At 37.4% G+C, this 72,089-nt stretch overlaps 1 protein-coding gene and 2 long non-coding RNA genes across 8 annotated transcripts; all 3 read right to left on the bottom strand.

Annotated features, from left to right (window-relative positions):
• Window positions 1-19,724: 19,724 nt before the first annotated feature.
• Window positions 19,725-45,439, bottom strand: LOC5576256 (lipase 3). Its single transcript, XM_021853616.1, has 6 exons — window positions 44,707-45,439; window positions 30,802-31,151; window positions 20,674-20,920; window positions 20,365-20,605; window positions 20,159-20,304; window positions 19,725-20,098 (listed from the first exon to the last, which is right to left on the bottom strand). The coding sequence occupies exons 1-6, from the start codon at window positions 44,914-44,916 to the stop codon at window positions 19,949-19,951; spliced, it is 1,344 nt and encodes a 447-aa protein (XP_021709308.1). The 5' UTR covers window positions 44,917-45,439; the 3' UTR covers window positions 19,725-19,948.
• Window positions 45,440-45,807: 368 nt separating this feature from the next.
• LOC110679420 lies at window positions 45,808-46,458 on the bottom strand. 3 transcript variants are annotated; one of them, XR_002502473.1, is made up of 3 exons: window positions 46,047-46,458; window positions 45,898-45,988; window positions 45,808-45,842 (listed from the first exon to the last, which is right to left on the bottom strand). It is a non-coding gene; the product is annotated as an uncharacterized LOC110679420 (long non-coding RNA). The 3 variants fall into 3 exon arrangements; XR_002502475.1 differs by having other exon boundaries at window positions 45,898-45,963; XR_002502474.1 differs by lacking the exon at window positions 45,808-45,842 and having other exon boundaries at window positions 45,852-45,988; window positions 46,047-46,135; window positions 46,239-46,458.
• A 2,590-nt stretch (window positions 46,459-49,048) lies between these two features.
• LOC110679540 lies at window positions 49,049-49,691 on the bottom strand. 4 transcript variants are annotated; one of them, XR_002502570.1, is made up of 4 exons: window positions 49,438-49,691; window positions 49,288-49,376; window positions 49,139-49,229; window positions 49,049-49,083 (listed from the first exon to the last, which is right to left on the bottom strand). It is a non-coding gene; the product is annotated as an uncharacterized LOC110679540 (long non-coding RNA). The 4 variants fall into 4 exon arrangements; XR_002502572.1 differs by having other exon boundaries at window positions 49,139-49,204; window positions 49,438-49,686; XR_002502569.1 differs by lacking the exon at window positions 49,049-49,083 and having other exon boundaries at window positions 49,093-49,229; window positions 49,438-49,689.
• Between the last annotated feature and the right edge of the window lie 22,398 nt (window positions 49,692-72,089).

Here is a 72,089-nt window from a genome sequence, read left to right as displayed (position 1 = left end):
CCTCGGTTTATAGTTACAGTGTTGTGTAAAGATCGGGTGCGTTCGGATCCGTTTGAAACACACAGGACTTCGACAAGGCGATGGGCTTACCTGCCTCTTGTTCAATATTGCTTTAGAAGGTGTTATGAAACGGGCGGGTTTCAACATGTGGGGCACGATCTTCAATAAATTCAGCCAGTTCATCTGTTTCGCTGACGACGTGGACATTGTCGGAAGAACGTTTCAGGCCTGAACAGTATATAAGGTTGAAACGTGAAGCAGAATGGGTCGGATTGAAGGTAAATACGGCAAAGACGAAACATCTGCTGGCTGAAGGAACCGAGCGCAATAGAGCTCGCATTTGCAGACGACGGAAATGAGTTCGAGGTGGTGGACGAATTGGTCTACCTCGGATCATTGGTAACGTTGCATAACAACTGCAGCAGAGAAATTCGAAGACTCATTGCCGGAAGTCGTGCTTACTGCGGACTTCATAAGACCTTGCGGTCTGGTAAATTTCACCTTCGTACTACCGGTACTAGACCGGTAGTCCTCTACGGGCACAGGACGTGAACAATGCTCGAAGAGGACCTGCAAGCACTATGAGTTTTCGAACGATGTGTGCTTAGGATGATCTTTGACGGAGTTTGTTGGAACGTCGTATGGAGGAGAAGAATGAATTCGATGGGCGGGGCACGTTGTGAGAATTGCAGACAAAAATGGTGTTCACCTCGAATCCGGCCGGTACAAGATGAAGTGGAGCGCAACGGGCTAGGTGGTTTGACCATGTGGAGCAGGATGTTGGAAATGTGGGGCGATCGAGAAACTAGAGGCTAGCAGCCATGGACTGAGTTAGATGGCATAACATTGTTGCGCAGGTCAAGTCCTGGAGGAGTAAGTAATTCAATCCGCTACACAAAGGGATACGTCCAACAGCGAAAACGATACCGATGATAACCTTGACAGCAGCGTCTGTGAGACGGACTACGACAGCGCAAATGATACTTGGGTTTATTCTACGAGTGGCGTGAGGCGAGAATTGTCGGTCTCGTATAGCGAGGTGACAATTCTCGATTCGAGTGAAGTGACTTTCCATTTGATTTACACGGCGAGTCACTTCACTCGAGTCGACAATTGTTATCTCGCTATACGAGACCGACAACTTTCACCTCACGTCACTCGTAGAATAAACCCAATTGGTGTTACAGTGTCTTCTCCTGCGCTCCCTTCGCAACAAGAGGATGTACAATCGGTGGTCAAGTGAGTATTGGGATTGATAACGTGCAGTATTCTTCCTGAGAGTATTGCTTGTCCACAGGTTAACGACGAGCCACTATCGTACACAGATGTTTCAATGTCTGCCTACAAGACCCACTTGCTTTCTTTTCTTTTTTTCTTTTTTCTGGCGTTACGTCCCCACTGGGACAGAGCCGGCTTCTCAGCTTAGTGTTCGTATGAGCACTTCCACAGTTATTAACTGAGAGCTTACTATGCCAATGACCATTTTTGCATGTGTATATCGTGTGGCAGGTACGAAGATACTCTATGCCCTGGGAAGTCGAGAAACTATCCAACCCGAAAAGATCCTCGACCGGTGGGATTCGAACCCACGACCCTCAGCTTGGTCTTGCTGAATAGCTGCGCGTTTACCGCTACGGCTATCTGGGCCCCCACTTGCATTTCAACTAATTCCGTACGGGTCATTACAGCGTTACAAAACTCGACTCGACGCCAAAGAGACGTATTCTCCGGTAGTCAGGTATGCCAGTCTTCGCTATCTGCTGGCTTCAGCTGCTCAAATGGGTATTCGTGTGTATCAATGGACGCTGTGACATCGTTCTTGCAGAGAGATTTGTCCGAGGAGGATATCTTAATGGAGCAGCCTTTAGGATCTACCGACCCAAGAGCTCCGAAGAAGATATGTCGTTTGCATAACGCTTTGTATGGTCTGGAGCAGGCAAGTCGGGTATGGAACACGAAGCTTGAATAGCTTGATGCGTTATTGGAGCGAGTCGGCCTGAAGCGTTCTAGTTTTGACCCATGCGTGTATTACCATTCAAGCGGTGACGACGTCATCTTAATTTCCGTTTGTATCGACAATTAGCTGGTGTTTTCCAATTAGTCGAGGTGAACGAAGATACGGTTATGTTGGATCTAGAATGCCTGTAAACAAGAGTGACGTCATGTTCCAGTTTTTACAGGTCTCCTGCTCGATTGGAACGTCGATTTGTATGGAAATGACAGTTCGCCACTATTCCAATTTTGACATTGACGCCACTCTTATCTAGATCCACTCTGGTTGGATCAACAGCGGTACATCGATGAGCTACTTCAGCGCTTCAGGATGACTGAGTGCAACCCAGTTGCAATGCCGTTTGATGAGAACCAACGATTGTCGGAGGAGATGACCTGAAAGACGACGACGAAAAGCAGCGTATGGCTTCGATGAGTTAGTTGGATGTCTCCAATTTCTGGCTCAACGCACGCGACCCTTTATTGCGTAGACAGTCACTGGATCATTAAAATAACCAAAACGGCCGCTATGGAAAACATAGATAGCCTTACCGTAGCCTTGTGTGATTGACAGAACAGCAATGCTGTCACAATGTTAAATCCTATATACAGTGGCGTTTTTGTTTTGATGCGGTGAGCACTGACAAAAACAACCTTCAATGATCCATTCTACGTGAAGCAAGATGGCAGAGCGTTCGAAGGGTTCAGCGATGCGGATTTGGACAGAGGCGCGTCCACGTTCGAAACAATGGGTTGGACAAGCGTTAGCAAATATTTTGTGCACAGTGAAGTTAGGAAAAATTTTTACTCTGAATTGGAAATTGAAAGTTACCATATTTGAGGGGTTCAAACGCAAACGGAATGTAAGTGAAATTTTGGTCGGTTTTAAGTTGTGTAAATTCTACTGTTCCCAAGCGACCTAAAGATATTTTTTGGTGATTTTTTCGCTCAACAGAAAAAAGTACATAATTTTAGAAGACTGGCTTGTTTTTTGACTCCCACACAATTTGTGTACAATGAAAAATTGCTAAAAACTGCAAAGTAGTTTTTTTTAAACTAGGTTTTTGTCACTGACAACCCTTTAGTTCTAACCCTCTCATTTTCATGCCAGTCGTTACACACCTCTTGCCAGAAAAAAAGTGACCTCAAACGAAAAAAAAAAATCTCTAGGAAACATTTGTCCGAATATTCAGATATTTACTCCGTAAATTTACAAAGGAGTTCATTTTTTGATTTTTTTTTCCAAGGAATTTCTCCGTGAATTCTCTTAGGGAATTTCTCCAATTTTTGTTAGGGGTACCTCGAGAATTCAACCACAGAAATGGAATAACTCAAACGATTGATTCTGAATTCATCTGGATTTCTCCAAAAGTTTTTTGAGACATTTTTCACGAAAGTCCTACTAAATTTAATACACCCATCGATTTCTCTGGGACATCCTCCAAGGTTCCCGATCAAAATGTCTTCGAAAATTCGATCAATAACTTCTGCAGAAATAACTATTTTCTTTAAAATTGTCTTCTAGGATATATTTTAGATTTCAACTAGGGACTTCTCTAAAGACACCTTCAGCAAGTGCTCTAAAAATGCTTCTAAGATTTATACTTCCTGTTATTCTGTGAGATTTCCTCAAGTTAGTCTTGATTATTTTTAAGGAAAGTCTCCATGTAAATGCCAAGTTTTTTTTCTGAAAAATATATCCATAAGGTATTTCTAAAGAAAATCTTAGAGGAACCTCTGATAAAACTTGAGTAAGTTTTGGAATCACTCTTAATGTACAAGGATCTCTGAAATAACTACTGGACTCTTAAGACATTTTTGAAAGATTTCCTAGATAATTTGCTAAGATAATTGAAAAAAACAATCGAATTTTGGAATAGTATTTCGCAGATTTTTTTTGGAAAGATTTCTCGAAAAACGCATAAACTAGTGTGAAAACTTAAAAATAAAATGGAGGATTGCCTAGGAAGTAGTTGAAAATCTTTTTAACACATGTTAAACTGTTAAACTGCAGGAGTAATATTTGGATGGAATTCTTGAAAAAAAAAAAAAATAGATTTGTTGGAAGAACCCCTCATGAAATTTTGGTTTTCTGGAAGAAAACGGTGATGAGTTCTTGAAGAAATCCACATAAAAAGGCGGAGGAATTCTAGCAGGGTTTCTCAAAGATAACCTTAAGCCATTTTTTCAAACATTCTGAAATGAACTTTGTGGATTTACTCGGAAAAAAATCTGATTTTCTTTCGAGGAAATCCACTAAGTTTATTCCACAATGTTTGAAAAAATGGCTTAAGGTTTCCTAGAGTAAAAACTGGAGAATTCGGTTAAGAGATTTGTGAAATATCACCCCTATTCTCGTTTACGTTCAAATGCGCTTTCGATCGAAAACCGTTTTGCATTCTCGTTTACGCTAGCAAAATCAAATGAGCCATGGATTCGAACGAATAGGATTCGATCGAAAGTTGGATCCGCCGTAAACAAGAATGAGGGTGTATATCTGGAGGAATAATTAGAATAATTTTGAAAAGCAAAATCAAAGTAATGCCTGAGGAAATGACTGGAGAAAGTAGCTTAGGAGCTCTCAAAGATTTCCTGGAGCAAATTCTGTAGAAATTCTTCTAAGCATCTTTTGAATGCCTGCAGAAAACCCTGAAAGTATTCTTAATAAAATCACTATAATTAATCCTGAAGGTTTTCCTCGGGGAATCTGAGACGAAATTCTTAAAGAATTTGAACCCATTATATTCTCTGAAGGTTTTTTGGAGCCTGTACAATTCTGCATCACTATTCAATGCAAGCAGAATAAGAAAAAGGATACTTTGAAGGCCAATCAAAATAGATACTTTAGAGACCTTCCGTTAAAAATAAAGACTTTTTAGAGACATTAAAATAGAGACCAAGTCTCTAAATATTTTAAGAAACTTCCTGTTCGACTCCAGAGGAGCTAACTAACGAATTTCAGAAGATTTTCCAATTTTGACTACTACAGATATTAATTGAAAATCTCGTTACAAATTTAGCTAATGTATTCGGGAAGAATTCGCCAAGGATTTGAGAGGAAATAGTGATAAATTTTAAGTGTATTCAATCCCGTCAATAGATCGTCAATGAACTTTTAAGAAGTTTTACGAGAATCTCGTCAGGAAGCTGACGAGTGTGGATACCTCTAGTCACGGCTCTAATTCACTCTCAAATTCAATCAATGGGAGAGAACAAAAAATCCTTTAAGCTTTGCATCATAAATCTTACACTTAAGATTTTTATACAAATACACTAAAATATGGTCAAATTTTTATTTTCGCAAACTATTTCCACATTTTTGCCATATCAAACGTTCCTTCTGGTGAAATTGATATTATTTTCAAAATTCTTTTCTTAAATCCTAATTTGGGCGCTGTGAGAACAGTGCCCATAATTTGTTAGAAATATATGTACTCATTTTCTGTCCAAATCCCACATGTGGGTTTATTCTACGAGTGGCGTGAGGTGGAAATTGTCACTTCACTCGAGTCAAGAATTGTCACCTCGCTATACGAGATCGACAATTGTCACCTCACGTCACTCGTAGAATAAGCCCAATTGCTATTGTTTGTCCCACCCCCAAACAGTGCTTGAAAGTGCTGACAAGTGGCTTGATTCTACGAGTGGCGTGAGGTGACAATTCTCGACTCGAGTAAAGTGACTCTCCATTTGATTTACACGGCGAGTCACTTCACTCGAGTCGAGAATTGTTACCGCGCTATACGACACCGACAATTCTCACCTCACGCCAGTCGTAGAAAGGACCCACAGGTGTCGAAATAGAAGGAAAGAGGAGATCGATAATCGGATGCATGAAGTAATTTTTATAGTGAATCACATATTTTTCCAATAATATCTGGACAAACACTCCCTAGAAGGAACGTTGAAAAACAATGATCAGAGGAATATTTGCAGCCATTCTCACAAGAATCTATAAAAGATTTACTGGAGAAATCGTTGAAGGAATTGTTAGATGGATAGTTTGAGAATTTTCATCAGGATTTCCCCGTGAAATCCATGCAATAATGTTCGATAAAATTTCTGCTGGAATCCTGAAGAAATATCAGAATATTTGCAGGAAACCTGCTGTGAACAGTGTTGTAAGTATGTTTGAAGGATTTCGTGGATGAAATCTAAGAACAATTCTTAGAGGAATTGTAGGTGTTATCCGAGGAAAAGTGTTTGGAATATTGAGGAACTTTGAGTAAAACCGCTCTAAACCTGGGGGTCACTATTACTATTGGATGTTACCTATCCCCAATGGTAAATAAGCGAGAAACATGGATTTTATCATCGCTCTCTCTATCTTTGGGACTCTCGTACGCTGCTGTTGTTTATCAAGCGTGTTACAACTTGCGAAATATTGCCGACCATGGACCGATACAGAAGGATGTTTTTCTTTGCTTACTTTGATCGTGCTTTGAAATCAAATGAGAATTAATTATTCAATACCCGGTCAGTCTACGAAGTTTAGTTGCAGAAAGTATGCATGCTGATACTTTTGATTGTGAATTCAAGTGAAATTCGTCGTTTCATGAAACGAATTACTAGGAAACAATCAGATCAGAAGTTATCGAAGTCATGTGTTGTAGTACCACGTACTTTTTTATGTCAATTGCTGTTAGTCCTAATTATCTTTTCCAACCGAGGAGTTTGCTCAATATGCGTTTGCAACCAACAGGTGTATTCTATAAATACCACTGAAATAAGTTGCATAAACTTAAACCACAAAAGATTGGAACATTGATTTTTTTTTTCTGTTTTAAAGCTATGCAATTATGCATATTTTATGTCTTAAACGAATTTTATTTTCGCCCTAGTTTATTAAACGTCAATGTTTAGTGAATCACCCAAATCATCAATCTACTAATAGATATCGCTTAGGAATCACATTCTAAGATTAAGGTTTCAACAAAAACTCAAAATGGTAGCCAAATATCCTAAAAAACAAAGAAATCACTCACATGTGACACAAGAGTCTTCTCCACACCTTCTAGTATGTAAGTAACAATATCCCACATGGACAAATCAATGCACCACAAACATCAGAAAATTGTAAAATATTCACTTCAGTAGAAGATCCTTTTTAGTCCACATGTCTTCAACATGCGAGATATGCTACAAAACATATTATTAGAGAAAATAATAATCAAGTGAAACATATGCCCGGGAAATATACATAGCGTTGAATGTACTCTTTTTAAAATAGCGAGGTGTAAATTTGATGAAAGCTTTAGGAAATCGTACCAGAGCTATCAAACATAGCTTACAAGCGGTCAGAGTGCGTAGAAACAATAACGAGAATCATAAACAAGCTTCGATAGCGACAAGAAATTGATGGAAACAACATGCCGAACACATTGAACATTGAATCAGCTAACATACAAGGGATTTTTTCGATGGATAAGTAGAATTTAAGTGTTGAATCGAGGGTGGAAGCCAAAACTAGACACAATGCGTTAATTCTATGCTGTACAACTGCAATCACATAAAAAGTACACACTACACGCAAATATGGTATGCTAACAAAGTGATTCACTTTTAAAGCTTTCGAAAGTCTCAAACGAAAAAACAGTACAAAGGGGAAGTTTTTAAGACACGACATGAAGTATCTGTTTGTTGTAATTTACAGAGTGAACAATATTTGTTAGTGTAACATATTTACAAAAAAGACTAACTCATCGGTAGATTTTTTATTTCTTAGAATTTACACCATACAAACGTCTCCGCTTACAATATGCAACTAATGAGAGCAATTACTTCAATGTAATAGAACCAATAAACAACAGACATCAAAAAGCCAAGAGTAGTTAGTATACAAGCGTCGGAAATTATAACACAAATCAGAAAATTGTACTAAACATCTGTACAAAAATTTTTAGTTAATGGCAAATGTAAAGTTGATTTCGGTTTTCCAGGAGAAGCAAGAAATATCTAACTATCAGATAAAGGGATCGAACAGCGACTTCTGTTTTATGCACATAGAATAGAATAAACTGTTTCAAGTTTAGATTAATTGTAAATGAAGAATGGTTTTTACTTACATATCACATCCATTTAATCTTACACCCTTGTTCGAGGTATTGTGCAAGCGTTTTATATGCAGAAATTGAATTCCTCTTTAACTATTAAAGCAAATTGAAATCGAAAACATTCAAATTTTTGCAGCTGGATAATCGTTTACATTATCGTGCGAGTCGGAATGTGATAAGGATGATTATATTGATGATTATATGATTACACTGCGGAACACGTTTTTGTCTCAAGCACCAAAATACTGCTGTTCACTCAATTAAGGGTTGCTGAATCCATTACCGTTTTCAAAAAAATCATAGCACGTCTAGTTTTTGAGATATTGGCTGTTGAAAATACAAAAATTGACTATTTCAGTCAACTTGCATGCAAGTTTGCTAGCTTGTATGGCAATTTATTTTCTTAATTTGCCACAGAATTCAAACTTTATGTGTATAACAATACTTATCGGCGAAGTTTATAATACTTTCGATGCGGAAAAGTTATTTTTTGATTGATTAAAAAAGTATTGTATTTTCTCATATAAGAGAAACGAAGAATTTTGTATCGATTTATTCTTAATTTAATCGCACAATTTAAACCAAATTTAATCCAAAATGAAAGTTTAAGTGCAAAATAGCATGCTTAGTGGATTAGATCACAAAACAATTTTATAAATTATACTTTAAATTTCATATAAACATCAATAAAATCAATATTCTATACAACTTTGGCGACCTGTAGCTAAAAATTGTGACGTGCTGGAACATTTCTGAACACATATTTTGATCCTTGAGACACGCAAAAATGTCATTTTTGTTACGCTGTGTTATATTTCATCAATTTTGTTATGATCGAAATATGGTAAGTGAAATTAAACTTTGTGTAGAATCGCCAAAAACAATCGGCCCTTCATAACAATCATTATTAAGAGCAGATTCACATTCAGATCATTCTCAACTAGCCTACCCAGACAACCAGAAATCGCATGAAAGTTCATGTTACAACTCGTTTATTCATACTAATTACATCAAACTCGCAAAACACCGTTGATAAACTCGTCAGATTGATGAACTTCCTCGCATAAAACACTTCTTTTCTGAGTTCATTTGTACATTTTGTTTCGTCCCGTACACTCGTACAAAGTAAGTCGAATCATTCCATAGCAGCTGTCAAATCGACATTTGTTATCATAAGTTAAGTCGCATAAGATCACAGGTTGGTTCTGTGGAATATTTATACACTCGCATTGTATGTTATTATTCATCACATAATATATGCACGCATATCGCCTCCATTCTTGTACGTAGAAGGCCTTTTCTTATAAGTGAAATGTTGCACATACAAAGCCTCCAGGTGATTTCGTTATACGTACATTTTTTGTCTGGGTAAGGTTATCCAACGTCAACACTGCGGTCGTGTCTTGCACACAACTCTTCAGCTTTTTTATTTTCATATGAATAAAATATAACACATGCTTTCGTCCAAACGGCTATAGGAATGTTGCGTTTAGTTATTTGCTTAACAAACTTTGAATGGTTCGTCACTTTAAGTGTAGACATTATTTTCTTCTGCATGGAAATTTTTCATATTAATTGAATAAATTATATTTATTAGCATGTTTATATCTTACAAATAATCATTTATCATGGTCTAATCGCTTATCCAAGTGAATCCTGTGACCCAACGATCCTCCCAATTAACAATCATCCCTCCCAGTAACCTTTGTGGAGATGCAGAGGCAAACACGGTCTCCAAATAGCAAAGGATTCTTTCTCCCAATTCCATCTGACTGCAAGGACGTGGCCGACGCCGTTATTGACCATGTATAAATAGAGGCACTGAATTATGCACACTGAAGAAGTTTATGGCCAATCCCAGCCGAACTTCTAGTTGATTCTTTGTGCATCTTCACTGACCTCGGTAAACCATGGAATAGCAACCATTGATAGGGTAAACAGGTATAATATGCCTCTCCCGTAGAAAAAGTTCCGCAGCGTTGCAGAAATGTTTCAAAGGAGAAGTCCACCACTTGCTAAGCTTAAAAGGGTCCATTAGCAGTCGTCTTCCGGTAAAAGTTTTTGTAATAAGTACAATAGTAAAGGATGGGCTTCATTTACAACGAGACTGACCCAAAATTTTACACCAAAAAGCTGATTTTCGATATTTTTAGTTTTTCTATTGGTTGTTTATACTTCCCAAAGATCTTATATGTGCAATATTATATTTTCGCGGATATTTAAGATATGTAATCATATTTACGTGTTAAAGAAGCCTCAATCCCCTGAAAATGAAATTGGGCGTATTGCCCGGTTGGGACGCATTATACCAATTTACCCTATGTGTAGTAAGTCTAGGCTAAGCCAGTGATGCCATATACACAGATTTTCTACTGCTTTGGCCTACAGATATCTGTGATCTCAGATCACAGATTTTTTAGATAAAAAAGATTTTTAAGATTTTTGGACGTAACAAACTTTGAGCATGATTTTGGAACAAATAAAAAATTATCACATCTTCAGCTTAATTTTTCTCACATGCTTTCCAAAATATGTATTGCTTATTTTGAGAAACAACCATTCTCGAAGACTTATTCAAACAGACTCAAGTCAGAAAAGTTAACAAACTTACTTTATCAATCCTACGTGTTTTGCAGACGAAATTCTACACGTTCTGCTCTAAACCAATTCGATTTTTCACATTTAGAACGTTTAATTTCCGGATTTACAAAACGACGAAAGTAAGTTTCTCCACTTTCGCAACCTAACCGCTACTTCCGCCGCTCCGTGGTATGGGAGACATAGTGACTTAACCACGAATCAAAACAAAACACTACTTGAGTCCAAGCATGGGAAAATTCACTCACTCACCCGAACGCTACCGATAAAATATCTGCAAATTATCTGCTGCCACCGAATGTTCAATGACTGCCGAACGCTACTATGGTGAGCGCAATCCCGACGAATCGTAAACGATTGAGATAAACCGAAAATGAAAAGATATACGGAGCGGAGAGAGCACCTATCCTCTCTTAAATTGGAGACATGAAAGAACGCGTTCGCCATTCGATCACTGAAAGCTTCCTGCGAAATGTACAGATTTTGCGTTCACTGAAACATTTCGCCTTGTGTATTACCAGTCAGTGAACGCTCTTCAGCTCTCAAATACGAATGCCACTCGTGCGGAATCGGAATGTAAAGAATCATTCGCTACAGCAATCGGATGCCTTCGGCACAAGGAGTTAAATGTTAAAAAGGGAATTCATTTTAAAACAGTTTTAGAAGAAAGGTTGTTATTCTTCTTAGTTAACATTCTCAAAACCGTATGAAAGTTACTTACGTCGATTTGAAAAAATAATCGAGCATTGATCATCTTGTACTGGTTGTGATAGTTGCTTTGCTAGAGGTATGCAGTTTACTTGTTTAAGCCTGATTCGCTGCTGACAAGTAATTTCTTGGCCTATCTTGATGCATGGAAAATTCTTGCAAGGAATCGATCAAGGAAGCGCTTTTTTTCTGATCGCAGTACGCAGTTGAAAAGAGATGTCAGTTCAAATGGGAGTCGCTGTAGAAAATTTCTGCAAGGAATCGGCGAGAAATTTCTTTAGCGATTCCTGTTCAGCAGCAAATCAGGCTTTAAGCATGATTCACAGCTGAAAAGTAATTTCTTGGCCTATCTTGATGCATGGGAAATTCCTGCAAGGAATCGATCAAGAAAGCGCTCTTTTTTTTCGATCGCAGTACGCAGTTGAAATGAATTGTCAGTCCAAACGGGAGTCGCTATAAAAAGTTTCTGTGATTTCTTTTCAGCAGCAATCAGGCTTAAAAGTAAAAAATGGGTCTGGGTCATTTGCCATAAGAACGTTTGGCATATTAATCATTCGGCATAATAATTATTTGGCTAAACATTTTTTCTTCAAGAACAAGCATCTTTTGAAAGAAAAGAGTTAGAATTCTGGTTATGCCAAATGGCTATTATGCAAAATGGCCATTGTTCCAAAATAAAATGCATGACTAATGTATATCATTCTTAGAATCAGCTGGATATGTTAAAAAAAGCTTTCGTTAACATATTTGGTGAAGATGAAGATGAAGATTTTTTCAACCAAAAACACAGATGAGAGTTAAATAAAATGTGGCTACACTGGGCTAAGCTAAAATCACCTAAAATCATCTTTGTGTTTGCTGCCATTCAATGCTGCTCAAGAGGGAACATGGTCAATACTTGCAGTGCATATGATATGGTCAGCTCCTGATGTGGCTCATATGCATTGTTATTCGTGTCTAATGCCCTCATTAGTGGGTCAAAAATGGTGCCGAAGGAATGAAATTTAATATCCAAAAAGGAGAGTGCACGACGACCTCCATCCAGATCCAGATCTGATGAGATTGATGCTGAGGAGGAGGAAACTTCTTGTCCTAATAACAACGACTTACCGCTAATAGACTCGACGCTTAGGCATAGCGTGACAAGCCTTACAATTCTTTAGAGGACTCATACAAAAAGCGTGACAAAGGGGGGTGTGGTTGGAGAAGGTCGAAAAAGTCAAAATTTAGCGTGACATAATTTGTGTACCATCCTTACGTCTACCGATAGATCATACTTGAAATCTCTCTGCATTTATTTTTGCCATTACCGCAATAAAACAGCAAAGAAGTTAATTTTCGTTTGCTTCAAGTTTCGCATTATTCTAGTAAATTTCAGAAGATTAATTATCCATTTTTACTACAATAGCCATACAATATCCAGAATTTCGAACAATATCGCAATAATACTCGCTAGTTAATAATATTGTTTGTTTTTTCAAGCATTTGGCTTACAAGTAACAATAAATTTGACACGATCATGTAAATTCAAAGTGAAATCGATTGGAATGTATGGGATGGATGTATGAAATTTGCAATTATTTTTGTGCTTCACGTATGTAAAAAAAATGAAGCTATGTAAAGTATGTAAAGAAATGAAGCTTTCAATCCCATTATATTATTGGTAGATTTTGTCCCCTTGTAGGTGCAAAAATAAACGAGGTATTTGCTGCTAGTTTACATAATAAATTATTCTAAAAAAAAGCTGTTGCTCAACACTTTGGCTTTACACTTAATAGTCTCATGAAACGGTAGAGCTGCAAAAGGCAAAGATTTGAACAAGATGTTAATAGATGTTGGTTGAATTTTCATTCCTACTAGTTCGCTAAATTATAATTTATTTTTCGTTTTTGCAAAGTATATGACACGTATAGAAGCTCTGCAAAATTAAGCAGAAATCAGAACAAAATTTATGTTTTAGCACATCCCAAGTAACCATAAGCACTAATAATAAGCCCTTAATCAGCATCATAGATGCGTACATGCATTATAATAGCACCACAAATGCTTACACACCTTATAACAGCACTTCCGCTGCATAGAAACCCTATTACAGCGTCATTTATGCTTCTAAGCCTGATGCATACAGGCATTAAATAAGCACTATATTGGCTTTATATTCGAATACAGGGCATGTTTGAATGCAATCTAGTGTTTTGACAGATATACCACGTGCTTTGTGTTTGCATATGGTGGTAAGAAGGAGTCAAACATAAATCTTCTCACTTCTACAATTGCAGGTTTTATGACGGGGAAAGTGATGGTTTAAATTGGTCACTTTTCTTTCCAATACTTTTCATCTTATGTGGCCGTAGGAGCAAAGGAGCAGGACAACAACTCAACAATACGGGTGTCGCAGGTTCGAGACGCAAAATGAGGAATTTCAAAACGAGGATCAAAATGTGGCAATTGTAAGTCCTCAAAAGGATGAAAACTACCAAAACGAATATGTGTGATACGGATCATTTTATTACATTTTTTGCATACTATTAGAGGTTTCCGTTTTCATTCATTCATTTATTTACCTCGTAAATAAATGGTAGCTTGGCCGCATACGCTCTCTGGCTGCGTACGTGAAAGCACAAAATATTCGCCCTAAAAACCTGGCGAAAACAACTGACGTTTCTCACGTGGTCTTATATCAGCATTAGTGGTGCAAAGAAGCACGGTTATATTTTGCACACTTAGATTTTTTTTCACGAGCTCGGCTGTGCGAATCTCGGTTTCCCGATTTTAACCGAGACTCAGCTAACAATTTGTCCGGTTGCTTAGCAACAAAGCACGATTTACTGATACTCGGCTTTTATTTACTGAGATCCCAGGAAATTTGTTTGCCGACTTCTCGGCAGTGCGGATCTCGGTTAAAATTAGCCGAGATTCGGCATTCTAATTTAAGTGTGTGGCACTATAATGGCAAGCTATTTCGCCTTTTCTGGCATTATACGGGGTGATTACTATTTCCTGTCAGTAAAATAGGTAATCATAGAAAAAATATGGTAGTATGAATTTTTATTACCAGTGCATATCCAGTTTTGGTCATCTATAACATTTGTCTTCACTGTACATAGATTACATATTTATATTTTAACCTTAATTTCCAGCCACATTCGTTGTTTCAGAAGCATTACAGTTAACACACACGCTATTCAAACCATGTATTTTAACCAAAAAAGACATATATTTTTCGCTAAAATTTTCCATAATCAGTCTTATGCTATTCCCCAGTAAGTCTGAAAGATTGTGGTAACATACTGTTTCAATCAGTCAAATTTTTCAGAGGAGTTTAGTCAAAAATACATATCTGTGGAAAACGTGCGTGCCAGGTGTAATCCCTTTAAAACAGCACATTCGACTAAAAACTAAGGTAAATTATAAAAGATTTAATTTTTACTTTGTCAAACAAACTTTATAGATGTACAAAACAGGATGTGAACTGGAAATTAAAATTCATACATACATCCCTAATCTACGATCATTTACTTTACTGACAGGAATTAGTAATCACTCTGTAATAGCATTATATGCGTATATAAAACTGACATGCATCAAATGATTACCCTTTAGGCGCATATAATGCTGTTACCGTGCCGCATTATCGTGCCTACTGGTTACTTGGGATACTCGATAATTCATAGATTTTCTTGATTTTACTCTCACGATACTGAAGCTTCTCTTCTATCAAACACATCTGAAATCCTACGGGAATTTTGATATTTACATATTCTACTGTAGTCTTTTCCATTTGTACCAGATTTTAATAAATTTGCATTATTATTTCCACGGTTTTGCTGGAATTTTACTAAGAGCTTAGAATTTACTATAATACTATAATACAAATTTGTTTGAATATTGTAATTATCACTAAGAGTTTAGAATTTGTTATTATTTCGACCCAAAATATACAGAGTTTTTATACAATTATCTTTTCCTCAATTCTTCAATCAGTAGCTGAAATGGAAAGATAGTCGTAATGTTAAGGTAATTTTGCTATGGTCTTTACCGGATTTTCGCTCAATGGGCTATTTACGTAGGGGCTCCTTGAGTAATATCCCAAGTAACATTTAGTGCAAATTTAAACATTCTCTAGGCCCTCTTTATACGGCTTTATGCTGAGTAAAGGCGCTGTACATACGAACGAAAGCTTCTATGCGATCCTTTTACCAACAAATCTGGCGAATCTACTCAGCTACTTTTAAGCTGTGTTGGCAGCTCTTATTCATACCGATCATTGCTCTATCTCGACAGTTATACGACAAGTAGCTGTGTAACATCTTCGGAAGGCGCTTTCTCAATTATTTCACAACTGTTGAATAATTATTATACAGCTTCGCTGTATTATCGATTAAATATTATTTTCAAGCTGTTTCACAGCTTCCGGAATTCATATCATAAGTATCTGAATTTAATGTTCCCAACGTTACCTGCCCCCGCTTGGAATCGAACTCACGATCTCTGCATCCACAAGTCTCGACGCTGTCCTTGTTGCCACCACAGTCTTTATCGAAAGGCAAAGAAAACACACCGTTTTGTTCTACATCGAAAACGGTTCACACAATATTTTATAATGATCGTAAAAGATGCCATAGCCGCGCTTACACCACTTCATCAGGCTGTAAAAGGGTGCGAAACGTCAAACGCAATGTTTACATCCAATAAGCTGAGTAGATGCGCCACAAGTTGTTGTTTTACAGCATACTGCTGTATGCTCGCTGTATAACTAACGACAAAGCGCTTCTTAAATATATATTGAGCAGCATAAAAAATCATATTGTATAGAAGCAGCCGGATTGATGATGGCGAGTTTTATTTTACATGATTAGGTTACTATCTTTTACGGTGTTGAGTTACAGCTTAGTGAAAGCAGCAAAAGTGATAACTGACAAAATTTATTCAGCTACGATTTGTAACTGCAAAACTTTTGCGTTACAGCTGTATTAACGCTAATCGTTCTATTTTTAACAGCTTTCATTTTTTGCTGCGTTCGCTGCTTCAATTCAACTGTTATACAGCACAAAGCAAATAATCTTGGCTTATAGCGCTAAAATTGTTAGTTGGGATGCACTGCCGGGGCAAAATGCACCTTGTCAATTTCTCTGAAATAATCGAGTTTTGAGAGAAAAACACTATGCGAATTGATAAAACGTTGCAAGTTGTCGACGGAATGAAATCTTTTCTATTCATTACTACCGTCGTTGGGGGTGACAATGAGTCAAAAAGAGATATGTACGATATATTTATTGAATAACTATCGCAATTTAACTCCAATAAACTTCAAATTTGGTGTGTATGTACTTTGATGGTGCATTAACAACTGTTAAAAAAATTAAAGAAAAATATTTATTGACAGCGGCACCACGAGTGAATGAAAAATGACCCAATCTCACCCCATAGAGGGGGTGACATTGGGTCACTGTAATTAAAATAACTTGTTTTTGAGAATATGATTGCAAATACATTCACAGGTGAGAAATATTGATGAAATATGATGCAAACAAGACGGAAAGATATCTAAGATGATTCACAAGTATGATAAACCCACTTTAAAGAACGATTATACCGAAAAATTGAAGAGTTATGAGGAAAAATATGTAAACCCAACATTTATCGTCAAGTTTACGTAAATTTTATTGTGTTTTCCCTCAAATTATCCTCAAAGTCTCATCCCCGTTGAAATAAAGCCTATTCAGTTTCCCCTACTGAAACAGTGATTATTTTGAACCTTCGCAAACAGTTAATTTTCGGTGCGACATTCCAAGATCAATACATTTCAGGCAGATGTTGACGTCATAATCTCGGTATTTCAGCGATCCAACTCATTTGTACTTCCGTGAGATGTTTTTATAATATGAAAACACTGATTAATAATTACATTCCAAAAAAAAACCCTTCCTGTTAAAATTTCACGATGTTGCTGCGCACAAAACGCAGTTGCTGGATTGAGAAGTTGTCAAAATACGTTGCATTGTTAATAATGTATGGAATACTCAAGAAGACTTATTTGATGTTTCAGAGATGCTGTATTTAGAAAGAATAAACACATCTTAATGAAAAAAAAAGAACACCCGGCACCGTAAATCGTTAAAAAAGTAGACTTGAAATTTAATTTACTATCGTTTTTGCTTGACCCAATCTCACCCCCATTTTTGATGTTTTAGACACCGTGCAGAAAAAAATGAAATTTTTGGGGAAAAATTAAATAGATTCCAGAAAATACGTATGAAGTGTAATGAAAAGACTTTCAACCTTCTACTAATATAACGATAGAGGTTAAAGTATATTCGTGATACTTTGCATAGGAGAAATTTAATGTTGTAAATTTTATCCAGTTTCAACATACAAGTTTATCAATATAGTAAACAAAAACTACTATTTCTAAAAATGTATATTGTGATGAATTACGTGTAATTATATGTTCTCTAGAATATGAATGATTAATTTTAGTAATATCAGCGTTATTGGCTGAAATATTTCATAAATCATATTTTTCCGTTTTGACCCAATCTCACCCCCCAGACCCATTGTCACCCCCATCGACGGTATATGAAAATTAAGATATTGAAGCGCAAAAAAATCGTGTTACACTTATAAAAATGTGCTCCTGCGATCAAGCTACAAAAACCTGTGCATTTTTTCCAATCTCCCATGTGCTCCTTATCATCTTTACCATTAAAATAGTGTTCTGTGAAATTTTCAGCTTTCTAGGTGGTGATTTAAAGGTGGCCCAAAGACTATGTAGGTTTGTATGGAAATTTATATGGAGAAATTTTGAGAAATTTTCCAAACACGCTAGTACTGTAATGTAAGTTTAAACTCATCATCCGATAGAGAAAACTTATTCTTCAAACCTTAATGAAGGATTTTGCTGAAGAAACAAATCCGTTTTGAGCTAATTTTATTTGGGATTTTTGTACATGTTTGCAGGACTGTACTCTCATATTAAGCTAAATAATAGCATTTAAACTCAAGAATATCTCTCCTGCTATCCGTCGAATTGAATTTCTCTTTTCGACAAATTTCTTTATTATGGTTTGACGAATGAGTTTTTACTATGGGATAACAAGTTTGTACTTACATTACAGTACTAGCGTGTTTGGAACATTTCTCGAAATTTATCCATAGTAATTACTATATAAACCTACATTGTCTTTGGGCCACCTTTAATCACCACCTAGAAAGCTGAAAATTTCACAGAACACTATTTTTATGGTAAGGATGGTAAGGAACATATGGGAGATTGGATTTGCAAAAATTTTTAAATTTTGAACCGCCCTATATATATATATATATATATATATATATATATATATATATATATATATATATAAGTTAACTCCTCGAGCGGGAAGGAGTTCTTTTTAAAAAACTAAAACACTTCTAATTCTATGATACAACTAACTCTATTCCTAATTTGGCAAATGGTTTTTATAATCTTCAGCTGGCCCTTGGCCTTGAAAGCATATAGATGTGGTGGCGTCATTTCTGCTGATGCAATTTCCCACGCGTAGTCGTCAAACGGTTCTGCCTTTCGTCTCGAAGAACAATACTTTCTTTATCGTCACTTGTTGATCTGCCTGTTGATCCGCTTGCGATGATGATTCATGGTCACGGTCTTTCTATGCTGGGATCGATGGTTTGATGATCGGGGACTTGCGAGTGTGTAAATAAGGTGTCAATTATTGTTGTGAACCATATTGCCTGTGATGATTTCCATTCCTCTTGAATGTTTCTTCGAAATATGTCACATGGTAGATTATTTATGGGTTTGATCTGGAATTCGATCTAGGAATCTGGGATGTTTACTGAAAGTGTGTCGCGTAAGGGCATAATGAGTTATTTATGGTTTTGTTTACGGACAATCTCCAGATTGCGCAATTACGCATCTGCTTTTATTTCATAAGTGATTCATAAGTGAATCATTAGGTTGTTTATGATTTAATGCTAGGATACGCGAGTTGTGGTAATCCTTTACATGGATAAGCCGTTAACTTATATATATATATATATATATATATATATATATATATATATATATATATATATATATATATATATATATATATATATATATATATATATATATATATATATATATATATATATATATATATATATATATATATATATATATATATATATATATATATATATATATATATATATATATATATATATATATATATATATATATATATATATATATATATATATATATATATATATATATATATATATATATATATATATATATATATATATATATATATATATATATATATATATATATATATATATATATATATAAGGCCCATTCTGGAGAATGGGATTTTGTGGTTTAACTTTCTGGAAACTGACTTACAATAAATTACATCCTTGAACAGACACCTAGGTTCTGAGATTTTCTGCGGAAGCCCGATTTTTAACCAGAAATTCTACAAGTAGTTCCTCAACCGTTTTACCTTAATCGGGCTTGTGCTCATTAAAGATTGTTTTAATAAGGCATCTATAAGTGTGTGTATATTTTTTATTAATGCCGTTTGAAAGGGATTATTACCAATGTCTTATGTGGTGAAGTTTTGCATAACTTCAATAATTCTGCTGTAAACTTTCAGATAAACCTGTGCATTGTATATAAAATCCATGTGACCCCATCCTGGAAGCTCCGATTGCGATTCAACATTCGGTAGGTTTTTTACCAGCTTCTGAAAGTCCTGAAAAACCCATGAACAGTGTTGTGATAAATGTAGAAAATCTTTTCATGATGAAATTACCGCCGACGAAGTGAAGAACTCCCTGCTACCGGAAAACAGTAGAAACGGAACGGTCACCTTCGATAAGTTGTATTCTGGAGCTTTGACCTGTTTGTAGCGTTGCATGTTGGTCAAGAAGTTCTTGTAGTCAAACTGTTGAAGTTTCCCTAGAAATGTATCACTATTAGTCTATGATTCAATGAAATCGCATATTCGAGCTTCCGTACTGGATTGAATCAATTGTCCATAATGGACGAGCTGCTTCGTGGAAATCCCGGACAGTGCATTGTCCAGCATCCCGGGAAGCAACAGCTTAGCCTGATCGGAGGAGTATCCAAACATTTCCGCCAACAAATCGGAGCAAACGGTTTGCGTTGGGGCTTCACCGGAACAAATGATGTTTCCCAGAAATTGGAGCACATTTTCCGTCGGTGTGAGCTCGAATATGTTCAGAGTATTCAACGTTTTCTGATGGGATGGAAATTGAAACAGATACTATTACAGAATTGGACAAAAAATACGGAACCAAACTGTACCCAAAGTTGATCATTGAATTTGGCGAGATTTTTCACGATTTCGTTGTTTCCACTTCCCAGATATGCAACGGGGGCCATGCCAGCAGCGATGGAAATTTTCCGATTGTATCGAGGTTTCTCCGAAAGAAGCACCAACAGAGCCGTTATTCCTTGGTTATGGCCCACGTAGAACAGACTTTGCTGGTTAGTTTGTCGCAGCATGTAGTCTATTATGGCGGACAAGTCTCCGATGCCGATTTCGTGCCAACTGTAACGAGTAGAGAGATAGTGTAAATTAGAATCTAGAAATTTAAAAATCCAAAAGATAATTTGCAATTTAAAAATTGGATGCTAGAAGATAGAATGTGGAATCTAAGGATTGCAATCTGGAAATAAGAAAATGGTAAATTAGCAATCGGAATCCAGTTTCCTATGTCTAGTCTCTAATATTCACTTTCAAATTATCAATTAAGGTACCCCGGGGCAAGTGGGACATAAAAAAACGATAGTTCAAACAAATTGTTCAATAAAATTTTGAAATGTCAATATTTCTCAAATCCAACAACACCATCACATTTTGGCAACACATTTGCTGGTGTGTGCATGAATTTGGTCGAATAGTTTAGAAATTGTGAAAACTTTAGAAGAAAGTTTTAGAATGAGCCATTAGACGCAGTTACCTCGCCAAACGGGGCAAGTGGGACATATACAGTTTCATGCGTCAATCCACATCAGTAAGCCAACCATTACAATAATAGGATTGATAAATCATAGATATATAATTTTGAGTACATTTTTGATGTACATAAGGGATCAATCATAAAATACGTAACGCTTTAGGAAGAAAACGTGTGTTTAATAGTATGTCACGTCACACTTAATATTAACTGAAAAATCCTCAATAAAACTGTAAAAAGGAATAAAACTCGTTCAAAATATATCATTTATAAGTTATTAATTAAAAGTAGCACATAAACTTTCAATAATTTACGAAATTGTAATATGTTCTGTTATTATTTATATGCATGGCAGAAAACCACTTAATGGGGTGGAATTGTTTTCCGTAACTACTAAATTTGGTAGAAATAACTAATAAAGTTCAATTAAAACAAAAAAGTAATCGTTCTCATGATGCATTTCAAATTTCATCCCAGTCTTCGTTCAATTTTGAATTCGTATTTCAAAAATTTAAAAATAAACAAAAAAATATATAGAAAAATTACACATTTCTTCCCCCTTTTATGCAATTACGTAAGTTGAGATTGATCTTTTTTGATAAAAATCATTTGTTTGAATATTTTCATGCTACTCTATGAGAAAATATTTGAAACATGTAGGAAAAGTTTTGATTATGGTGCTTGTTTTGATAGGTCCCACTTACCCCAGGTATGAACATATTTTAGGGTAAGTAAGACCATCAAACATTCCATATGAAATGAAAACAAATTACCGGTTTATCGTTAGCAGCTTATAATAATACTTAAAATTGTAGCTTACTGATGGATATTCGATTTATAACACATTTATTTTTTGCGAGCCAATGCAAAACGTGAAACGTGTCACAATTTATCAAGCAAGTTGAAAATGGCGCTGAATTGACAACTGTTACATGAACGACATGGCAATAAAAATAAGAGTATTTTTGTACTTAATACATACCTTGTCATTATATCTTCAACTTTCTAGACGAATACCCCCATGAAAAACTTTTCCTAAGTGAGCTATGACGGAACGTTCCACTTACCCCGGATTCTCACTTGCCCCGCGGTACCTTAACCACTTCAATTTCTACATAACAAAATAGGAGACTGGTAATTTTAAAGTGGAAATTGGAGTGGTCAATTGGTAATTGTAAAGTGAATACTAGAGACTAAAAATAGGAAACTAGAAATTACCAATCGACAATTGCAATCTTCAAACTTGAAATTGAAAATTGACAACTGGAAACAGGAAATGGGAAACTAGTAATTAGAAAATTGAGAATGGAAACATAAAGTGAGAAAATCGAAATAGGAAATTGGAATAATAAAATTCAATACTGGAAATTCGAAATTGGATGGAAGATTGAATATTAAATATTTAAAAGTTGAAATTTTAAATGGAAAATTGGAAATTGGAGACTGAAAATTGGAAAATAATTAAAAATGTAAAACTCGAAATTGAAAAAAAAAAAAAAGAATTTGAAAACTGGAAATTGGCAATTGGGAATTAAAAAGAAGAAATTGGCCAGTGCTTCCACTGGAAGTTGGAAATTGCAAATTGCAAATTGGACAAAAGACATTGGAAAATTGAAATTGGAAACCATAAATTCTATACTGAAACTTATAATTTGGAAACTGCAAATGGAAAATTGTAATTCGGAAAAATAAGAAATAAGAATTTGTTACAGGAAACAGGAAATAGTAAAAGGATTTGGAATTTCAGAATAGAAAATTGGAATTGGAAATTTAAAATAATAAATAAAACAATAGGAAAAAGGAGATAATGAACGGGGAAAAAAGAAAATACGAAATAAAGAATAGGAAATTGTAGAAAGGCAATAGGATATAGAAAAAAAGGAAATAAGTTGTAGGATAAAAAAAAAGAACAAACCACAGAAACAGAATTGGAAATTTGCATCAGGTCTTGGGAATCGGAAAGTGTAAATTGGAAATTTCAAATAAGTATTTGTAAATTGAAAATTGCAATAGTAAAAATTAGAAATTGCTATCTAGATTTTCGAACCTGGAACCTGGAAATTAGAATCAGCAAACTACAATTAGTATACTGCAAATCATGAACTGGAAATTGGACAGTCGAAATTGGTAAATGGAAATATAATCAATGGAATCTGGAAACTGGAAACTGAAAATTGCAAATTGGAAATCATAAATTATAAATTAGGAATGATATACAGGTCGGACTCCATTTTTTTCACTCCGGATAATCAAATCCTCCGGATAATCGAATCACTAAGAAAAAAAAAATGAAATCTTCGATAAAAGGATTTACACTACCCGTCATAAATACGGACTCACTAAAATAAGTATTGCAACACTCAGCTGAATATTGAATCAACCTGAAAAGTTTAGCATCACCTCAAAACAGGTAATTTCACATTGCTATATCTCGAGATCCTAACGACTTACAAAGAAGCGATCTTCTGTGGCAAAGTTGCTCAGGGGTTCAAGGACATCCGGAAAGCGATCAGTTTCGTTCACGATTTTGCCGCTAGGTGGCGCTAGTGAGCATGTAAAATTGAGCATTTTGAACTAGTTCTAGCTTGTGATCCATAAGCGATAGAAAGTTCGGGTCTTCAGCAAAGTTTCTCAGCTACAGTGGGATTCCGTTTTTGGCAACAAAGTCGAAATTTTCAGTGGCCAAAAACGGAACCGTTCCAAAATCGGAACCCATTTTTTAAATTTCATTTTTCAATTATTGCTTTTAAAAACATCATGGAAATGTTATCACAGCATCCTTATGGAATCATATAACATCCAGACTTCGGAACAGTCCACTTAGAAGCAGATTTCTATAGTATTGGACTATGCTATGAGCCTATTGCCCCGTAATGTTAATTGTGACATTCGTTCTACATAATTTTAATCGCTTACATGTTTTCAATGATTTTTATAAGCTTAATGCACACTATTTATATTTGTGGGCCGTGTGGAATCAATAATCGCATAAGTGACCTTTATTCAATTACTGGATATTTCCTTGAAACTTTGTAAGGATGCAAAAAAAAAACAATGAAATATATCACTGTATTCTTTACGTCTTTTTAAGAAAAGACATGCTCTGGATATTACAAATTTGTATAAGTTTTTTGATTTAATGAACGTTAAATTTAAGTTTAAGCCATTAGCGTAAAATTAAAAAAAAAAGGTGAGTTAAGAATGGCTCTGATAATTTATCTCTCTGACAAAGTAAAGCATCTCAATGAATAATTGACTGCAGTCAAAAGGACAAGCAAAAACTACTAAACCATAATCCATGAACCTTTCAAAAATTCCCAAAATTTTGTAAGAAACTTACAATATCCCGATAGGAATTCACAGGATGCCCTAGAAACTGTAAGAGTTTTTTTAGGAATCACCAGATTGCACACAGCATTCCCAATAACCAATTGCAAATTCTCAGGATCCCGCAAGAAACCCCCAGTGTCCACTAGGAATCTTCAGAATCCGTTGAAATGTCTGAGATGCCCTCTAAACCCATGAATCCTCTGAGGTTTCTCCAGAATAAAGTTAGGAAAGTCCCAGCTTGTAAGGAACATTTGGTAATTTTATGGGAACCGTATCTTTGATTACAAATTTTGTATAGAATGTTGAATGGTCTCCAAAAAAGAACGTCTTACAGAATCTCAAAAACAATAAATTTCGTTAGTGAACTGCATTATCATTAACAACACAGTTTACACAATATTAAATAAATTCGCTACAATTTAAGTACACGGCTTTTTGCTTTATTTGTTTGTATTACTGCGGTGTATTTTTACACACGCTATACGCATAACAATTGTGCGATAAGAACTACCATTTGAGGGGGTTAACTTAAGCGCTCGCATCGGCAATTTTCAGCAGATCATAAATGCACTTGATTTTACCATGTCTGTAGTTGAAACCAGATGGTTGAAAATGAGTTCCGTTTGAATGTTCCAGTTGTCAGCTACAATAGTAAAATTTTACGACATAATTGTTTCCCGTGTAATTCCATAAAAATAAAAACAGTGAGCTGAAAAAAGTGTAACAAAATTGATTGAAACTCTGTGTGAGTCATACACTTATTGTTGTTGTGTAAATGCTTGTGTGTTATTATTATGTGTATTACCTACTGGCAGACTCAAGTGGGCTGGTTATACAGTATGAATGCCAGAAAAAAAGATTGGTTTCTACTTAAAATACTGGTGGAGATTAATGAACCCATGAAACGTTGCGAATGCATGACCATTGACCATTCCGAAGAAAATAAGCGCGCACGTGAGCCCGTAGTAGATGGTGGGATTCGGGAATATCGCAAACGATGGAGCTCAGGAACATAGTCGGTGTGTAGTTGACCTGCTGTTTAAATAACTTAAGCAAAAGACACGAAAACACTTACATAAATTTACTTATTTTGGTGGTATTCAAAAATGTTGCCAAAAACGGATCCGTTTTGTTGCCAAAATCGGAGGGTGCCAAAAACGGAGCATGCCAAAAATGGAGCATGCCAAAAACGGAATCCCACTGTACTTAACCCCTGAGCAACTTTGCCGAAGACCCGAACTTTCTATCTCTTATGAATCACAAGCTAGAACTAGTTCAAAATGCTCAATTTTACATGCTCACTAGCGCCACCTAGCGGCAAAATCGAGAACTAAACTGTTCGCTTTTCGGATGTCCTTGATCCCCTGAACAACTTTGCTTAAGATCGCTTCTTTGCAAGTCGTAAGGATCTCGAGATATAGCAATGTGAATTAACCTGTTTTGAGGTGATGCTAAACTTTTTGGGGGTGATTCATTATTCAGCTGAGTGTTGCAATACTTACACGGAGAAATATTTTTACCTAATTTTTGAGTTTACTTTACCCAAAATGAAGTATATCGATTATAGTTTCAACCCAAAATCTCTCGGTTTTCTCTTTCTCCCACACGAATGTTATCAAAAATAGAGAGAGCTGCATCTACCCAATGGGGGTACTTTGGCCCAATAAGCCAAATTTGGGTAAATGCAACTTTTCTTTTGTTTGGGTTGAAAGAACTCAATTTTGCGTTTAATCAACCCAAAATTGAGTATATTTTTCTAATGGAATTAAAGCCAAACTACCTAGTGGGAACCTTGGAAATTTAGTCAAAATTGAGTTATTGGGCTCAACTACGGAATTGCGTTGAAACAACCCAAAATTGAGTTGAATTCCGTCTCCGTGTATTTCAGTGAGTCCGTATTTATGACGGGTAGTGTATATATTGTTGTTTTATTTATATAATGCGGTGGCGTAGCCAGAATTTATTTCTAGGAACAGTAGGGGTATTTACAAGAAAAAGAAATTTTTTGACCAGCATTTATAAAAAACCACGTTTTCAAACCCCCCTTTTCTTATATACGTTCAAAACTGCAAAACCATTTATATTGTATATTGCAATACCAAATTATCTTCGATTTATGCATAAAAATTGAAAAACAAGAACATCAAAAAACAAATTCCGGATCATCGAGTCTAAAATTCCGGATAATTGAATCCCGGATTATCGATTCCCCGGATAATCGAGTCTCTGGATAGTCGAGTCCGACCTGTACTGGAAAAATATAAATTAATATGAAACTACAAAATTTTATTTCGAATGGGAAATATGAAATTGGGAACTGAAAAACAGTAATTGTGTAAACTGATAATTAAAAATTGTAAACTATAAATTGCAAATTCAGGCGTGTGCTAGAATAAGGGCGTAAGTCGCATGATCGATTTCTCTTCATCGATCCTCTCTTCAGTAAATAAAGGTAACAAGATGCGGGTTTGTAGGCATTTTTTCACTTCAGACCGCTTGGCAGCGATGCAATCTTGCGCCCCGGGGTGAAAAAAGGCTGACAAACCCGCATATTGTCACCTTTATTAACAGAAGAGAGGATCGATGAAGAGAAATCGATCATGCGACTTACGCCCTTATTCTAGCACACGCTTGAATTGTTAACTACAAATGGGAAATTTCAAATTGAGAATTGGAAATTAAAAACTGGTCATTCGGAGAAAGGAAACTTAAAGTAATAAAAATATAAAAATAAACTTTAAGTAATAAATAAAAACAATATTAAAAAGTAAAAAAGGACGGATAATAGTAAATAGACAAAAATAATTTCCAGAAAAGGGAATAGGAAATGGTTAAAAGGCAATAGGATATAAGAAATAAAAAAATAGGAAAAAGTTGATTGAAAATAAGAAGTAAAAAAATGAAATTCTTTCCTTACTTAAAGAAGACGCCTTTAGCTTGGATTTGCCGTTTATCTACGAAGCTAAAGCAGGAAATTTCACATAGAAAAAAAAATTGGAAATAGGAAAAAGGATGTAGGAAATTGGAAATTGGAAACAAGAACTGGAAACTGAATAAGAAATTTGCAATGGGAATTTGGAAATTGGATTGTATTGCTATGTGCATTTGAAATGCAAATATCAAATGCAGGAACACCAAACGTGGTAAGATTTTTAACAAGGAATGCGAAGTCAAAAATTGATTTTCTTTGCTAGGTTGGCGGTGATATGGATCATGATTGCTAAGTATCCTTTGATAACTTTGTGTTACCGCGATTGAAGCGCAGTTTGACTGGGTTTGCACGTCAAACGCAAACAGGAATATAAACAGGAGAATTCAAATAGAAATTCTCAAATTGAAAATTGGAAACTGGAAATTAGAAATCAGAACCTAGAAAGTAAAATAAGAAATGGCAAACTACAATTTGGAAAATGGAAATACGAAACTGGCATTAGAAACGGTAAATCGGCAATCGTTAATGGTTATTTGAAAAATGGACACTGGAAATTGGCAAATGAAAATGGTCAATTGCTAATTGAAAAGAGAAGGTGAAGATGAATCGAAGCCAAACTTCAAATTTTCAAGAACACGGATCTGGAGAACCAAATATCCGTTTAAGCTGAAAACTTAATCGATTGGTAGTGACCTGGGAGGGAGAAACCAATACAAAATTTCTGTACGTCAAGGTGAGCCGAAATTTTGCTGTCACGATCTGTCACTGTGAGCCCGGATCTTAAAGAGTGGACAAACATGATAAAAGCGCGTAATTCATCAAAACATATTTTTGAGTTTCATCAAAGTTGGTAACAATCGGTTGAAAATCAATTCCTACACATCCAAGAGCAATGCCACGAAAGCACCATTTAATTTAATTGAATATAAAGTATTAAAAACGCATCTCTTACTTATTTCCCAATAATAATGAAAATAAAATGCGTAGAACACTTTGGCCATTTTCTCATGTTTGTCCGGAAATGTTTGCACATCAAAGGAAAACCAGAGATTTTCCTCAAGCCTGCCTGGATTGTCGTTAATGAGCTGGAAATTTCTTGCAGTTTGGAAAAGTGTTGTTTCATATTTCGTGTGTAGTATCTGTGCCTCCTTCCCAGGTAGTGACCAATCGATTAGTTTTTCAGCTCAAACGGATGTTTGGTTCTCCAGATCCGTGCTCATGAAAATTTGAACTTTGGCTTCGATTCATCTTCACCTTAAAGATTGGTATTTGAAAACTGGAAATTCCCAAATGACAATTGCAAATTGATAACTTTAAATTGAAAATTGGCAACAGGAAATGGGAATTGGCAATGGGAAATGAGAAATTTGAAACTGAAAATGGAAAATTAGAGGTGGAATATTGTAAATTGGATATTGAAAACTGGAAATTTCAAAATCAGAAATCCTAAATTGAAGATTAGAAATTTTAAACTGAAAATTAGCAATCGGTAAATGGACCAAAAAAAAAAATGGAAACTAGATATATAAAAAAAGAAATTGCAAATCAGGCAAACACAAACATAAATTTGAAACTAGATTTGATAAATCAATTGCGGTTCGGAAACTGGAAATTAAAATTGGAGAATAAGACTGGGAATTATAATTGTAATTTGGACACTGAAAATTGAAAATTCAAAGTTGGAGATTGTAAATAGGAAACTCTAATCTCGTGCTTATAACTAGGTTATTACAAAAGTGAAATTTCAAATTTGCACCTGAAAACTAGAAATTATTTATTGGAAAAATAAGGAAAAATATTAAAAAAAAAACTTAAAATTAGAAACTGGAAGTTGCAAATGGGAAACTGGGAACTGGAGGTTTAAATTAAATACTGACAATTGGAAAGTGAACATTGTTAATAGAAGATTGGGAACTGGGAATTCTGAATTGGGAACGGAATATTTCGGACGGACGGAGAATTGAAAATTGTTAACTGAAAATTAGAAAGTATAACTGCAAATACGAAATTAAAAACAGGAGAAAACGAAATTGTAAATGGGAAAAATATAGAGAAATTAGGAAATAAGGAGTAGAAAAAAATGAAATGGGAATTTGAAACTGGATACTGGAAATGGGAAATTTCAACTTAAACACTGGAAATTGAAAAATGAAACAAGTTTACTGGAAATTGAGAATTAAAAAATGGAAACTGAAACTAGGAATCATAAACGGAAAACTATCAAATATAAATTGGAAAAGGAGAACTATAAACTGGAAATTGGAAATATGTGGGAAAACAATAAAAAGAATTGGAAAATAAGAATTAGGAAACAAGATATTGCAATAGGAATTAAAAGACTATTACAAATGCAGTAATGAATGCGATTCCGAAAATGAAAAGCATTAGCAACAGCAACAGTATTCGCAACTGCAATAGCAGGAACAGGAAAACGTACAAAAGGGGTTCCAATTTCATCTTCTATAGCAATTAAGTTTCAATCTTAGTTGATCCATATGCTCGATAAGATTTCAACCCAACAAAGTATACCGAGGACACGGTTAAATTATTTCAGCATTTAATTTCACATTATCAAATCCAAACGATTGCACGTTTCCTTACCGTTCTCAGATCCTCCTTCTCAGGAAGCAGATAATATTCTACGTGCACTTGGCTGCAAAGATGCCACGGTGAAAAGAAATAAATAGGAATAAATTAATTATCATCCACTGGCGGCGCCAAGTGGGAGCTGCGAATAAGCGTTTCCGGTTGCGATTGCTCCATCACTGCCCCCCCCCCCCTCCTCGCCCCCAGAATATCGTTTAAATGGACCAACAGAACGTGCTTTCATCCGGTGTGGTGGACGATGCTCTCGCCGCTTCTGGGATGCCGGTGGAGAATTATCGCTTCTCTTCCAATTGCATACCATAATTAGGGGTAATTAACTTGGTCATTTTTACCGATTATCGCGATGGCTCACGGTTTCAGCGGAAACGCTTGAAAACGTGAATTAAATCCGATTGCAGTGTGAAATATGTTCAAGAATTAAATTGCACCAGGATAATGAACTGGTTTTCGGACATGTGGGAGGGAAATTTCTTGAATTGTCAAAATCCAGTCCAGTCCAACAGTCCAAGTCCTATAGTACAAACCCAATCCAAATATCAGCTTCACTTATTTGAATGATGTGTGAGGCTTAATGTTCCACATAATGGTTTTTTGCGTTCCTACCTGAAATCCCAGAATGCAGCTTCTTTTGGAGTGTGGTTCAGATTCTTCCTGGAAAAACGCGTCCCACGTGCGTTGCCCATCCAAACATCAAACCCAGCATCCGCCAGCACAAAAGCCAAACCACTTTCCGGTCCTGTTACCACGAAATCAGCCGCCGTGGAAAACAATCCATGCATAAGTAGAACGACACCTTGACAGCCACCGGGCTCGTTTAGAGGCTGCTCTTCCGAATAATCAGTGTCCTTCAGAAGAGCCGGATCCGGAATACGGTGCAGCTTCAGAATGTAGCCATCTTTGGTAGTGACCACGTGAATCTCCGCCGGGTAATCTGCTGCCTCTATTGTATCTATCTAGAAACGAAAATTCGCATCCGTATTATAAATTTGTATTAAGCCTAGGTACCGTAATCTGGGGTGAAACTGATCGCTTAGGCGAGTTTGACCAGGTCGACACCAAATAGCATTTCCTATTAAGATTTCTGAATGTTTCATTGGCATCACCGAAATTTAATGTTTTCTTGTTCATAGATATTTAATTTCCATGAAAACATTCACAGTTTTTGAAGTTGTAAGCAATACTGTTGGAAACGTAAAAAGTAAAAATACCATAAAAAGGGATTAATGTTTTATAGGTCTTTTGAAAAAAAAAAAACTTATTATTTCGGCATTCTGTTTTAAACATTTCTATTTTTTGCTAGTGGTCCCGGAAAACTTCGTCTTGCCATCAATTCGGTTGTTGTATAACGTCATGAAATCCCTCATACAAAATGACACATTCGGATTCTCCAAATTGCTCGATTATTCCGAAAACTGTCCCGAAGATTGATTTGAATGCAGCTATATATTTTTATATAATCGGAAGTCACTTTTCGGTCTAGGGGAAAGTTTGATGATGGGTAATTCTCAAACAAACTGTAGGTACTGTTAGACATCTTTGCAATTTGAAATAGATTGGAGAATGTTGATGAAGAACTTTCAATACATTTTGTGCATCATTGTAAAGATTTTATAAAAAAAAACATCACTAACAAAAGTGTTTTAAGTTGAATAAGGCTACATAAAGGTACCATTTAAATAAATTGTTCAATACATTCCATTCATTTTTCGAATTTGCATCGAGGATAAAAATTCGTTCCCAGAAAAAACCCTTTCTTTGTCTGTTTATCTGTAATTCACATTTTTTTTTTTGAATAGTCAGATTAATCAGCAAGTTGTTAAATGTTTAAGACCTAATTCAGAATCAGTGACCCCAAATTTAGCATGTTTTTTTTTGGTTTTGGAAATTCATTCATGGTTTTCATTATAATGATATCGATTTGTCAAAATTTCGTTTACGTAGTTCGATAAACATCGAACCAGTACTGGTTTAAAAAAAAAATATTTGGATGATATTACGTGCGTCTCACAAGGTATTATAGGATAAAGCCTTTCAAAAGCAAGGGATGAATTCTGAGAAACTTTTGATTATGTTTGACGTTCACCCAATCGACAAAAACGCCACAGCGGTTTTAGTTTTAACACTGGAGTTGTTCCTGTCTGAAATTTCGGAAGGGACACGGAGAACAAAATACACCCAAAATTTTTTCTTAGGCCCTTCTAAAAAGTAAGGCTAGAGTCAAAATGGCGAAAATGAAAATGATGCAAAAAGGCATTTTTGGGCATAAAAAAAGCATGTGCAAAATTTCATCCAAATCAAAAATTATAAAAATTAAATTTGGGAAAAAAGTCGTCATTTTCTGTGAAACCGCTCAACTTCAAATACATCCCCATCAAATACTACCTCAGCACCTACACCAGCCAAGCCTGACTCTATCTCTATCTGCAACCATGTACTTTGTTTTGGTAGAATTAATGGTCAGGCCTATGCTCGCTGTCTCCCTCTTCAGAGACACGAAGGCCTCTTCCACTGACCTGCGATCGATTCCAATTAGGTCTATATCGTCCGCAAAGCCAAGAAGCATGTGCGACCTTGTGATAATAGTGCCATTTCTCTGCACGCCAGATCTCCTGATAGCAACCTCGAGTGCAATGTTGAACAGTGAATTCTAAAATGCGTCTCCCTGGTTTAATCCGTCTAACGTCACGAACGAGGTTGTCACCTCGTCTGCGATCCGAACACTTGATTTCGAACCATCCAGCGTAACACGTATCAGCCTAATTATTTTCGCTGGAAAACCATGTTCATTATTGACATTATCTGCCAAAGCTCATTTCGTTTTACTGAGTCGTACGCCGCCTCGAAATCAATAAACAGATGGTAAGATAGCAAGTATAGGAGTATAGAATTTATCTAGGATCATTCGCAAGCTAAACATCTGGTCAGTTGTCGAACGGCCCTCACGAAAACCAGCTTGGTATGCGTCGACGAAGCACCCCTCGAGCGGTCTCAGTCTGTTAAACAGGATGCGCGACAGATTTTTGTACGCCGAATACAACAGGGTAATTCCTCTGTAATTGGCACACTCCAGTCTGTGCCCTTTCTTGTAGATAGGGCGGATGAGGTCATCCAACCAGCCGGTGGGCAATTCTTCGTCCTCCCATACCTTCAGAAGTACTCGGTTGATCGACTGATAAAGCTGCTCACTTCCGTGCTTGAGAAGCTCGATCGGGATCTCGTCCTTCCCAGCAGCCTTACAGTTCTTCAGCTCGCTGGTAGCCTTTTTAACCTCTCCTATGGTCGGTGCTGTGGACCCGCTTGATCATCCTTATCTATGTACATCCTGTTCCTCGCTACATTTCCATTATCACCGTTTAACAATTGCTGAAAGTGCTCCTTCCACCTGGCAGTCACCGTCGTTTTATCGGTCAGCAAATTCCCTTCTCGATCATTGCACATGGCGGGTACTGGTATGGTATAGTGCCGCGCACCGTTGTCCGTTGCATATAATCTCCACATATCATTCCGGTTCATGCTTTCTTGAGCTTCAGCTACCACACTTAAAATATATGTACCCCCCTAAACTCCCCCTTGGTTGCGCCACTGGATTGCATCAAAATGTCAAGCGTGAGATTTGCGATGCAGATCTCTAATGAGTTTGCTCTCACGGGAGAGCGTATTGATTCAGATTTGAGTGTGAGTCTTTCAACACTGATTACAGTCACCCCACAGTTATAGATCAACTAAACTTCATTTTTCAGAATAAAGCCTGATTTTCTGCTGAACAGGAATCGCTAAAGAAATTTCTCGTCGATTTCTTGCAGAAATTTTCTACAGCGACTCCCGTTTGAACTGACATCTCTATTCAACTGCGTACTGCGATCAGAAAAAAGCGCTTCCTTGATCGATTCCTAGCAGGAATTTTCCATGCATCAAGATAGGCCAAGAAATTACTTGTCAGCAGCGAATTAGGCTTAAAATGTGATTAAGAATCATGGTGATGTTGTATAAAACAAAATTGCCTCCCAGGCAGTGAAGAATATACCTCTTTGCATCGAATTGCCGGACGCTTCGAAAGCCTTGAAAGTTTATTGTAAATGTTAATGCATCGCAGTTACAAGCCTACTGTAAAAATAAAAATAAAAATGTTGGTGCGTGTCTAAAAGTCTGTTGATTTTAGTCTCTGGTAAACATTTTGTTAAGGTTGTTGCGCGGTTAAAATACCATTAGATTCGATATCCTAATATTCGTTCCAGTTCCATTAAACGCCATGAAACACATAATAAAAGTGTATTCGCGTCAGCAGCTAGTGAAATTCAACGTCAAATATTGTGTAAAACAGTTAAATGTCTGCGTCCGGAATACGAAGCATGATTCTCAGCTGCTTCAAAAGCCGGACACCATTAGATATGGAGCAAAGGCGCATCCACGTTCGAAACCATGGGTAGGACAAGCGTTGTCAAATATTTTGTGAACAGTGAAGCTAAGAAAATGTTTAACTCTGGACTGGAAATTTGAAGTTCTTACACCTATTTGAGAGTCACTGCGTTTGAGAAATTTCGAGTTGAGATATGCTTAGGAAATTTTGCTGTTTCCAAGCGTTTTAACGATATTATAAGTTGATTTTTCCGCTCAACAGCAAAAATAAAATAACTGTTAGAAAACTGGCTAAGTGTTTTTTTTTTAATATAAGGACATAAGGGTTTGATTCTTCATAGCGCCAAAGCAGGCATTTCTCTGAGATTTTTCATATTTTTTTTTTTAATTTCTTGTGACATTATGGCAATAGGAATTCCATCACAAATTTATTCAGGTATTTGCCCAATTGTTCGAATATTTCTCCGGAAAGAGTTCATTTAGTTCAGTGTTCCTCAGCCTATCTGACCAGGTGGGCCACTCTAATGCATTCAAATTATGACACGGGCCGCAAATTATTTGAGGATATATTGTAACAACTTTTTCTTAGAATCCATATTTTGTAAACACGAAGATGAGATTTATGGAATCTTCAAAGCTCTCCCAAAGAGAAGATCATGAATCATGATACATGATCACAACGATTCAGAAAGCGTTGATGACATCAAACATTTGGGTTACTCTAAGCTTCAATGAGAACTTCACTTTTTTGAACTTGAAAAATCTATTGATTTCATCAACCAAGTTAATACTAAAAAACTTATACACTATGGAGAAATGTTTGAAATTCCCTTCAAGACAGACACATTTAAAGGCCAAAAAAGCTTAATGTGCTAAGTAGCCGCGAAGCGAAGAAATATTTAGACACATGAGGAAATTTCTAAACTCGTAACCTGCTTCTTTTTCGGACCAATTGCAAGATTTGATGAACCTTGGAATGTTAGACAGAATTTGTGCTATTCCTAAGCTGATAAACATAGTTGATACCTCATTAATTCCTGATAAAATAAATGCAATAATTGGACATGTAGAAAATTTAAGAATTGGTCGTGAATTTAATAATCGTTTACAAGAACGGACTCGCTTAAAAAGTTACACAAAATCGGGCTGATTTATGCTTCATTTTCGCAAATTTACTTAATCATATGCTTTGAGAAGAAGCAAACGAAATTAACAAAGAAGCAGTTTTTTTTTAGAATTTATTGATGTTAAACACATGAAATGTTGAACCCATTTTGTACGAATCGTTCTCAATTTTGTGTAATTTCATTTAAGAGTGGAAGAATTAAAATAGTGTCATCAAGAATTTACTTCTTGCGGGCCACTTGAGATTAACATTCAAAAACTGTTCGCGGGCCGCAGTTTGGTGACCACTGTTTTAGTTATTATTTCCCAAGGAATTTCGCCACGAATTTTGTTTAGGATACCGCAAGAATTTAGCCAGGATTTTCCCAAGGACAACCACTGCAATGAATTTTCTCATTATTTCAGAAATCATCTGAAATCCTCAGAAAATTCTGTGAACATTTTTCAAGAAAGTCCTAATTCCTCCAAGATTTTATCCAGTGATCCATCGATTTCCCTGGAACATCCTCCAAGATTCCTGGCTAACACATTTTCTAAAATTCTATCAATAAATTCTCCAGAAATTTCTATGAATTTCCTTTCAAATTGTCTTTCTGGATTTATATAACATTTCAGGGATTTCGTTAAAGATATCGGCAGTAATTACCGTAAACCAGGGGCAAATTTATCACTTTTTTATAACTTTTTGCTGTGTTGTCCTTCTTAACTCAGATATTGTCAAATATATATCGACATAACCAGTACTCCATTGATCTTTATCAGTCTATGTAGTTGACTTTTCATGAAATAATATTTAACAGATAATAAAAATTGTTTTAATATCAAAAAATTAAAATGACACATTGGTATGGTATCAAAATTGAGTTCAGTTGTTCATACTTAAGCTTACACAACATTTTAAACACTCAAAGTTGACATCTAGGCATAGCACCAGTGGATTGTTTAGCACCGACATTTTGAACTGTATTGTTTACACCTTCAAAAAGTGTGAATATTTCTATGCAAAACTGACCCTAATAAAAATGAAATAGTTTAAAAACATCATTAGGCATCTATAAATTTGAAAACATGGAATGTCTGTGGTGCGAACAAAACCTTTGGCATCCTTGGGAGGAAATGTTTCTTGTTGCCGACTTGATCAAAATCGCCTCCGGATTACGGTACTCCAGAGATTCTATCTATAATTTCCACAGAAATTCATCCAGTAACTCTTTGAGATTTTCTCATTCCTAAAAGTTTGTTTTTCATGATTTTGTCTCCAAGGAAATGTAAAGTTTTTTTTTCCTGAAAAATTAACCCGGGAGGTATTTTTAAAGTAAATCCTAGAGTGACCTGTGATAAAACTTGTGTAGGTTGCTAATGAACAAGGATTTCTGAAAGTCCACGAGTTAGGACTCTTAAAGAAGTTTTAGAAAGTTTCCTAGGTAATTTGCTTAGTTAATCGAAAAAAAATCAATCGAATCTAGGGATAGTATCTCCAGGATTTGCAAAACAAATTTTTAGAAGAACTTTGGACTGAATCTCTATAGAAATTGGTTTAAGAATGATCTGAGGAATTACTGGAAAAATTGCTGTAGTATGAACTGGTGTGAAAACTTAAATGAACCTTTGAAGATTGCGTGGAAGTTTTTGGAGAAACCTTTTAAGACATGTTTGATAAAAATACAGGAATAATACTTAGAGAAAATGCTGGAAAAATCCTAGAAAAAAATAAATGAACAGATTTGTTTGAAGTACCCCTCAAGGAATTTTGAATTTCTGAGAGGAAATGTGAATAATTTCTCAAGAAATCCACATGAATAGGGGGAGGAATTCTTTCAAGGTTTCGAACCCCATAAGCTATATTTTCAAACACTTTGGAATAAATATTTGTGGATTTCTTCGAAAACAATTCAGTAGAAAACTTTAGAAGAACTCCTAGACTAACAACTACCAAATTCGGTTGAAGGATTAGTAAAAAAATATCTGGAGGAAATTGTAGGATAGTTTAAAAAATCAAAGTAATACTGTTGAACTCGTTATAGTCTCTGATTCAAGGCAAGCACCATTTTGGTTCGAAATTATACTTTATAAAAACTTGCATTAAAATAAAGACCAAGTCTTTGAAAATACTACTACCTGTTTTGTCCTGTCTTTAGGATCATTCATCGGATCAACTCTTGTTATCATTCATATTAAATAATATAAATATCCTTATTAAATCAATTTTATTAAACAAATTTGACAAAAATAAACCAAACTGCTTGCTTTTACTACCAGTTAAGATGTCCCCGGGAATCGAACCCAGATGCCTTTAGCATGGCTTTGCTTTGTAGCCGCGGACTCTAACCACATGGCTAAGGAAGGCCCCTAAGCATACACGGAGAACAAAATATAATGTTGTTTTAGGGATAGCTATAAATATTGTTAACTATTTCACAATATATTGTTCAAAATAACTATACCGTATAGTTAACAACTATACTTTTCATTCAATTTACAAACGTCAAACGTCAAAATTTTACTATATTTTAGTTAATTCAAGGGAAGTTTAGTTGATTATACAATATTTTACAATATTTACACAGCAGTTTGCTCTGCTTAATCAACATATCCAAAAAAGTTCGTACCTGCTTTATTGACAATTTGAAACATCAAAACAAATTACGCATCGGCAAACCTAGACTTGATACGTGGTCTCCTGCACAAAAGTCGGTTATTATATCACCCACACTATTCCTCTCAAGTTAGAAATGAGGATTTGTGTGCATGACTTGATGTCAAAAGATGTTAATGTTTTCGGATATTGGGAATATGATTGAAATAAGCACAGGTGGGAATCTAAATCAATTAGGTGAGTCAATTTAATTTGACGGTAAACTTAGTGTAGGAGTAAATAGGTTTTCCTTTGAAACAACCATTTGTGCGTAAGTAAAAGTAATCAATGGGATAGTAATCTCAACATAAATAAATTCTTCTCCGTGTATATGTTCGGAATTTGAATCAGCTCTAAAATGCCGGATTTTGAAGCAAGAGCTATCATAGAAATTTTAATATTTAACTGATTTTTTTTTCATATATTGTAATTTTCTGTTCATTATAGCAAATAATAACCTACAAACGTTGTGAAAATGTAATATGGCTTGAGTTTGTATGAACTTGGCTAAAATATTAAATAACACTTTATCTTAGGTTTACGGATTCCGAAGCAAAACGGTATTTGTTTTCGGGAATACAACTTACAATTTTCGGTTTTTTTACGGAAAAGTGGATCAGTGAGAGAAGATGATCCTTATTAAGGATCAAACCGACACATATGAGCCTTTGTAAGTGCCATAAATTCTTTTGTTCTTTTGTTAGGGCGCACAGTAAAAGTCAAACGTTTTATAGCATGCATAGGCTCATTATGGATCAAAACATTATAACAGCAATTTATTTGCGAAGTAAACGAATGGTGTGTTAGTGACAGTATAAGGTTTTGCGTTTCTTTTGGAAACGTCTTATCATTGGTCAACAAGGATGCCAAGTCAATTTTTCAAAAATCTGGAAGATTTTGAAAATTTGTCTGGAAAAGTCTGGATCGCTTATGTGGTACATGGAGAACCTTACAAATTATTTACAAAACCTTACAAATTCATTAAAAATTTTATCTGGATCTTCCAGATTTTTGTGAAATGGGGCCTCAAAAATCTGGAATATTCCAGACAAATCTGGAAGGTTGGCAACGCTGTTAGTCAATCCAACTCTGATCCATGAGCCTTTGCATGCTATAAAACGTTTGACTTTTACTGTGCGAACTCTTTTCAAGTTGCCCGTAAGAGATAGCGAGACAGCACCAACGCACGGCGCACAGTAAAAGTTATGAGAACAAAAGAATTTATGGCACGTACAGAGGCTCATATCTGTGTGCATTGGCGTAAATAGGGAGGGGCCAGGGGGGGGGCCTGGCCCCTCCGAAAAAAATGGAGAAGAAATGACAATATAGTTAAAACTAGTTTTAAGTACCGTAATTCGGGGTGTAGTTGATCAGTGGGGAGAAGTTGATCATTCCCGTACCCACATGTATGAACTGCCAAGAGAGCTATTAACCGTTTTCAATTATCACAAGTTATGTCATATCGTATTACCTGATAGCTGCTCTTGATGTTTCTAAATTCGGTTCGTCGTTCAATAGAGTTATACCATGGAAAAACAGATTTTTAAGGAAATGTTCGATAAACTGTTAAAGGGTTCTACCCTAAACATTCGACTATTGCCAAGGCTATATAAAGACAACATTTAAATAAACTGTTTTGTACATTCCATATATGTTCGGTGAATTCAGTTTTATAATTGCATTGAGTATAAAAAATCATTTTCAGATATAAAAATGTTCTTTTTGTGAGCGAGTTGCCAATTTCAAAGAAAATTGCATACCTTTAGGCGTTTTATTTGGTGTATTTTGGATTTCACAACATTCAATTCTAAAATTGACCGATTTATCAACAAGTTGTAAGATTTTTGAGACTTGATTCGGGATCAGTGATCCCAAATTTAGTAATTAGCATGTCTCTTTATTTTAGGGAACATGTCACAGTAATTGATCAACTTCACCCCGGAATCAAAAATTCCACTTTTTGATTTCTAAAAATTGTTTTTGTTATTATGATAACAATTCGTAAAAAATTCGTTTCTATAATTCGATATACATCCAACCAGTACAGGTTTTGAAAATATTTGGAAGAGAATACATGCATCCTACAAGGAATTATAGCACAGAATCGCTCAAAAGTGATCAACTTCACCCCATTTTACGGTATCAAACATACACTTATGATACTAAACGCGTTAAATGCATTTTGAATATAAATTTCAGGATAATCATTGTTTGACAGCCAATTGCAATATGTAATTTTGAAACGTCACATACTGCCATACTATTTCCTTTTTGCCCTTGTCCGGTTTTGAAATTCATTGAAGCAGGTTTAGAATCAGCAGAACTGGCATGATCTATTAGTAGATGTGGTACTTGAATAAAATGTTGGCGATGGGGTCCACCGCTCGGAATTCGCGTTCTTCGGTTCTCGGCCAGCGTATTTCCTGGATAGCTGCCACGTTCACGCCGACATTCCGCAGTTCACGAGCCAGGAGCCCAACACGTGCGGGTTCATTCAAAGTTCTCACGTTCCAAGATCCAACTTTCCAATCGTTGTCCTTTATTCGTTGCCGGGTCTGTTGTCTTAAAATCAATCCGTTTGCTCTACTTTTGCCTTTCTTGGTTGGTGAAGAGTCTTCGATAGGCCACCTAACCAGGGTTGCGTTACCTACATCGTGCTAGAGGGGCTGCCTCCTCGGTGCTGACACGATACAGCATTGTCCGCTTGTTCTTTACATGATGACCACGGTCATAGACATCACAACCATCCACCTTTATAAAGGCTTTGGACCTGCAGCTCTGGTTCTCAATAGTTTCAAGTTCTTTCGGACATGCTACTATGGTGAGCCGTCATGCGCTAGCGGTGTTATCTACTAGTAATGGTATTGTTAATTAGTTACCACAAAAACCAAAGTCTCTTCATATTTTAAAACAAGCTGCGATATTGTGTGATCAATTATCTAGAATGAATCGTTGTTACTGGGAAATGTTTGCGTGTGAGAGTTATGGTAAAGTTTTACTAAAGAAAATCTCAAAAATAAACAATGGTGCAGCAAGCAAACTTTAGTTTCTATACTTTTTTTCGCGAACTTTTAAATGTTTTATATAAAAATTTATGAGTAATTTGATGTATTTGTCTACGAACAACATTTTTTGGCGTCTTACGTAGAATATAAGGACATCACATAAATTCTTTGTTTGTCTTTGTAAACGAGATTTTTAACCCTGGGCTAGTTCATCTCGAAACCAACAGCTTTACTTCCCTTCCAAATGAAGTCGCCACTATAACTTTTTAAGTATTAAGTGACTATCATCGGGATGGGATTCGATCCTCGGCATGTAAGGTTAGCGGTTAGACTACACCAGGTCTGTCCCCACATCAATTCGGTTCAGAGATGTTTTTTATATGCATTCATGTAAAATTTCTATAATAGGAAGACGTTACGTTATTTGTAAGAAAAATTGAAAAACTTGTTTCTAGATTAATGAAGAGGCATCGATGATGCACTGCTTTATTTTTTTTATGTGTTTATTGCAAGTTTGAACAAATCTAGAAAGCCTAACTGCAATCAATTTTCTGTAAGTCACTCTAACATTAGAATTTAATGCATGTAAAATTACGAAACATTCTTAAATTGCTCTTGGCTCAGATTACTTATTTTACCAAGTCCAATGAAACAGCCGTTTGTTAGGGGACCTTTCCTAGCATCTATGTCAATCTACTGTCTGAAAATTTATTGTTTTTTTTCAAGCTTGAGCTCATGTATTATTCATTACATATGTATTTCTCAGTCGTACATTTATATTTTAAGACCGGCCGGATTTATAAATAATTCCATGAGCAAGATACCTTTCATCATGCTTTCTTCAAACATCTGTTATCGTACGAATTTGCTGACGACAACTTTATTTGAATATAAAAGAACTTCAATTCTTCAATATGATGGTAGCCAAGCAGCTTTAGTTTTAAAATTTTTAACTCCATAAAAGGTATTATTCAATCCTATGTTCAAATTTTGGTTTCGAGAGTTTAGAGAAATTAATCGTTCGCTACAGAGCAACAATAATCCATATTTTCAACCTAGCAAGCGTTTTTTTTTCAAAGGCTTGATTTTGAATCTAAATTGAACTGATAGGGGAAGTGGTGGTAAAATGAACACCGTGCCGTTTACCGAGAAAAAACAAATTTCGATTAATTTTTATCACGCACCGAAGATTCAGAGCATAAATCTGCGTGTTCGAGTTGATACGTAGGTCAATTGAAGTGAAAATATCAACGAAAACTAAGATTTTAGGAAACCACGTTTGAAAATTAGAACTGACGTATCTTTTGGCTCGGAAGATTTGAGGTTTTTTAGTGAGGTGAATATCGTAATGATATGATGTCAAATCTGATACCTTGAGAATTCTTTTTGAATGGGTTACAATCATTAATGGATGTTTTTTCGGTGGGGCAATGAGAATTTTCAGAAATATTTGTTTTGCTCACGTTTTTTGCGTGGTGTTCATTTTACCACCAACCGCTGTTCATTTTACCCACATAGTGCAGGTAAAATGAACATTTGCATCGCTTTTTGATAGCGATGAAAATATGTGAAAATTTAGCTATTTCAGTCTGAATCCATGTCGCTGCTATAGATAAAATCCCTATTTTTGATGTTGTGCGATAGAACTATACAAATTCCTCGTTTTTCTATCAAAAACAAGATGATTTCCTTAAGGTGTTCATTTTACCACCCCTTCCCCTACATTCAAATCTTTATCTTGTTTTATAACTTTGCAAAAATTCTAGTTCAAATCTTATTCAAAAGGTAAATCTTGATTAAAGTCTGCTTTTAAATTCTTGTATTCTATTCGAGATCATTAGATTGGGTTGAATACGTCATCTTGGCAATATAAAAAAAAATAGATTTTTAGATGAAAGTGACTAAGACTAGACTGGTATCTAAAAAAGTTGATCAATCGGTTTTGGACGATTTTTAGGTTATGATCTACATCTGTATAAAAGTGCGCGACTATAATCGGTTCACAAATAATATCGAACCATGCATTGGTAAGTTATCTAAATCCCTTACGACTTTAATCTCTCATGAGAAGGGGCCGTGGCCCCCCTCAAGTCTGATGGATGTTTACGCCCATGTCTGTGTGCTATCCATAACTGTGGGGTGACTGTAGTTGTTGAGGAACACAGAAACATTGTTCATAACTCTAGATGACAGTTTGGTCAAAATATTGAGAATGGATTTTGACGTAATAAAAAACGTTTAAAGATGAAATCTAAGAGCAAGTAAAAGTAGAGGCCATATTCAAAATTCTTTGAAAATTATCTCTAGCAATCTGGACCAGATTGACGCTTCTTTATCAGTCAAAAGTTTTTTTGACCACATCCTTCCGACAGTTGAAAAGTGGTATAAGAGAATATTTGGATGCCTACTTGCAGGCACCTCTACAATTGAAATGTTTACTGCAATCAAAAATAAAATTTAAAGTTCACATATAATTCTTTAAGAAGAAGAAAGAAGTAATGTTTACTACTATTTTTTCATTAATTCTGCAAAATCTAAGCTACATTTTTTCTGCTAGCCGTTTTCATTTTTACGGATGCTACAGTAAATCCCGCAGAAATAAAATTGAAAATTGTATCCCTACTTATACCGATTGTATTTCTACCATAAACATCAATTGATGGAATCCTTGAGAAAATTCATATGTGCCAAAAAGATTTTGCAAGCAATTTCTTCAATAATTTGTCAATAAATCCAACGGTTTTCTTGTGAAAAGGAAACACAATAAAATTAATGAAATTTGGAATCCCAGCAGCAAATCTATTAACAATTTTTGATTTAAATATTACTCCCTATGTTACTTCAACAATTTTGCAACACATTTTTTAACATGATTTAACGATTCCTTCAAATCTTCTAATCATTCATTTTTTAACACTCAGCAAAATATTTCCCGAATCTCATCAAACGAATATAAAGGTCGATGAGATCTCGTCATTGACTCTTATGTATATCGCACATGTAAAAAGAATTTTCATTCGAAATGGAGCTCTCTGGAGAAATTTTTTTGAGCTGTTCGGTCAACAAATATTACTAAAGTAGTAAGCGAAACAGCATCTAAGCTATAGAGTTAGAGAACCATAGTAAAAGTTGGTTTTCATGGTGACCTCCATGGCTCCTTAGATCTCATTACCACTGATTTTGTGTTGTATAACTCGATACCTCCCTCACTTGATGGTCCCTTCAATATAGAGTTATGAAGAATTGACTGTATGTGATGACGACTTGATCATATTTGCCCCAAAGATCAACTTGCCTCAAAAATCAATTTGCTCCCGGTTTACGGTACTAGAAGTGCGAGTCTCGTTTCAATAACTCGATACCCTAATCCCCATTAGCTAATTTTACCACTAAATCCCGTTCATAGCTGGCGAAGCGTTGCCGGCCAGCATCACGTTCAAAGTTCTTGATCCCCATCGATAGACCATTTGAGCTCTTCCTATTGCTGACAATGACTTTGCCAGTTCCAGTTCCACTCCGTCCTGCAGTGACGTCGATGGCTTCGCTCCGGATAAAGCTGGGCATTACAATTAAAACTAATTGCAGAATAACTTTCATCGCACATGGATTGTAAATTTCCAAATGTCCAACGTCGTCCTGATGATGGTTCTTCGGTGTTGGTTCCCCACTGCGATATACTTTCGGCTTTCGGGAATACAATTTCTGAGTGTGGTCGTTGCGTTACGGACACCGGAAACCGGAGTGGCTCGAAATTAGCCACTGTATAATGGGCCAACTGCAATTTGGTCGGGGGACACAGTCGGAATCACGAGAACGCAACTCGATAGACGAAGAACACTGGTTACTAGTAGTGTCATAATCCGGAATATTGTTCCGCTTCTGCTTTTTGCCATCAGTCGCCGGCTCGTCGGTCACAGTTGGTGATAGTCATTTGTTTCCACTTCGTAAGCACATTAATTAGTGCTGTTCGTACAAAGATATGGTACCGAACGGTAATTTCGGTGGCAATTGAATAGCGAAATGGTGTTGCAGTAGTGTTTTGGCAATTAAACTGTGATCCACAGAAAAACAGACGTAACACTGAAGAAAATTACATCCACCGCTCATTTAACGATCATTAATCCATTCGATGCCTTAGATAAATTTTCCAAGCAACAAATCGAAGTAGCCTGTAAACCAAGCACTTCGATTCAAATGAGAAAACAAAGGGTGCCGCAAATCGTGGTCAGTATTTTCGAATTTAATGGATTAAGGCAGGAGAACTTGAACTCCAGTTACCCTACTTCCTTTATTGCAAAGAAAGCAGATTGCCGTATTTTGCCTGAAATCGTTAAATGTCGCTATCTTCTTCTCAAACATATTGAAGAAGGGTGGCATCGATCTGAGATAGAGGAGACAGCTGTCTTAGATTGCGAGCTCCCAAAAGTCAAGGGAACCTGTCACCAACTGTCACTGGAAACCCGCATGTTCGGAATCGATCGAGATGAAAACTTCCTTTTTGTAGCAGTCGTTTTACGCTCAGACTGGAAAAGTATATTGAGTTATTTTTTGGTTCTTAATAAATTATAACAAACTTACAAGAAATAGTTTTCTTCTCCTCTTGCGATATTCTCTATACAACCGCGATCACTTCCTGCGATAATCCTATAGATATGATTGAATACTAATACTGATTGAATACTAATCAAATCCAAATGAAATATTCATATTTATTTTACTTTACTCACGATCTTTTTGATCTGGGATTTCCCAATTATCTTTCGAATGATCACCTTTGCCTCCTTCTTCTACAAATCTAACAATCGTGTAGTGCAGCCTGCGTGAATCAAGTTGGTTGATTTATAACATTTAATGATATTTTAAGTATTCAAACTAACTAGTTTACGTGTGTGAGCTCTCCGCCACTAATTTAAACTTACACTAGCGAATTTATGCTGCAGATGCCACGATTTTGACGTTTTTGATTCAAATTTCCAAATTCACTGAACAGCCAGTAACTAAAGAATGCAAATTTTTGTTTTTGTTTTGATTTGCATCGATTCCTATTTTTGTTTTTATTTCTATCGCACGGCTGCGCGAAATACGCGTGAATATTTCCTCCTCAAATACCCACTTCTCACTCTCATTGCTGAGCTTGGGGTAGAGCTCGGCGCCGTCAACACTCCCCAGCCCGTAACTCCGGTAGCCGTTCACCGGTTACTCCGGAATTACCTACCAGTCACTTTTTCCTCTTATATCGGTTGACTACCTTTCGCCAGAACACTACTACTTCGCATATGCTTCATTAATGAAAGTCCGGCTATCTTGCCCAAACTAACCAACAACAGAGCATTGGACGATTCAACTATATTACTCGGACCGTATATTGTCCATCCCAACGGTGATTTGGCATCGATTGGCGCCATCGTTTGAAGATTATTCAATCCGATAAGAATCCTTGGGCGGCCTTTATTATACGATGTAACCGGTATGTCCCGAAGGTGGTCGTATCGCTCTGCCATCTCGTGAGCATCTAGCGATTGCTCAGGCAACGCCAACTCTCCAACGGTGCACACCTCATTCATCAGCAGCTGATGCGCTCCTCCCAGTCCCGATATCTTCAGACTTATTCGCTTCGAGTCCTCCTCGACACGGGCAACATCTCCAGTCCACCTGATTTCGAGCTTCTGCGGAATGCCCTCAGCTTCCAACTCATCAGCCAGTTCCTTCTCGATCATTGTGACCGATGCTCCCTCGTCTAAAAACGCTAACGTGGTTACGGATTTGTCACGAAACGACAGGTTTACTGGAATCATTCGGTATTTAATATTGCTCTCCAATCGGATGTGAGCGTTCATCACGACTAATCCGGATCCGACGTGCAGCAAAGGATTATGCCTTTCCATGCACCCGCCTATCGTACAACGCATTCTGAAGTTGCACTCTGCATTGCCGGGATCATTTAGGCACATGCCGCACAGCTTCCATTTTCGCACGAAGTTCACGCGATCTACCGGTGTCATGCTCCTGAAATCCTGGCAAAATCTCAGGCGATGGTCCGTGCGCTTGCACACTTTGCACGCATTCTTGCTGGACATCATTGTTGCCGGCTCATTTATGACTGCCTCTGTTGCGCTGTGGTTGTAAACTGCACCTCGCTCCTGAAACCTCCCTTTCTCGAAACCGGAGCTACCTGAATTCCCTTCCGGTTTAAACTCGATGGACACGTTAGCTTCGCAGGCTTCGGCAACGATACCTGACAAAAAATTGGTGAATGTACGAAGCGTAACTGTCCTTTTTCTCTTCTTATATCGTACCCATTCGCGCTTATCGCTAGACGGCAGCTTATCTACGAGGTCCTGTAACAACAATGGATTCACTAGATGTTGCTTTAAACCTGCTGCCTCCAAGTGCTCGCAGAGCTGCTCAACCGCTGTCCCTAAGGAATGAAGGTCGCCAACTTGTCTGCTTTCGGCGGCTCTAGCTGGTGCACTTTCTCCAGTTGCTCTGGACGTCCATATAGCTGCCGAAGTTTGCTAATCACTTTCGGAACGCATTTCGGAAATAGTAGCTGCCCTCGAACGCTTTCCAACGCTTGTCCTTTCAAGCTTTCCTGAAGACGCACTAAATTTTCGATGTCCGTAAATCCGCACGCCTCAGTGGATGCCTCGTACGAACCGATAAACAGCGGCCACTCCTCCGGTCTGCCGGTGAATACCGGTAACTTCTTCGTTACTCCATTCCTCGCTGCCATCTGCATCTTTTTCGGCACGCTGCGCTGCCGCCCCAGCCCGTTTGCGACCTCTTTCTTCGCGTTCTTGCTTTTCTTCATCTGCTCTTCTTCTTCTTCCTCCGAACTATCTTCTTCACTTTTTTCTTCTGATTCTTCTTCCTCCGAGTTGGAGTCTTCTTCTTCTTCTTCGTCCTCGGAGTCTCCCTCACTATCGTCCAATTCTTCCTCGCAACGATACTGCGCCAGCTTCTCTTTCCTTTTCTTATTCTTCAGCTGCCTCGGCACCGTTTTGCTCGGGTTCCTGAGAGGCGTTCTCAAAACCTTTTCCTTCTTCTGACTTCCTTTTCCCTTCATTTGTAGCTGATTCATTTCTTTCTGCACACTACTCATTTTCGCTTCAAACGAGTCACGCATCTTCTTCAACTCCGCCATGTGGTTCTTCTCATCCGACAAAGCCTTTTCCAGAAGCTCTCTCTCATCTTCTCGCTGTTTTGCCCTGATGGCGTTCTCCAACCTCATCCTTTTCTCCTTCAAAGCCCTTTCCATCTCCATTCGCTTCTCTAACAGGATCATTTCAATCTCTATTTCCCTTTCTTTCGCTTGCTGTTCCTCTTCTAACTCTTTCAAGCGCTTTTCCAACTCGGAACCGGGATTGCTGACTGACCTAGCTGACTTAATACTGGACCTATCGGAATCAACCCCTAACGCTTTATTTGTCTTATTCTTCTTCTTCCTTTCCTGCTTCTCTACTTTCTTTAAGTACTCACTGTACTGCTGCTGACACTCGGTGGCCGGACAGAACCATTTGCACTCCTTCTCCGCTGCCGCCGTAACGCCAACACACCGCGTATGGAACCAGCGGTCGCAGTTGTCGCACCCAATCATCCGTTCGTCCACTTCGAAAGTCGTTCCGCAGGCGCTGCAGGCCGTGATCATCATCTCTCCAACATCCGACATCGCTTTTGAGGTTACGTCCGATATTTATTTTTGAGAATGTTCGGAATCGATCGAGATGAAAACTTCCTTTTTGTAGCAGTCGTTTTACGCTCAGACTGGAAAAGTATATTGAGTTATTTTTTGGTTCTTAATAAATTATAACAAACTTACAAGAAATAGTTTTCTTCTCCTCTTGCGATATTCTCTATACAACCGCGATCACTTCCTGCGATAATCCTATAGATATGATTGAATACTAATACTGATTGAATACTAATCAAATCCAAATGAAATATTCATATTTATTTTACTTTACTCACGATCTTTTTGATCTGGGATTTCCCAATTATCTTTCGAATGATCACCTTTGCCTCCTTCTTCTACAAATCTAACAATCGTGTAGTGCAGCCTGCGTGAATCAAGTTGGTTGATTTATAACATTTAATGATATTTTAAGTATTCAAACTTACTACTTTACGTGTGTAAGCTCTCCGCCACTAATTTAAACTTACACTAGCGAATTTATGCTGCAGATGCTACGATTTTAACGTTTTTGATTCAAATTTCCAAATTCACTGAACAGCCAGTAACTAAAGAATGCAAATTTTTGTTTTTGTTTTGATTTGCATCGATTCCTATTTTTGTTTTTATTTCTATCGCACGGCTGCGCGAAATACGCGTGAATATTTCCTCCTCAAATACCCACTTCTCACTCTCATTGCTGAGCTTGGGGTAGAGCTCGGCGCCGTCAACACCGCACATTCGAAGGACGGAGCATGAGAAACCGTCAAAATTCAAGTGAACGTGATCACGATATTTCTAGGTGTTTTTCAATGATTTCACATTTTAAAAAGTTGAATACCTGAATATAGTTGTGTGTTAGCAAACTGCAATTGATTTGTTTATAGTAGATAATAACCAACGAGAAGTGAATATGATTTTGACCAACATAAGTTTATCTGATCGTTGTGCACAACCCAAGAATTAAAGTAAGAAGTTATAGAAGGCAAGAAATCATGTCTTCTTTCTCTCAGGCATCGATGAGCTCGAGTCCTGAGGAGGGAATTTCCAGAACCCCAATCAGTGACGTCAGTGCCAAAAGTGGGGCCATGGTACCAAACATTGCCGTATGGATGCTAATGCATGATTTGCGATGGTTCTTCTCACTCTTAGAAAGTTTGAAGGCAAATACCAAAAAGACTGTATCCGCAAACGAACCGATGAGGCTCGTTTCAGGCAGGTGAACGGCAACGTTTTTCGTAACCAGAATTCCCCCAGGAAAAATCTCCATCAATTCTCATTTTTCTCAATTTCGCAAAAAATTATGTAATAAACTTCTTTCACGATTCATTTTCTAAAAATCATTAAGAATCGTCAAAAATTTTATTGCGGCCTTATGGAAAAGTTCTTTCGAGATTTGTTTTCCAAAGATTTCCGAAAATATTCAATCCGGCGTTCTCTTATATTCTCTTATGGAATGAGAATTTCTCAAAAGTATCCTCCAAATATTTCGGCAGGATTTTCCAACAACGTTCCTATAATTTATAAAATTTAAACATCGTTATGATTTGAAAAGGGTTGTTTAAAAACTAAGATTTCAAAATAAGTTTTAAGGTTCAATAAAGAATCGACTGTCAATACTGATAAGTTCTTTTTGCAATTTCTCATCGTAATAGGCTGTTTTTCATCACGTCAATCTGTCATGAAACGGTCTACTTTCCTGCTCTGAAGTATGCAGTGCGGGAATAGTCATTACGCAACTCAAACCAGTGCTGTAATGATTCATTACGCAACGCTTTCTCATTACGCAACTGTTTTGAGTTGCGTAATGAATCATTACACAACAATTTTTCATAAATTGTAAAATGATCGTGAATGCATTCCGATATAATTCCTGATACCCTCAAGTGGTCTTCTACGAAATTGCAAAAAATGTTGTACGTAACTCGTTGCAAAACTCGATTTTTACATCACTCGTCGTAATTATCCTACTCGGCAAGCCTCGTAGGATAAATATACGACTCGTGCTGTAAAAATCATCATTCTGCAACTTGTTCCGTAAACTACTATTCTAGTTTTGCATGATTCATCGAACCAGTCTAGCTACAACTGTGTACAACAAGCTTGTTAGCAACACAAAGCCAATTCTGTTTGGACGTGAAGCAGATTGAAAGTAGTGCACACAGTTCCAATCTATCTTCAAATCCCCCAAGTCTATTTGGTGGTTATAAAAAAGCTCCGAATGTATATTCGGTTCTCAGACTACAACGAGATGGCCCTGATTGATTGATTGATCGAGAAAGAACGATTTCGATTCGATTTGTTATCTTTATTTTAGAAGCTTCACGGCGGTCGTCCCGTCAGAGCAGTGGATTTGTTGTTCCCACCTAACTAACCGCCGATCCGGTTCCCCTTACTCTTAATTTAATTGAATTGAAAGCTTTGGCCACCGTCATCCTTTCTGTCGCTATTTTCACAGTCAGACACCACTCGATGCGAGAATCATTCTGCTGCCGCTGGAGGAAACATTGTTTTTCTTTCAATTCATTTCCAATTCGAATGCTTTTTTCAAGTTTCGAAGCTCTTCTGACGAGGCATTAGGTATAGTCTTCTCTTCAATCAGTTGAAAAGTGCTCCTATACCTAGTATTATTCCTAGAGGCAGAATGAGATTCTTCTTTCTGCCATCTGGAGTGAGTAAGTATACATTTTCAATACCTTTGTTCTACCTTGAATAAAGAACTAGTAGACAGAGGAGTAGTGCTCAACAAATGATTGCGTGGAAACAATTCAATCTGATTAGCATAAAAACCGTGAATAAGAGAGTATCAAGCAGATAGACCAATTTTGAGCGATTTCAACGTCTTTGTCTTGTAGCCAGTGAATCAAATTATCATTAAAATAAACGAAAAACAAACAACAAGGCAAGCTCGCTCACAACCGTTTGTCGCAACAATTGCGGATAAGAACACAATCAAAAGAAAAATTGTCATGACAATCACAGAGCGCAACATTGTTGCAACCTTTTCAACTCGCGATTAATCAGTTATTTTAAACACAAAACCAAATTTGTTTTATGGATGCTGTTTGATAATGTGTCAATGTTTACCAACACGGAGAAAGTTCTAGAAAATTGCAATGCGATGCCCAGAAAATCTCCGCGCGCGTTTTGATTGATCTTTGTCATATTCTGTCCAAGTAATGATAAACTGGTGTTGCGGAATAAAATTGTTGCAACAAGAATAGGAGGTGACAATGTCTTTGTTGCTGCGTGTTGGGTGACAATTGATTCACTGCTTGTAGCCTGTACTGATGGAGACGCATGGTAATTCGCTCGAGAACCAGTTTGTGAGAACCGTAACCGTCTTTTCAAGAGACGTTGTATTGATGTTTTTCAATCGGGCTGAAATCAGACTTACCTGAGTAAGGGAAATTTACGTATTCTCGGCAGTCTAAGACAATACCGCTCTTCTTTTTGAATTTTCTTAGACATACGCACACAAATTACGTGCCAATCTGTTTAAATTTATGCGCTGCTCAATCTTCTATCGATTCACAAGGGCAGACTTGTTAAACTTTTGTTGGAAAAGTTTTTACATCGTTTCGAACATCTCATGTCAGTGTGACTATTGTTGGCAGCCTCGTTCTCTTCGGTGGGTTTTCCCAAAAGAACTGCTGGTGGATCTATACGGTAGCTCCAAATCAGACGCATTTTGAGGCGTATTCATTTGAATTGACGAAATTGTTTGTCCAATTGCGGAAATCTCGTCAGGGGGAAGCTGAAAGAACAAGGAATTCATCATCCGAGTGTTTTATTGATGTGTTTTGAAAGAAAAATACTTTGAACTTGGCGTTTGAAATTTGGTTGCCGTTAATAGTCGAATGGTGCCGAAGCCGTAAATTACCCTACCTCAGGGATGTCATTTTTTTTGCGGATGACACAGGCCTGTCCGCCAAATGATGAAGCCTGCATGTCATCTGTAGTAGATTGCAAAAAAGTTTGGATATTTTTTTCATCATATTTGCAATAACACCGCTAGCGCATGAAGGCTCACCGTAGTAGCATGTCCGAAAGAACTTGAAACTATTGAGAACCAGAGCTACAGGTCCAAAGCCCTGATAAAGGTGGATGGTTGTGATGGCTATGACCATGGTCATCATGTAAAGAACAAGGGAAAAGTGCTGTATCTTGTCAGCACCGAGGAGGCAGCCCATCTAGCACCATGTACGTAGCACAACCCTTGTTAGGTGGCCTATCGAAGACTCTTCACCAACCCAGAAAGGCAAAAGTAGAGCAAACGGATCGATTTTACGGCAACAGACCCGGCAACGATTGGAAAGTTGGATCTTGGAACGTGAGAATTTTGTATGAACCCGCGCGTGTTGGGCTCCTGGCTCGTGAACTGCGGAATGTCGGCGTGAATGTGGCAGCTACCCAGGAAATACGCTGGCCGAGAACCGGAGAATGCAAATTCCGAGTGGTGGCCCTCATCGCCAACACTTCATTCAAGTACCACATCTAGCGGTGGCGACAGAGCAGAACGTGGAGTTAGCTTCATAGTGATTGGGAAGCACATGAATCGAATTATTCGGTGGAAACCGGTAAGCGACCGAATCTGTGTGTTGATAATGAAGGGCAAGTTCTTCAACTACAGCCTGATCAGCATATATGCGCCAACGAACGATTAGCCCGATGACATGAAGGATGAGTTCTATGAGAGGCTGGATAAGGCCTACGGAGAGTGCCCAAAACAAGACGTCAAGATAGTCATCGGCAACGCAAATGCGCAGATCGGGAAAGAAGATTTCTTCCGACCCGTCATTGGAACGGAAAGCCTTCATTCCGTTACCAATGATAATGGCCTGCGGCTAGGAACCTTCGACTCGGATCATTATCTCGTTGTAGCTAAAATTCGGGCGCGGTTATCCAGCGTCAGCGTTCCACAACAAACAGAATGCTGCGCTTCAATATACAACGCTTGTCGACTGATGGGGTAGCTGCACAGTACCGTCAGCAACTAGACGAGCAGTTGGGAAGAATCAACGTTGCTGGAGACGTCGACAGCCTGTGGGACCCTATCCACGAAGCTGTGACAACAACGGCGCGGGAAGTGATCGGCACTGGTCCACGACGAAGACGAAACTACTGGTTCGATGAAGAGTGCCAGAGAGTGACAGACATGAAGAATGTCGCCAGAAGCCGAATGCTTGTGGCCGGTACCCGACAGAACAGAGAGCGGTACAGGGCAGCGAGAACCGAAGAAAAGCGAATACACCGCAGAAGGAAAAGGCAGCACGAAGAAAGTGTGGTAGCTGAAGCTCAAGAAAGCATGGACCGGAATGATGTGCGGAGATTATATGCATCGGTCAATGGTGCGCGGCACTATACCGTACCAGTGCCCACCATGTGCAATGATCGAGAAGGGAATTTGCTGACCGATAAAACGGCGGTGGCTGCCAGGTGGAAGGAGCACTTTCAGCAATTGTTGAACGGTGAAAATGGAAATGCAGCGAGAAACAGGATGAACATTGATGATGACGAACAAGCTGTGGATCCACCGACCATAGGAGAAGTTAAAAAGGCTATCAGCGAGCTAAAGAACTGTAAGGCTGCTGGGAAGGACGAGATCCCGGTCGAGCTTCTCAAGCACGGAAGTGAGCAGCTTTAAAAATCGATCCACCAAGTACTTCTGAAGGTATGGGAGGACGAAGAATTGCCCACCGGCTGGTTGGATGGCCTCATCCGCCCTATCTACAAGAAAGGGCTCAGACTGGAGTGTGCCAATTACAGAGGAATTACCCTGCTGAATTCGTCGTACAAAATTCTGTCGCGCATCCTGTTCAACAGACTGAGACCGCTCGAGGAGTCCTTCGTCGGCGAACACCAAGCTGGTTTTTGTGAGGGACGTTGATTCTTTCGGTGGCTCTCTACGGGCACGAAGCGTGGACGTTGAAAGAGTCAGACCGGAAAGCTCTCGGTGTTTTCGAGCGTAAAGTGCTGCGGACAATACTCGGTGGGAAACTCGAAAATGGTGTGTGACGCAGACGCATGAACCACGAGTTGTATCAAGTGTACAAAGATGCGAATATTATCAAGCGTGTAAAATACGGTAGACTTCAGTGTGCTGGTCACTTAGTGCGAATGCCGGAAGAAAGAATTGCGAAAATAATATTCAGCAGGGAACCAGGTAGAGGTCGGCGGCATCGGGGAAGACCACGAATTCGCTGGCTGTACGCAGTGGAAGAGTACCTGGTGACCCTAAACGTTCGGGGCAACTGGAGAAGTTTCGCCCAAAACCGACGAAGATGGAGCTCTACAATACGCCCGGCAATGGCGTGACGCCACGCTGTAGCCATCAAGGTATCAAGGATGCAAAAATGGAAGATTTCTCCTAAAGCTTCTAAAACTCAACTTATAATATTCCTATATAAACCAAAAGCTCTTTATTTGAATCTTTCATGTAGACAAGTGGCACGGTGAATGGCTGGGCATGGCGTACCATTAGTATCTCGTGTACCTGCAGGAATAAAATAGTCCCCTTTGTGCGGTCCTTAGCCTCTTACCCAGCAACTCCTATCCCTACCTACTCGTGGTACTGGCCGGGGTACGAGTAACCTTGGGAAGATCGGGTAACCAATCCCGGTGGGAACTTTGGTCGTATGCTTACAGGGAAGGGGGGGTTTGCTTTTGCTTATGCTTCTGCAAACCTGGAGCGGCTGTGCTCCATGTTAGGAGCGGCTCACAACAGCGTCTGTTCCCCATGTCAGGGGCGGCTTATCATCGTCCGAGTGCCAGAGAAGGACTCTAAGCTAAACTGCGCACTATGGTGCTCCGAACATTTAGGGGGAATGGTCCTCCGGAAATCAAGGGGGTTGGTGTCAGGCCCTGTAAGCCAACCGTAAAGCACAGGAACGTCAACGAGAGAATACGGATTGGAACAATCGGCAAAGACCACAGCGACGGAAATGGACTAGAGAGTGGAAATTCGGTACGTGGAACTGCAAATCTCTCAACTTCATCGGAAGCACTCCCATACTCTCCGATGTATTGAAGATCCGCGGTTTCGACATCGTAGCGCCGCAAGAAGTGTGCTGGACAGGAGCAATGGTGCGAACGTTTAGAGGTAATCAAACCAGCTACCAGAGCTGCGGCAACACACGCGAGCTGGGAACAACTTTCATAGTGATGGGTGATATGCAAAGGCGCGTGATCGGGTGGTGGCCGATCAATGAACGAATGTGCAAGTTAAGAATCAAAGGCCGATTCTTTAACTTCAGCATAATCAACGTGCATATCCCTCACTCCGGAAGCACTGATGATGACAAGGACGCATTTTACACGCAGCTCGAACGCGATTACGACCGCTGCCCAAGCCACGACGTCAAGATCATCATAGGAGATTTGAACGCTCAGGTTGGCCAGGTGGAGGAGTTCAGACCGACGATTGGAAAGTTCAGCGTCCACCGGCTGACCAACGAGAACGGCCTGATAGATTTTTCCACCTCCAAGAATATGGTGATTCGTAGCACCTATTTCCAGCACAGCCTCCCGTGTCGGTACACCTCAGCAGACAGAATCGCAAATCGACCACGTTTTGATCGATGGACGGCACTTCTCCGACATAACCGACGTCAGAACCTATCGTGGCGCTAATATTGACTCCAACCACTACCTGGTGGTGGTGAAACTTCGCCCAAAACTATCCGTCATCAACGATGTACGGTACCGACGCCCACCTCGGTATAATCTAGCGCGACTGGAACAACCGGATGTCGCAAATGTGTACGCGCAGCATACTGAGGCAGCACTGCCGGATGTGCTCGAGCTCGATAGGGCCCCTCTTGAGGACTGCTGGAGGACAGCCAAAGGAGCCATTAACGACGCTGCCGAAAGCATTGTCGGATATGTGAAGAGTGCCGGGAGGTTTTAGAGGAGAAGAATACAGCGTGGGCTGCAATGCTGCAGCATGGTACGCGACAATACGTGGACTGAACACTGACTGAAGTGACTGAAGTACAGACTGAAGCGGAAACAGCAAACCCGCCTATTCCGGGACAAAAAGCGCCCCTGGAAGAGGTGGAATACCAAAAGTTGGAGTTGCTGTACCGTTCTCAAGAAACGCGGAAGTTCTAACGGAAGCTCAACACATCCCGCAAAGGCTTCGTGCCGCGAGCTGAAATGTGTCGGGATAAGGATGGGAGCATCTTGACGGACGGACGCGAGGTGATCGAAAGGTAGAAGCAGCACTACGATGAACACTTGAATGGCGCAGAGAACACAGGCACAGAAGGTCAGGACAGCGAAGGCGATGGCTACGTCAGCACAGTGGACAGTGTAAATCAACCAGTTCCCACGATGGGGGAAGTTAAGGATGCCATTCACCAGCTCAAGAACAACTAGGCCGTTGGCAAGGATGGAATCGGAGCCAAACTCATCAAGATGAGCCCGGACATGTTGGCTGCTTGTCTGCATCGGCTGATAGTCAGAATCTGGGAAACGGAACAACTACCGGAGGAGTGGAAGCAAGGCGTTATATACCCTATCTACAAAAAGGGCGACAAACTGGAGTGTGAAAATTATCATGCAATCGCTATCCTAAACGCCGCCTACAAAGTGCTATCCCAGATTCTCTTCCGTCGTCTATCCTCTATAGCAAACGAGTTCGTGGGAAGTTATCAAGCAGGTTTCATCGACGGCCGCTCGACAACGGACCAGATCTTTTCCGTTCTGCAAATTCTTCAGAAATGCCGTGAGTACCAGGTCCCTACGCACCATTTGTTCATCGATTACAAGGCGGCTAACGACAGTATTGACCGTGTAGAGCAGTACTTCCCAAACTTTTTTTGACTTTCGCCCCTTTGAGGTCAATATATTTCAGAATCGCCCCCTGATATGTAATTTTCAATTTTGTTTTAATTAATCCCTTTATTATGTTGAGATTATGATCTACATCTTATCATTAGTGTATCCAAAATTTATTAAACTTTCAAAGATACTGATGAAGTATTTTGTAGGTGATGAAAATGTTAAACATTTTTGATTTAGGCTTTTATGGTCGGTGTTCTGACAGACTAAACTGGGGGATTTTTTGGCCTTGTAAAGATAAGTCAAGGACTTCAGTTCTGATCTTTATGTTGCTAATCCTAAACAGATGTTTTACGAAATAGGTTCAAATATAACAGAAAATAATGCATGTATCTTGTTGTTATGAATGCTTAAAGAACGTTTTCCAGAAATCACTAAGAAGCACTCAATCCAGCCTAGGTACGTCAAAACATATGCTTGACTTGCAAAAGAGTCAAAGAATGACTATAATATTTATAAATTTCTTAATATCAGCGATTTCTTCGTCCCCATTTTTTCTATCATCAAGAAATTTTTCCAACATGTGTGTCTTTTTAAATTACGATAATGGATAGTTATTCAAATTGTCAAATCGTCCGTAACTTGTAATTGCAAAAAACTAAATTATCTTTCTTTCATAACTGGCTTCTAAAATCAGTTTTCACTCAACTGCACCCATCGATATACTTTTGGTCGACTTCCTGCTTTTCAAATCTTATATGCATTCGTAAATGTTTCACTTTAATACATCAGTAATTTCTAGAAAAAAATCAATTTGAGAAATTTTGGATAAATGTTTGACGATTCTGAATACGCTTTTTACACTTTTCAAAACCTTAAAGAAATATATCAAAATTCACAATATTTTACCGTTTCTATTTCACTGCAACATAACGTAAAAAGGTGATATTTTTTCAAAAATTCAGGAGAACTCAGATTTTTTTTCCTTTTCTTGAAATTTTCAAATTCGTACTAGCGAAAGAATTGTCGTGAAAAACTGCTGCTTAGTCCTAACATTTTCCTACAAGATATGCATCGAAACCTTTATTTTAAGATTTTAATATATTTCGTCTCGCATATAGTTTTAATTGCGAAAAAATATATGTGACAACAAATTATTCAGATCTACGTTATCTTTAAGGATACTTTCAGTTGCTGATTCATGTTTTGCAATTCACAAAAAGTAAAAAAAAAACTGAATGAATTACACAAATATTTTGTTTTGACAATCGTCAAGTTTTGCCTTGTATGAATTTGAAGTAGCATGCTTGGTATAGGTATAAACAAAAAGAAATGTGGAATTCATAATTCTTCAAACGCATAAGAGTATAATCATCTATTAAAATGAGTGTCTTCTACAAATATTATGAATCGGTATTTTCAATTTCTCACATACTACAGTCGCCTCTCCACATCTCGATATCGAAGGGACCATCGAGATAGGGAGAGATCGAGACCTAGAACAGATGTTTAATGAATACTGATTGAAAATCACTCCGTTGCAAAGAAAATCAAAAAACAAACAGATGTCATTGCGTCTTCGCAAATTGTTTTGAATCCCTGAAATCTAGTCTTTGATAATGGGCATATCGACATACGGAGAGAAAATCAGATCGAGAACAGCTTTCCCGGGAAGCTCACAAGATTGAATAGAGCAACGATGGACGGTGTACAAAACTGCGTAAAGATCTCGGGCAAACACTCCAGTTCGTTCGAGTCTCGGCGGGGATAGAGACATGGCGACGGACTTTCGTGTCTGTTGTTCAATATTGCGCTTGAAGGTGTCATGCGGAGAGCCGGACTTAACCGTAGAGGCACGATTTTCACGAGACCCGGACAATTTGTTTGCTTTGCGAACAATATGGATATTATTGGAAGAAAATTTGAAACGGTGGCAGATTTGTTCACCCGCCTTAAACGCAAAGCATCAAGAGTCGGGCTAATGGTGAATGCGTCGAAAACAAAGTACATGCTGGTAGGCGAAACTTAGCGCGACAGGGCCCGCTCAGGAAGCAGTGTCACGATAGACGGGGATACCTTCGAGGTGGTGGACGAGTTCGTCTACCTCGGATCCTTGTTGACGGCTGACAACAATGTTAGTCGGGCCGCGAGCTGAAATGTGCCGGGATAAGGATGGAAGCATCTACGAATACGAAGGCGCATCATCAGTGGAAGTCGTGCCTACTATGGGCTCCAGAAGAAGCTGTGGTCAAGAAAGATTCACCTTCGCACCAAAAGCACGATGTACAAAACGTTCAAAAGGCCGGTAGTCCTCTACGGGAATGAACCACGAGCTCTCTCAACTCTACGGCGAACCCAGTATCCTGAAGGTAGCTAAAGCTGGAAAGATACGCTGGGCAGGGCATGTGGCAAGAATGCCGGACAACAGCCCTGTTATGATGGTGTTCGCTAGAAATCCGGTCGGAACAAGAAGGCGTGGGGCACAGCGAGCTAGGTGGATTGACCAGGTGCACCAGGACCTGGAGAGCGCGGGTCGCAGTCGAGGATGGAGAGAAGCGGCCATGAACCGAGTGAATTGGGGAAATGTTGTTGGTGAGGTTTTATCAAGCTAATTTGATGTAAAACCAAATGAATAAATAATGTCCATAATAAGGGCAGTTCAACATATAAGCAAATTTAAAAAACCCATTTCTCAATATGTCCTACAATTCTCACGATAAAAATAGTGTTCTGTGAAATTTGCAGTTTTTTTCTGTGATTATTTAAAGGTTTCCCAAAGACGATGTAGAAATTTTTAAGAATGTTGAGAACACGTTAGCACTGTACTGTAAGTACAAATTTGTTATCTCACAGTGAAAAATCATTCTTCAAACCTTGATGAAGGGAGTTGCTTTGAGCACGAATCTTTTTTGAGTTAATTTTGTTTGGAATTTTGCAGGGCTAAATTCGTATATAGAGCTAGTATTAGGTTGCTCTCTTCAGCAACTAAGCTATGAATCCGACAACTGTTGGAATTTACACGTTCCAATTTCACCAGTCGCTCAAGAGATGCTATTTTTTTTGTCTATATTCCTTTGTCACCTGGCATGTGGCATAGTTTTATCATTCCCTTGAAATCACCATCTTTTACATTTTATGCGACTGGAACATAAAAACCTTGTTCGTTATCGAGATTTTCCCAACCATTAATTTTTATCGCTAATTTTTTTTGCCAGCAATTTATCTTCATTCGGGTTGTTGCCCCATATAGCAAACAGGATGGTCAAAGAGATGCTCTTCGGCAATCGAAGTATGCAAGTACAGTGCTGTTCGGAATAATATCAGCGCACATATATTAATTTTGTTCCTCTACAAAAAATGAACTGTTTTTTTCCACAGAACAACTTACAATCTATCTCATTATTTTCTCTTAGTCCCTGTCGAAAGACAAGATATTAGGTGATTATTTCTTAATACATAATAGCTGTTTATTAATTTTGAATCTATTGTTCTACAATAATTTTTGTTTTGGGTGTACGTTTGTTGACTAGATGGAGGTTGTTCAGTGTAAGATATAAAATTAAAGTACTCAGTGTTAACAGAGCTACAAACACTTTAAAACTATTGTTATTTTGAATAACTTACTTTTCGACCGGGACTTATAAACTAGAGCATGTCAAATGTGATTATTTTGGGTGAAAATACGCTGCTATCAATCCGAACAGCACTGTATGTAGGTATCTCATTGCGAATGGTTTCATTTTATGTTCTGCTGGAGTCCTATGTTTTGATGACACCGTGTTCATAAATCTATATTTATGTGCACGTGTAGAACTGTCCAAAGAGCAGCTCATACGATCGGACATATTTTTTTCGGCAAGGACATTTTGTGTGAAAACGTGCTGGCAGGATAGAATCCCGTTGGTGGGGTAAGCGTTCCATGATTTACTCGTTCCTGCATCGTACTCTGTCGTATGTTGGTGTCGGTATCATGTTCCATGGGGAAAGATTCCGTTTATTTTACCTGGGAACCGAAACCAGCCAGGCAACCAACAAACAATTCCCGCTGGTAATTGGATGCAAACAAGATTGATTGCTATTTTATGCGGAAAGGCCGAAATTAAGTAATAATTCAGCTGCTGAGAATGTATGTTGCAATGAATGTGTTTATCTACATTGGTGTTTTTGGTTCGAAGACGATGTAATAGGTTATTGTTATCCTGCAAAACGTCAAGTAAAAAAGATTTACAGTAATGATTTCTATTTGTCTGTTAAAGGGTCTGTTTTGAACGGTTTCATGTTGATTGTTGGTTTTGAAGTATTTGCCTTAGAAAGCCTGTCATTTTATCAAAAATAAGAAAATTTTTCTGGTAACTTTGCTTTCTTATTAGATGAATTCGGTCCAACCTTTTCTTCTGTTTGACAGTTACCTGTGTGCGCTCATTTTGTTTTAACAACTAGTTAGTACAAAAATGTGTACTGAAATTTCGGTATTTAGTTCACTGACTTTTGTCCGTTTTACGGTAACGCTTAAATATAACGGAAGTTTAGCGATGATAACTACTGTTAGTCAGTAAAAAAGAAATACTGAACATCAGTTATTCCAAATGAACAAGCTGAGTTCCCAGTAATTTTTACGCTTTACAATTCAAGCCTAGTTAAAAAAGTACTAAACTCTTAAATCAAAGTTGAGTGTGCAATTGAATTCGAAAATGTACTTCAGGTTACGTGGCGAGAGATTTCGTTCAGTGCCGATGAACCCCCAAGAATCCACTACCACTACGGACGATGGCGCAACTCAACCATACCCATGAAAAGTTTTTGATCAATCGTACGGACCTACACGGAGAAAATGAAGTACTCAAAAGTGAGTTCATTCCACTCAACTCCGGGGGTTCGTGCATTAACCTAATTTTGAGTTGATGGGGTAGAAGTTTTTTTTCATTTGCAGCCGTGTGATAAAATACCTATTGGATCACTCAACTGGCAGATCGAACAACTCAACTTCCAGTACTGTGCCACTTACTCAAATTTGAAGAAGGTTCGGTTTTGGGGTTGTTTTGCTCTTCGTTCTTTGACAACAATAGAAGGAGCGAATGAAATAGGGAGAGAAAAATAACTCAAAATTAAGTAAAACAATACTTAAATATGGGTTTTCCATTTTTTCCGTGTATGAAGGTTAAAAACGAATATTCGAAACCTAAAGTGTAAACACATCTGAGTTCTAATATCCAATCTGCTAAATAGTTTATTTTCCTCAAAATAATTCCATACTTCAACTATTGGTATAACGTTATAAATTTGCCAAGTGGGTAGGATGGTTCCATTTCTCGTGTGTGGAAGTTACAGATAGTATAGCAGACATCAGCTGGATATGCCCATTCTGCCCAGTTATATAGATTGAAAACCAGCAACGAACTTCTGCTACAGATGCCCAATAATCCACCCCCTAAGGACAAAAGCGACACAAAATTCTCCAGCAAGAAGAGTAGTAAGAAAAGCCAACAAACAATAACGGCGCCAGCTGCGTCCGAATGCAGGTCAATTTGAGGATGGGAGGGAAATGTTGACGTGTTACTTGCTTTATGGAAGCCGAGGAGTCCTCTGCACTTCCACTAGTAGACACTGGGAGTTTCGGGGTATTAGTCTATGACACAGAGGTGGGTCGGAAGTGCTTTCACATAACCTCAGGAGTCCCGCAAGTTTCCATTTCTAGTCCATTCAACAATGTTTCACAGAGCACGTTATAAAAATATGGAAATTTAGGGGATTATGGGGCCAAATGCACAATGAAATATTTTTGAAGAGGAATTTTTGTTTTAAATTTTTTTAACGTGTTTTTTTATTGAAATAAATTCTAAAATAGTCAAATAATCATGAGTATAGCTTGCAGAAATAAGTTATAGTAAAATTTGTAGAATATGTATGATCATTATTTATGCTCTATGCAACATATTGTGAATAATTTACCTTCTTATATCACAAATTCCAAACATTTCCAAACGATGTGCGATAGTTTGGGTAAACGATATTGATCTAAATGATCGATAGCCGTTAGCCTCATTGATAGGAGATAGTGGGAGCATATAGTTTTTTGGCTATTTTGCCCCAATTCCCCTAAACACGATTTCTTTCGTAACTAATTCAACTTTTTTTCCCAAATCAAATTTATTGTGTACTGAATTGTTTATTCTGTATCTGATACAATATTTATATCATAAAACATGGGAGTTTTTGGGGATCTTTTACACATAAACAAAAAATAACCAAATCAAAAATGAATCTATCAAGAAATCAACAGCCGTTTTTTCTGATTGCAACAAATTATTCAGGATCATGTTAGTTATTCAATCATTACTGTATCAATTTCGTGAGAGTCAAATTGCATTTTACAAGAAATTAGTCGGGAAATAATTTTGTCTTTTTATGGATATTTGGTATTCAATATTCCAATTGCCATCATACACTACAGAAAAAGTTATCATAAAAGTGATAATGCAGTTGTTAATAATGCTCAATTCTAGATTTTTCCAAAATCGATCATTCATTTCATTAGTATAATTTATAGTTACTATGTTTGTTATGTTGCCTCTACATTTGCTATTAACAGATTGCTTGTTGGTTGACATCAATGTTCCTCATGGTGAACCATACTTTGTTAATATTGTGAACAGTAATTATGGTTACATCTGTTTGACTGAATACAAGAGTCCTGGGTTCAAATCCCAGCCGAGCACGTGGATTTTTTTCATAATTTCACCCATGATTTGTCCATCTTCACCACGCGTAATGAATTAATTAATTTAATTACCATGCGGATTGGATTACCGAACAGCTCAATATGAGCGTCAATTTATTTTGAATTAAGCATTATTAACTACTACATCTTCAATCAAAATGTGCCATATTGAAATAAATGGAAGACTTTGTTTGTTTATGATCACTTTTTCAGTAGTAGGGTGCAGGCAGAGCTACTTGGGCACTTCCACGCAATTTTATTCTCATAAAATTTCTTCAAAATGCAATTTTATTCTCATGAAATTTCTTCAGGTATGATTGTCTAACTAATTTAATTCTGAGTGATTTGTTTCAATCAGAAAAAAAACTGAAGATGGTTACTTAATGGATCCATTTTTGTGTGTTTTTATTTGTTTTTTTATTTATGTGTAAAAGATCCCCATAATCTCCTATGTTCTAGGATTTAAATACTTTATCAACTACTGAATAAACAATTTAGTACAAAATAAATTTAATTCGGAGATATCTGTTCAAATAATTATGAAAGAAATCGTTTTTAGGGGAATGGCGGCAAACATAGCCAAAAAACTATATGCTCCCACTATCTCCTATCAATGAGGCTAACGGCTATCGATCATTTAGATCAATATCGTTTACCCAAACTATCGCACATCGTTTGGAAATGTTTGGAATTTGTGATATAAGAAGGTAAATTATTCACAATATGTTGCATAGAGCATAAATAATGATCATACATATTCTAAAAATTTTACTACAACTTATTTCTGCAAGCTATATTCATGATTATTAGACTATTATAAAATTTATTTCATCACAAAAACACGTTGAAAAATTTAAAACAAAAATTCCTCTTCAAAAATATTTCATTGTACATTTGGCCCCATAATCCCCTAAATTTCCATCTTTTTATAACGTGATAATAAATCTTCGAGCTGTTTAGTAGAATACCTATAAGTAGATGAAAAAACCGAATTTAGTACTATACCATTTAATTCCACTAGAGTTTGTATCCTTTGACAGATACGCGTATTTCGACCTCAACTGTAAGGCCGTCTTCAGTGTCGTGTACTAGACTCGACTTGAAGAAAACCATCGTATGCACACATTATATATTAACACTAGGTATAAACGTATTTCCCTACCCATTATTATTTTTTAAACTTAAAATTTATGAGCTTTAGGTACATTCCATCCCTCTTTTGTTGAAACTTTAAATGCTGAAAATGGCGGAGAGTCTGGAAATTTGCAAACAGGTACCTACGACGCTACTCAACAGAGACAACGGCAACGGCAATACATGGCTATTCAACTTGGTACCTACTAATCGTTCCCGTGATGTACCTTTCAGCATTTAAAGTTTCAACAAAAGAGGGATGGAATGTACCTAAAGCTCATAAATTTTAAGTTTAAAAAATAATAATGGGTAGGGAAATACGTTTATACCTAGTGTTAATATATAATGTGTGCATACGATGGTTTTCTTCAAGTCGAGTCTAGTACACGACACTGAAGACGGCCTTACAGTTGAGGTCGAAATACGCGTATCTGTCAAAGGATACAAACTCTAGTGGAATTAAATGGTATAGTACTAAATTCGGTTTTTTCATCTACTTTTTTATAACGTTTTCTGTGACACATTGTTGAATGGACTAGAAATAATGCATTTCATGGGAAATAATCTCCACAAAAAAATAATTTTACTCAAAACAACATGGAAATCTAAAATTTTCAAGTAATTGGGGCAAAACGGGCACCATAGCTTTTTCCACCTTTGGGTTCGGATTTCCCCAATGTGGTGTGGTGGCGTTATGTAGATGAGCAATTCTCGCTGAAACCAGGCCGCCATCGGCACCCATCGTTAGAATTCCAATTTTATGTCACTGATCGCTAGCTTTCGATAAAACTTAAGGGTGGTCCTTTTTGTTTTCTCAAATTGGTGGACCCCTCGTACGCCAGCTAGCTAAACAGTTTGCAAAAAAGCCCATTTTTTGATAAATCTTGGGTATTTAGTCACGTGATATGTCTCATATTTCCCTTGGAACACATACCAAACTTAATGGCATCGTATAGAGAAAGGATATAGCTTTCATTTGAAGTTAAAAAAAAATCCGGCGGCCATTTTGAATTTGGCCGCCATCTTGAATTTTGTTAGAAAAATCGTTTTTTCACCATTAGCGCACCGCTCGTTTTGAATTCTGAGATCACCATCAGAAAGCTGAGGAAAAATTGCGTAAGATAGGCTACAGAAACTAGGTGTGCAACGGTATTTACCCTGAGCAATTCTCGCTGAAACCAGGCCGCCATCGGCACCCATCGTTAGAATTCCAATTTTATGTCTCTGATCGCTAGCTTTCGATAAAACTTAAGGGTGGTCCTTTTTGTTTTCTCAAATTGGTGGACCCCTCGTACGCCAGCTAGCTAAACAGTTTGCAAAAAAGCCCATTTTTTGATAAATCTTGGGTATTTCTTCACGTGATATGTCTCATATTTCCCTTGGAACACATACCAAACTTAAAGGCATCGTATAGAGAAAGGATATAGCTTTCATTTGAAGTTAAAAAAAATCCGGCGGCCATTTTGAATTTGGCCGCCATCTTGAATTTTGTTAGAAAAATCGTTTTTTCACCATTAGCGCACCGCTCGTTTTGAATTCTGAGATCACCATCAGAAAGCTGAGGAAAAATTGCGTAAGATAGGCTACAGAAACTAGGTGTGCAATGGTATTTACCCTATGAAATGAACGATTTTCTAAAACATGTTCCACGATTTTGACGTATATGGCGAGTGCAATCAATGCAAACATCATTTTTGGTACAACAAAGATACAAGTTTTCAATAGTTGGTGTATTTTTCGAGTCAGATGAAGAATAGGAGTATTATTTTGAGTGATAAAATCTGGTGGCCATCTTGGATTTTGACGCCATCTTGGTTTTAAGTAGTAGAATGAGTTTTCACCTTGATAACACTCAACATGTTGAATTTTAATGCCACCGTTACACTTACTATTCTTCTTGTTCTCCTTTTTCCTGACGTTACGTCCCTACTGGAATAGAGCCAGCCCCTAAGCTTCAAGAATAAATTAACAAGTAGAATTTTTTAACGCTTATTTGCCACCTGAATGATTGTTCTGCATATCTGCGAGTTGAAAAATAGCATTAATTCTTTCATTTATTTGGTCTAAAACCATTGATAGAAATGAACAATCTGTTGAACAGCTAAAATAAGATAAGAAATAAAGAATCTGTTTGTTTTTTAACGGAGATCTTTAATTAATTAAACATGAAGAGCGCTGAGATGGTAAAAAATCATTCTACTGCTAAAAACAAAGATGGCGTCGAAATCCAAGATGGCCACCAGATTTTCCAAACTCAAAATGATTCACCTGAGTTTCGGCATTACGTCCACATTAGAACAAAGCCTGCTTCTCACCTTTCAATTTCGCTATTTTTCACATGCATGTTGGGTGTTAGTAAAAACAATACTTTATGATTCAGAAAATCAAGGATTTTTTTTTGCTTAAAAACTTAAGATTTCCATTCTAAATTAATGCACTTTTGGAAATGTTTTACGTTAAAACTACAGATATTACCACAAAACTTACTATTGTCCCAACGCACAATTTATAAACTTCATTCGATGACAAAAAAAGCATATGGTAAAAAAAAATTTGTTTATTTCAATCAATGTTTTTGGACGGTTTTTATTCATTAAATTTATTTATTCATAATAACTGAATTCAAAGATATGTCGAAGAAATATTCTGTTATTAAAAATCGTATTATAAAAGAAAATTCCTATTTCATAACCTGTATTTATAACTAATAAAGCTGAGTATCAGGCTCGGTTCCACTAGGGACGTAACGTCAGGAAAATGAAGAATAATAAGAAGAAGAGTATACGTAACCTTGTTTTTATTGGTAACCTCTAAATTCGACATGCTGGGTGCTATCAAGGTGAAAAATTCATTCTACTAGTCAAAATCAAGATGGCGTCAAAATCCAAGATGGCCGCCAGATTTTATCACTCTAAATAATACTCCTATTCTTCATCTGACTCGAAAAATACACCAACTATTGAAAACTTGTATCTTTGTTGTAAAAAAATGATGTTTGCATTGATTGCACTCGCCATATACGTCAAAATCGTGGAACATGTTTTAGAAAATCGTTCATTTCATAGGGTAAATACCGTTGCACACCTAGTTTCTGTAGCCTATCTTACGCAATTTTTCCTCAGCTTTCTGATGGTGATCTCAGAATTCAAAACGAGCGGTGCGCTAATGGTGAAAAAACGATTTTTCTAACAAAATTCAAGATGGCGGCCAAATTCAAAATGGCCGCCGGATTTTTTTTTAACTTCAAATGAAAGCTATATCCTTTCTCTATACGATGCCATTAAGTTTGGTATGTGTTCCAAGGGAAATATGAGACATATCACGTGACGAAATACCCAAGATTTATCAAAAAATGGGCTTTTTTGCAAACTGTTTAGCTAGCTGGCGTACGAGGGGTCCACCAATTTGAGAAAACAAAAAGGACCACCCTTAAGTTTTATCGAAAGCTAGCGATCAGTGACATAAAATTGGAATTCTAACGATGGGTGCCGATGGCGGCCTGGTTTCAGCGAGAATTGCTCCCCTATGAAATGAACGATTTTCTAAAACATGTTCCACGATTTTGACGTATATGGCGAGTGCAATCAATGCAAACATCATTTTTTTACAACAAAGATACAAGTTTTCAATAGTTGGTGTATTTTTCGAGTCAGATGAAGAATAGGAGTATTATTTAGAGTGATAAAATCTGGCGGCCATCTTGGATTTTGACGCCATCTTGATTTTGACTAGTAGAATGAATTTTTCACCTTGATAGCACCCAGCATGTCGAATTTAGAGGTTACCAATAAAAACAAGGTTACGTATACTCTTCTTCTTATTATTCTTCATTTTCCTGACGTTACGTCCCTAGTGGAACCGAGCCTGATACTCAGCTTTATTAGTTATAAATACAGGTTATGAAATAGGAATTTTCTTTTATAATACGATTTTTAATAACAGAATATTTCTTCGACATATCTTTGAATTCAGTTATTATGAATAAATAAATTTAATGAATAAAAACCGTCCAAAAACATTGATTGAAATAAACAAATTTTTTTTTACCATATGCTCTTTTTGTCATCGAATGAAGTTTATAAATTGTGCGTTGGGACAATAGTAAGTTTTGTGGTAATATCTGTAGTTTTAACGTAAAACATTTCCAAAAGTGCATTAATTTAGAATGGAAATCTTAAGTTTTTAAGCAAAAAAAAATCCTTGATTTTCTGAATCATAAAGTATTGTTTTTACTAACACCCAACATGCATGTGAAAAATAGCGAAATTGAAAGGTGAGAAGCAGGCTTTGTTCTAATGTGGACGTAATGCCGAAACTCAGGTGAATCATTTTGAGTTTGGAAAATCTGGTGGCCATCTTGGATTTCGACGCCATCTTTGTTTTTAGCAGTAGAATGATTTTTTACCATCTCAGCGCTCTTCATGTTTAATTAATTAAAGATCTCCGTTAAAAAACAAACAGATTCTTTATTTCTTATCTTATTTTAGCTGTTCAACAGATTGTTCATTTCTATCAATGGTTTTAGACCAAATAAATGAAAGAATTAATGCTATTTTTCAACTCGCAGATATGCAGAACAATCATTCAGGTGGCAAATAAGCGTTAAAAAATTCTACTTGTTAATTTATTCTTGAAGCTTAGGGGCTGGCTCTATTCCAGTAGGGACGTAACGTCAGGAAAAAGGAGAACAAGAAGAATAGTAAGTGTAACGGTGGCATTAAAATTCAACATGTTGAGTGTTATCAAGGTGAAAACTCATTCTACTACTTAAAACCAAGATGGCGTCAAAATCCAAGATGGCCACCAGATTTTATCACTCAAAATAATACTCCTATTCTTCATCTGACTCGAAAAATACACCAACTATTGAAAACTTGTATCTTTGTTGTACCAAAAATGATGTTTGCATTGATTGCACTCGCCATATACGTCAAAATCGTGGAACATGTTTTAGAAAATCGTTCATTTCATAGGGTAAATACCATTGCACACCTAGTTTCTGTAGCCTATCTTACGCAATTTTTCCTCAGCTTTCTGATGGTGATCTCAGAATTCAAAACGAGCGGTGCGCTAATGGTGAAAAAACGATTTTTCTAACAAAATTCAAGATGGCGGCCAAATTCAAAATGGCCGCCGGATTTTTTTTAACTTCAAATGAAAGCTATATCCTTTCTCTATACGATGCCTTTAAGTTTGGTATGTGTTCCAAGGGAAATATGAGACATATCACGTGAAGAAATACCCAAGATTTATCAAAAAATGGGCTTTTTTGCAAACTGTTTAGCTAGCTGGCGTACGAGGGGTCCACCAATTTGAGAAAACAAAAAGGACCACCCTTAAGTTTTATCGAAAGCTAGCGATCAGAGACATAAAATTGGAATTCTAACGATGGGTGCCGATGGCGGCCTGGTTTCAGCGAGAATTGCTCAGATGACGTGTTTGCCCCTGTGAAAGAACGCTACCTTGACCAAACATTAACCATGCTAAACTCACAACATGAAACCATAAAGTTTACAGTCGAGAAAGAGCAAGATGGGAAATTGCCCTTCCTCGATCTAATGATCAGCAGGAAGGATGACAACACGCTGAGTTTTGGAATTTTTCGAAAATCCACTTCCACCGATCGGTATATTACATCCGATTCAAGCCATTCGGGTGCCCAGAAACAAGCGGCTTTCCATTCTATGGCACACCGACTCTACAATGTGCCTATGGATAATGAAGAATTCGAGGAGGAGCGAGCTCGAATCTACAACGCTGCCGAGGTGAATGGTTACGAAAGGAAGTTTGTGGATAAAATCTTCCAGAAACACAAACTCAGAAAACAACGCTAACATATTACAACATTAGAACCAATAAAAGAAGAAACGAGAAGAGTCAGCCTGCCATTTTACCCTAAAGTAACTAATCCCATTAAAACATCATTGCAACGACAAGGTATTCAAGTTGTACACAAAAGTGACAACACGCTTCGAGACCTTCTATGCAACCTGAAGGACAAAGTTCCACCCGACGATCAGTCGGGTATCTACCAGATTCCATGCCAGGACTGCTCTGCGGTTTATATAGGACAAACTCGGCGTAAGATAAAAATAAGATTAAGAGAACACAGGAATGCTGTGGTTTTCAATAGAACAAATAAATCCAGCGTAGCGGTTCATGCATCAAATTGTAACCATAGCATAAACTGGCAAGGTGCGAAGAAAATAAAAGCAGTGAGGAAAGTTTCGCACCAAAATGCATGGGAGTCCATGTTCATCAATAAGTCTGAAGAGCCATTGATGAATGAAGACGACCCTCCGATCACGTCGTGCCTCTTCAACATAGTAGACATCACAATACATTGAAGCATCTCTTCGTTTTGGACGTATACGATCAACGTACGAAATCATCGCAGTCAGTCGGACATTGTCCTGTAGATGGGCTACATCGCGCCCGAAACCGGTCGACAAAAGTTAATTTTTT

This window comes from Aedes aegypti, chromosome 3 (assembly GCF_002204515.2).
Source record: "Aedes aegypti strain LVP_AGWG chromosome 3, AaegL5.0 Primary Assembly, whole genome shotgun sequence".
Taxonomy (NCBI): Eukaryota; Metazoa; Arthropoda; class Insecta; order Diptera; family Culicidae; genus Aedes; species Aedes aegypti.
This window is presented reverse-complemented; position numbering and strand designations above follow the sequence as displayed.

Excerpts from the sequence above, each read along its gene's own strand:
- LOC5576256 (XM_021853616.1), bottom strand. The coding sequence starts at position 44,916 with ATGAAAGTTATTCTGCAATTAGTTTTAATTGTAATGCCCAGCTTTATC. Across the intron at positions 20,921-30,801 it reads GCTGCATTCTGGGATTTCAG|TTGGCACGAAATCGGCATCG; the intron begins GTAGGAACGCAA and ends TACTCGTTACAG. Across the intron at positions 20,606-20,673 it reads AATTCAATGATCAACTTTGG|AAAACGTTGAATACTCTGAA; the intron begins GTACAGTTTGGT and ends CCATCCCATCAG.